This window comes from Hyla sarda, chromosome 2 (genome assembly GCF_029499605.1).
Source record: "Hyla sarda isolate aHylSar1 chromosome 2, aHylSar1.hap1, whole genome shotgun sequence".
Taxonomy (NCBI): domain Eukaryota; kingdom Metazoa; phylum Chordata; class Amphibia; order Anura; family Hylidae; genus Hyla; species Hyla sarda.
The window spans coordinates 54275622-54347710 of record NC_079190.1 but is presented as its reverse complement, the minus strand read 5'-3'; the positions used below and the strand labels follow the sequence as shown (position 1 = coordinate 54347710).

The 72089-nt window shown below is 42.2% G+C and overlaps 1 protein-coding gene across 1 annotated transcript; it reads right to left on the bottom strand.

The window, feature by feature from the left end:
* Positions 1-28795: 28795 nt before the first annotated feature.
* PDX1 (pancreatic and duodenal homeobox 1) lies at positions 28796-57226 on the bottom strand. Its single transcript, XM_056560063.1, has 2 exons — positions 56818-57226; positions 28796-29175 (listed from the first exon to the last, which is right to left on the bottom strand). The coding sequence occupies exons 1-2, from the start codon at positions 57224-57226 to the stop codon at positions 28796-28798; spliced, it is 789 nt and encodes a 262-aa protein (XP_056416038.1).
* Positions 57227-72089: the final 14863 nt, after the last annotated feature.

Sequence of the window (72089 nt, the reverse complement as noted above, 5' to 3'; positions counted from 1 at the left end):
AATTCTCTGTTCTTATACGTGTGCGAGATGTTCTGCCTGGCTAGTAGATCCTCTTGCTAGCTAAAAGTAATACACGTAATTAAAGGTAAACTAAGTAAGGTTCATCTGTTGTGTTCTAGGGATAAGAGCGTATAGCCAAGGGACCCTAGTAGCTAGTCTTATTAGTAGAAAGCCTCGGGCAAGCCAATATACCCTCAGTGTACTAAACAGGTAGCTAATATGACAAAAATGTATAGTAAGACTCAAAAATGTATAGTGAGCTTAGAAAATGTTAAGTAGGATGTATCTCATGTGAATAATACCATCCTGTTACTAAATTCATGAACCAATCCTGTTTGTGAGTTTACCCAAACCAATGTATGTACATCAAAAGAAAATGTTAAGTAGCTTTATAGTGTTGTACCCGACCTTCACTTCGTCCCTCTGTCTTGGGGGACTGACGTCGAGGCCGACTTATCTTAACCTGTTGGGGACGAAGGGCGTATGCATACGCCCTTGCGTCCTGGTACTTAAGGACGAAGGGCGTATCCATACGCCCGTGGGAATTTCGGCCCCCGCCGCGCGCCGGGCGGGGACCGGGCCGGGGTGACTGCTGATATCTATCAGCAGGCACCCCGTGCAAATGCCCAGGGGGGTCATTAGACCCCCCCCATGTCGGCGATCGGCGCAAATCGCAAGTGAATTCACACTTGCGATTTGCGCCGATTCCGGGTCATTACGGGTCTATGGTGACCCGGTGACCCGGAATAGAAGGGGGATCGCGGGTGTCTAAGACACCCACGATCCCCCTAGAGCGATAGGAGTGAGGTGGCAGAGTTGCCACCCCTCCTATCCCTGCTATTGGTGGTCTAGACGCGACCACCAATAGCAGATCTGGGGCGGAGGGGTTTACTTTCGTTTTCCTCGTCCTGCCCTCCCACAATAGGCGGGGCAGAACGGGGAAAACGAAGAGGAGCGGCGCCGGAGTCCACTTACCCCTCCGGAGGCAGCGGAGCGTCGGGGATCGGCGGCGGCGACGGAGATCTGCGGCGGCGTGCGGCAGAAGAGGACGGCTCCCGGATGCGACGGAAGCCGGTGAGTAGTTGCATAGCAACATCTAGAGGGCTACAGTCTGAGACCACTATAGTGGTCTCTAGACTGTAGCCCTCCAGATGTTGCAAAACTACAACTCCCAGCATGCCCAGACAGCTGTTTGCTGTGTGGGCATGCTGGAATTTGTAGTTTTGCAACAGCTGGAGGTCTGCAGTTTAGAGACCACTGCACAGTGATCTCTATACTGCCCTCTAGATCTTGCAAAACTACAACTCCCAGCATGCCCACAAAGCTGTTTGCTGTCTGGGCATGCTGGGAGTTGTAGTTTTGCAACATCTGGAGGTCCACAGTTTGGAGATCACTGTTCAGTGGTCTCTAAATTGTAGCACTCCAGATGTTGCAAAACTACAAATTCCAGCATGCCCACACAGCAAACAGCTGTCTCGGCATGCTGGGAGTTGTAGTTGCGTACCTCCAGCTGTTGCATAACTACATCTCCCAGCATGCCCTTCTGTGATCAGACATGCTGGGAATTGTAGTTTTGCAACAGCTGGAGGCACACTGGTTGGAAAATACTGAGTTAGGTAACAGAACCCAACTCAGTATTTTCCAACCAGTGTGCCTCCAGCTGTTTCAAAACTACAACTCCCAGCATGTACTGACAGACCGTGCATGCTAGGAGTTGTAGTTTTGCAACAGCTGGAGGCTCACTGGTTGGAAAATACTGAGTTAGGTAACAGAACCTAACTGAAGGTTTTCCAACCAGTGTGCCTCCAGCTGTTGCAAAACTACAACTCCCAGCATGTACTGACAGACCGTGCATGCTGGGAGTTGTAGTTTTGAAACAGCTGGAGGTTCCCCCCCCCATGTGAACGTACAGGGTACATTCACACGGGCGGGTTTACAGCAAGTTTCCTGCTTCAAGTATGAGCTGCGGCAAATTTTTTGCCGCAGCGCAAATTCCTAGCGGGAAACTTACCGTAACCCGCCAGTGTGAATGTACCCTAAAAACACTACACTACCACCTAATAAAGAGTAAAACACTACATATACACCCCCTTACACTGTCCCCCCCAATAAAAATAAAAAACGTATTGTACAGCAGTGTTTCCAAAACGGAGCCTCCAGCTGTTGCAAAACAACAACTCCCAGCATTTCCGGACAGCCACTGATTGTCCAGGCATGCTGGGAGTTTAGCAACAGCAGGAGGCACCCTGTTTGGGAATCACTGGTGTAGAATACCCCTATGTCCACCCCTGTGCAATCCCTAATTTAGTCCTCAAATGCGCATGGCGCTCTCTCACTTCGGAGCCCTGTCGTATTTCAAGGAAACAGTTTAGGGCCACATATGGGGTATCTCCGTACTCGGGAGAAATTGCACTACAAATTTTGGGGGCTTTTTCTCCTTTTACCCCTTATGAAAAGGAAAAGTTGGGGTCTACACCAGCCTGTTAGTGTAAAAAAAATAATTTTTACACTAACATGCTGGTGTTGCCCTTTACTTTTTATTTTCACAAGAGGTAAAAGGAAAAAGAGACCCCCAAAATTTGTAACGCAATTTCTCCTGAGTACAGAAATACCCCATATGTGGCCGTAAAATACTCTGCAGGCGCATAACAGGGCTCAAGAGTGAGAGCGCACTATGTACATTTGAGGCCTAAATTGGTGATTTGCACAGGGGTGGCTGATTTTACAGCGGTTCTGACATAAATGCAAAATAATAAATACCCACATGTGACCCCATTTTGGAAACTACACCCCTCACGGAATGTAATAAGGGGTACAGTGAGCATTTACGCCCCACAGGTGTCTGACAGATTTTTGGAACAGTGGTCTGTGAAAATGAAAAATTTAATTTTTTTGTTTGCACAGCCCACTGTTCCAAAGATCTGTCAAACGCCAGTGGGGTGTAAATGCTCACTGCACCCCTTATTACATTCCGTGAGGGGTGTAGTTTCCAAAATGGGGTCACATGTGGGGGGGTCCACGGTTCTGGCACCACGGGGGGCTTTGTAAATGCACATGGCCCCCGACTTCCATTCCAAACAAATTATCTCTCTAAAAGCTCAATGGTGCTCCTTCTCTTCTGAGCATTGTAGTTCGCTCGCAGTGCACTTGACGTCCACATATGGGGTATTTCCATACTCAGAAGAAATGGGGTTACAAATTTTGGGGGGCATTTTCTCCTATTACCCTTTGTAAAAAAGTAAAATTTGGGGAAAAACCAGCATTTTAGTGGAAAATTTTTTTTTTCATTTACACATCCGACTTTAACAAAAAGTTGTCAAACACCTGTGGGGTGTTAAGGCTCACCGTACCCCTTGTTACGTTCCTTGAGGGGTGTCGTTTCCATAATAGTGTGCGATGTGTTTTTTTTTGCTGTCCTGGCACCATAGGGGCTTCCTAAATGTGACATGCCCCCCAAAAACCATTTCAGAAAAACTCACTCTCCTAAATCCCATTGTTGCTCCTTCGCTTCTGAGCCCTCTAGTGCACCCGCCGAACACTTGACATACACATATGAGGTATTTTCTTACTCGAGAGAAATTGGGTTACAAATTTTGAGAGGATTTTTTTCCTTTTACCCTTTGTAAAAATTCAAAAACTGGGTCTACAAGAATATGCCAGTGTAAAAAATGAAGATTTTGAATTTTCTCCTTCACTTTGCTGCTATTCCTGTGAAACACCTAAAGGGTTAACACACTTACTGAATGTCATGTTGAATACTTTGAGGGGTGCAGTTTTTATAATGGGGTCATTTATCGGGTATTTCTAACCAGAAGACCCTTCAAATCCACTTCAAACCTGAACTGGTCCCTGAAAAATTCCGATTTTGAAAATTTTGCAAAAAATTGGAAAATTGCTGCTGAACTTTGAAGCCCTCTGATGTCTTTCAAAAGTAAAAACTCGTCAATTTTATGATGCAAACATAAAGTAGACAAATTGTATATGTGAATCAATACATAATTTATTTGGAATATCCATATTCCTTATAAGTAGAGAGCTTCAAAGTTAGAAAAATGCTAAATTTTCAAATTTTTCATGAAACTTTCAAATTTTTCACCTAGAAAGGATGCAAGTATCGCCGAAAATTTACCACTAACATAAAGTAGAATATGTCATGAAAAAACAGTCTTGGAATCAAATTTATAAGTAAAAGCATTCCAGAGTTATTAATGCTTAAAGTGACAGTGGTCAGATTTGCAAAAAATGCTCCCGTCCTTAGGGTCATAATGGGCTCCGTCCCCAAGGGGTTAAGTAAGGGGGTTTGTGGTGTCCCGGTACAGTATTGCATACGGTACCTAGTGTAGAGGTCCCCAAAGTCAGAGTAACTACGTTCAGGTAGGGTTCCTCAAGTGGGACAGCCCCTAGTCGCCTCTCCTAAAGTTTATCTTTAATAATGATAAATTTATATATTTTATAGTTATATATATATTCTATAGTAATGTATAGTACTTACCTTTTCAGCGTTGCAGGACCTTCGGTCATGTGACCATGCTAGTAACCTCTATGCTATTGTAGGACCTTAGGAGGTCCTTGGGTCACGTGTTACCCGCAAATCTCTGTAATGGTGATTGACATCAATATGGACCAATTAGCATTAGTCCAGCCCCTGCCCATATAAAGGAGCTGTGTCCAATTATCGCTCTCTTGGGTTGCTGCTCTCGTGGATGCCGGACTAACAGGAGGGTGTGCTACGCAACTTTCAAAGACACGCTAGGCCTCAAAACCTCTGGCCTCAGCGGAACCAAAACCGTGAATTCAAATCTAATTCCCCGCTAATGCTATCGTGACTACTGGACCGCAACTAACCCCTAAATCCAGTGGAGCAACGCATAGTATCAAAAGAATCTTAATGCTAAAGTCCCAACCTTTGTCAAACTCCAAGGAAAAGCTGTTGTTATACCCAGTGACTGTTGTAATATTGAAGCTTGCAGAAAATCTTCAGTAAACATTAATGCTGTTTCAGAAACTTTCCGGTTGTGGACAATCTATTCTTCTCATCCACCTCCCTATCGCTCTTGGGAAGGGTGGCGGTAGGAAAAGCTTTATTGAGGAGCCCACACCCTGGCGTCACGAATAGCAAGGGTTAACAAGCACCCTTTAATTACTGCACAGCTACACTCCCCATACCCTATATCCCCCAGGCTATCACAATAGATCATGGGAGAGATCTCTGTACTGTCCCCTGATATATTTATACATAGTTATTAGGTCTCCCCTAAGCCTTCTTTTTTCTAAACTAAATAACCCTAATTCTGATAATCTTTCTGGGTACTGTAGTCCTCCCATTCCCCGTATTACCCTGGTTGCCCATCTTTGACCCCTCTCCAGCTCCACTATATCTTTCTTGTACACTGGTGCCCAGTACTGTACACAGTATTCTATGTGTGATATGTACAGTATATAGGGATTTGTACAGCGGTAGAATTATTTCCTGTTAAATAATAGAGTTCCCAGTCCTCAAATACCACAGCCAAAAAGGTTGTACATTGGATGTTTGGAAAGTTGCATAAATTTTATTATGAATAACTTTTACACATAAAATTTCTCTCAGGGCCTGTGTGATATAACATAAAATAACATAAAAATATACTTTATAATAAATGGACAATCTATAAAAAGGGAAACCTGTAAGATACAAGAAAACTGTCCAGTGTGTATGGAATGACACTTCTGAATATATAGATATAACTGCAATAGTGATTGACCGCAATTCACATTCAATAGTTCGTATTCAATAATGAGGTATCTGAATAACTGATGGTACTATGTACCGCTCACCGCTCCTTGAATAATCGCCATCCACCACTCTGTAAAGACTCCGCCGATGTATGTAAAAGTTGCCGGTATACAGTAAATAATATTGCGACTCTGCCGGAATAGTATACAGCCAAGGTGCACCAGACCAGGTGCATGTAGATGGTAAGTGAAAGCGGTGTCTGACGTCACTCAGTCAGCTGTTTCTGCTGCGGCCTACAGCCCCAGAGCTCCTGTGATTTTGAAGCGCAGTAGACACACGGTGGTATGCAAAGTAGTACCTGGCAGGGTACACAGATAGAGGCACACACAGTGGTATGCGGTGGTATATGAAGTAGTACCTGGCAGGGTACACAGATAGAGGCACACACAGTGGTATGCGGTGGTATATGAAGTAGTACCTGGCAGGGTACACAGATAGAGGCACACACAGTGGTATGCGGTGGTATATGAAGTAGTACCTGGCAGGGTACACAGATAGAGGCACACACAGTGGTATGCGGTGGTATATGAAGTAGTACCTGGCAGGGTACACAGATAGAGGCAGCTGGAATAGTACCTGGCAGGGTACACAGATAGAGGCAGCTGGAATAGTACCTGGCAGGGTACACAGATAGAGGCACACACAGTGGTATGCGGTGGTATATGAAGTAGTACCTGGCTGGGTACACAGATAGAGGCAGTTGGAACAGTGTGGCGTCAGGAGCGGCAGAATTTTCAATCTAATAGCGGTCAGATAGTAATCCAGGTAAAGTTCCTAAATAAAAAGTCCTTCCTTAGCACCTTGTTCAGACAGGGAAGGAAGGCCAAACACGTTTGGGGGCATGGACAAGTGTGTACTAGCCCCTTCCTCAGTGACTTTAGGATTTCTAAATCCTGTCCTCACATCCCTACCTCATATCCTGTCCTTATATCCCAACCTTATATCCCGTCCTCAAATTTCATTCTTATATCCCAACCTCATATCATATCTTCATATCTCTTCCTCATATCCCAACCTCATCTTCCAACCTCAGGAACATGGTGGCAGGAAGCTAAGTTAAGCTCCACCACCTCCTTCTACCTCGTGTACCACGCCAAACTGCTGTACTGTGGGAGAGAGCGGAGTCACGGGAGTGTACCACGCCAAACTGCTGTACTGTGGGAGAGAGCGGAGTCACGGGAGTGAGACACCCTCTTGGTCTAATCCCGGGTCCGGACAGCGCCCTGTGAGGCGGATAGTGATGGGAAGCCCCCGTGATCCGACGCTTACCTGCGGTGTTGCGGAGAGGACTGGGACCTATGCCGGGTCTGCGCTAAGAGAGCGGCATCTGCACCGCCCATGCTAGGGTGCAGTGAGGACTGGAGCTGAAGCGTAGTTGTGGAGAGAGCAGCATGAGGAGCGCTGCGGCTGCAGCGGTGTACAGAACCTCCGGGGTCAGTGTGGAGGTGGAGAGAGGCCGGTCAGTTAAAGGTACAGAGGGATTTACCCCAGCTGTGCTGAGAGCACGTGGAGAGGACATGCTGGCTAAAGTTTGAAGTCTGCGAGATGACTGAGACCGTTACTTTTTTCCCTCTGTAACAGTAAGAGTGGTTCGACTGGTTCTCTAAAAATCCCTCTTCCTTTTACCTCTAGCTCCTTTTTGGAGGAGTAATAAATTACAATGAAGAAGCTGCTTGTACTAACCATATACTAACTTTACAAGTTATACAATATGCACTAACTTTATAATCTATACTATGCATTCACTTTAAAATGTATGCATTAATTGTTTACTAGAGATGAGCGAACTTTTCAAAAATTCGATTCGATAAAGTTTGTTTCGATCTGAATTCTTTATTAAAAAAGGCTATTTCTAGCCTACATACAGCCTCTATAGGGATATAGAACACTTTGCTGTGTTCTAACACGCATATGGAGTGTGCTGGGGTAGTGAAATAATACTGTTATTCAGAATAACATGCAGATTACCGGCATCGCTTTTAGAATCACTGCCGCACAGCAGCACAATGACAGAGCCTGGTGGTGGCATCAGTGTCAGGAGACCATATAGTGACTGAATGACACAGCATGGAGGTGTTGGCAGCATGAGGAGACCATATAGTGCCTGAATGGCACAGCGTGGAAGTGTTGGCAGCATGACACAGCTTGGATGAGGCAGAAGCATGAGGACACCATATAGTGGCTGAATGACACAGCGTGGAGGTGTTGGCAGCATGAGGAGACATTATAGTGGCTGAATGGCACAGTGTGGAGGTGTTGGCAGCATGAGGAGACCATATAGTGGCTGAATGACACAGCTTGGATGAGGCTGAAGCATGAGGACACCATATAGTGGCTGAATGACACAGTGTGGAGGTGTTGGCGGCATGAGGAGACCATATAGTGGCTGAATGACACAGCTTGGATGAGGCTGAAGCATGAGGACACCATATAGTGGCTGAATGACACAGTGTGGAGGTGTTGGCGGCATGAGGAGACCATATAGTGGCTGAATGGCACAGCGTGGAGGTGTTGGCAGCATGAGGAGACCATATAGCGGCTGAATGGCACAGTGTGGAGGTGTTGGCAGCATGAGGAGGCCATATAGCGGCTGAATGGCACAGAGTGGAGGTGTTGGCAGCATGAGGACACCATATAGTGGCTTAATGACACAGCGTGGAGGTGTTGGCAGCATGAGGACACCATATAGTGGATGAATGGCACAGTGTGGAGGTGTTGACAGCATGAGGAGACCATATAGTGGCTGAATGGCAAAGCGTGGAGGTGTTGGCAGCATGAGGACACCATATAGTGGCTTAATGACACAGCATGGACATGTTGTCAGCATGAGGAGACCATATAGTGGCTGAATGACACAGCATGGAGGTGTTGGCAGCATGAGGAGACCATATAGTGGATGAATGGCAAAGCCCGGAGTTGCCAGCAGCATGAGTAGGCACTAGGCCTTCACAATCCCTAAGATTAAAAGATGAATTAAGAAATTTAAACCGAAGATTTTGGATAGCGGGTGCTACCTATGAGAAAATTTGAAATTCCCAGACCCAGGCCCCACAGCGGCATTAGTAACCCATATATTGCCTGAATGACACAGCCTGGAGTTGGCTGATGCACGAGTACACACCAGGGCTTCACAATCCCCCCCAAAAAACACCACAATTTTAGAAATTTTTGAAAAAGATTTTGGATTGCGGGTGCTACCTATGAGAAAATTTTAAATTCCCAGACCCAGGCCCAACAGCGGCATCAATAACCCATATATTGCCTGAATGACACAGCCTGCACTTGGCTGATGCACGAGTACACACCAGGGCTTCACAATCCCCCCAAAAAAACACCACAATTTTTGAAATTTTTGAAAAAGATTTTGAATAGCGGGTGCTACCTATGAGAAAATTTGAAATTCCCAGAGCCAGGCCCCACAGCGGCATCAGTAACCCATACATTGCCTGAATGACACAGTCTGGAGTTGGCTGATGCACGAGTACACACCAGGGCTTCACAATCCCCCCCAAAAACACCACAATTTTTGAAATTTTTGAAAAAGATTTTGGATAGCGGGTGCTACCTATGAGAAAATTTGAAATTCCCAGACCCAGGCCCAGCAGCGCCATCATTTTTTTATTTGAAAATTGAAACAAACTTTGAGTGTCCCGGACCCCATCGTGTGGGTACGAAGGACCAAATCCAACAAGCCCCCACAGCAACATCAATAAAGCATATATTGCCTGAATGACACAGCCTGGAGTTGGCTGATTCACGAGTACACAGCAGGGCTTCACAATTCCCCCTCAAAAACACCACAATTTTAGAAATTTTTGAAAAAGATTTTGGATAGCGGGTGCTACTTATGAGAAAATTTTAAATTACCAGACCCAGGCCCCACAGCGGCATCAATAACCCATATATTGCCTGAATGACACAGCCTGGAGTTGGCTGATGCACGAGTTCACACCAGGGCTTCACAATCCCCCCCAAAAAACACCACAATTTTAGAAATTTTTTAAAAAGATTTTGGATAGCGGGAATTGAAATTTAAAACAACCTTTGCGTGTCCTGGACCCCAGCGTGTGCGTACTAAGGACCAAATCCAACAAGCCCCCACAGGGCTCATGTGGCCGTGAGATTTAGGCGCAACGTCTCCATTGCCCTGACCGGCCATTGTTTCCAAGACTTCTCGCCAAGGCAAACCATGTGAAGAACAGCTTGACACCGCCGTGCCCTACACACATGGTACGATAAGGGGCCACCGAGATTTGGACGTGCAGTGGAGGCCGAGGACATGGTGGAGGATGAGGAGGCGGCGTCACACTGTAACAGGACCAACTGCCTGGGAGCGAGAGCGTGGAGGAGGAATCGGTGTGACCTGTCCAAGATGCTGTTGTGGCTGTGCAGGAACCACATTTACCCAGTGGGCCGTAAAAGACAAGTATTGTCCCTGCCCGTAGTTACAACTCCACATGTCGGCGCTGCCGTGCACTTTTGAACACACCGACAGGCTCAAGGACTGGACCACCTTCTCTTGTACAAACTTATGCAGGGCTGGTACTGCCTTCTTCGCAAAGAAATGACGGCTTGGGAGTTTCCACCTCGGCTCGGCACAAGCCATCAATTCTCTGAAAGGTGCAGAGTCCACCACTTGAAAAGGGAGGGCCAGCAACTTGGACAGGAGCACATTCAACTTTTGCGCCATTGGATGAGTGGGCGCATACTGTTGTCTCTTGGACATGGATTCACCGATGGATTGTTGGTGGAATGGCTGACTAAAAGCGGGAGAAGCAGGAGCGACAGAAGGAGGGTTTGACACACAGCTCCCTTCGGCTGAGGTGGTGGAGACTTGGCTGGATGAAGGAGGGAGCAGATGGCCACTGGGTGATGCAGCAGGCTGGACCACTAAATCGGAGCCACGGTTCTCCCAGGCCGCTTTATGGTGGTGAAGCATGTGTTGATGCAGGGCTGTGGTGCCGACATTGGGACCCTGGCCACGCTTCACCTTCTGCCGACAGATCTTGCATGTGGCTACGTGAACCTCCTCCGGATGCCTTATGAAAAACTTCCACACCGCCGAGTAGCTGATTTTCCCACCCGCAGTCCGCACTAATTGACTGCTACTGACGCCGTCTCCAGGAACCCCTGTTCCACTACCTCCCGGAAAGGTAGGCTGCCGCGAAGCAGATGGTCTCCCCGGGCACGTTTGGCTCCTGAATTTCCACTACTGCCACCACGCTGACTGCCAACTGTGCTACCGCCTTGCTGCCTCAAGGGCAACCTGCAACTCTCTTCTCCTGATGATGATGAAGCCCCTTCTGCACCCGGCTCCCAATTGGGATCGGCTTCATCATCATCCACAGGTATGTGCACATCACTGATGTCCTCCTCAGGTTCCCCAACAGTGTCTGTTTCAGGACCCTGAACCCTTGCAACACCGCCACCCACGTCACTCTCCGCATCACTACTTGGCCGCCTAGCGGAGCAAGCGGCGCATGTCTCCTCCCCTTCTTGGCTGTCCAGTAGCTGCTGACTGTCCTCTATTAGATTGTCCTCAGTAAATAGTGGATCTGAACCCACAGCATAAGATACTTCTTTAGGAGAGGGAACAGCATAGGACAAAGGCAATGGGAGGACAGGGACTGCTCCCGGGCCATGCCAACTGAGGGTTGTGTCTGAGGAACCCACCGACTGTTGACTGGGGGTGTCAGATGTCACTTGTGATGATGTGGATGAGCGTGTTAACCAATCGACGACGGCAGATGGGTTGCTGGTGGAGACACGACCGCTGGCTGATAACGGGAGCTCAGGCCTCTCGCTGCGACTCCTGCTGCCACTTGCCCCAAGTCTGCTGCCAACTCTGCCTGAAGTATTTAGGCCTCTGCCACTCCTCTGTGCATGTCATGGCACTTCTCTGCCTGACATACTTGGTGTGTTTATGAGGGTATTACAATACGCTACGCTACTCTTTAAACAGTATTTGTCTAGAACAGCAGCAGGTGATTACTTACGGCTGTCCTTGAACAGTATGTAGGCCCTTGACAGATTAACAGGTACTAGATGGTACAATACTTGGATGTACCGATGCGGTCTGCACTGATGAGGGCAGTAATATGCGTAACTATACGCAGAAAAAACTCTGTATTTTTGTAAAACACCAGCCGGTGAATACTATTGTTTGGACTTTGACGGTTTGGAGCACCTTGACAGCTTAACAGGTACTAAATGGTACAATACTTGGATGTACGTATGCGTTATGCACTGATGAGGGCAGTAATATGCCTAACTATATGCAGAAAAAACTCTGTATTTTTGTAAAACACCAGCCGGTGAATACTATTGTTTGGACTTTGACGGTTTGGAGCACCTTGACAGCTTAACAGGTACTAAATGGTACAATACTTGGATGTACGTATGCGTTATGCACTGATGAGGGCAGTAATATGCCTAACTATATGCAGAAAAAACTCTGTATTTTTGTAAAACACCAGCCGGTGAATGCTATTGTTTGGACTTTGACGGTATGGAGCACCTTGACAGCTTAACAGGTAGTAAATGGTACAATACTACTATTGTTTGGACTTTGAGGGTATGGAGCACATTGACAGCTTAACAGGTACTAAATGGTACAATACTTGGATGTACCTATGCGGTATGCACTGATGAGGGCAGTAATATGCCTAACTATACACAGCAAAAAAATCAGTATTTTTGTAAAACACCAGCAGGTGGATACTATTGTTTGGACTTTGACGGTATGGAGCACCTTGACAGCTTAACAGGTACTAAATGGTACAATACTTGGATGTACCTATGCGGTATGCACTGATAAGGGCAGTAATATGCCTAACTATACGCAGAAAAAACTATTTAAAAAAAAAAAAGCCGGTGAATATTGTTTGGACTTGCACAGTATGTAGCCCCTTGACAGATTAACAGGTACAAAATGGTACAAAGGCACTACAGTCCACTGAACAATCACGTATTTCTGAACAGCAGCAGGACCCAACAGTGCAGCACCACAAAAAAAAATAAAAAAAAAATACAGGGATTAAACCCTAAATTGCACTCTGTCACACAATTCTGAGCAGCAGAAGATTTGTGGAGCAAATAAAAATAAACTCAATTGGGCTGAAAAATGAGGAGATAAGATGCTTCAGAAAGTTCAGGCAGCTTGTTGATCTGTATCAGGCAGCTGACAGCTATCTGCCCCTCTCTGCTGCAATGCTCAATAACGTGAATAGGAGGTTTAGCAATCAATGATCCTTCTCAGTGTAACAGCACAGCACTCTGCACTCCTGTCTTTCCCTAATGCTGATGTGACTAGCAGTTGCAGTGTAATGCTGTAATATGAGCTATTCACACACACGCAGTCCCGTCCTCTCTATCTGACTGCATAGATGAAATGAACAGAGGCAAGATGGCCGCCGATTATATAGGGGCTGTGACATCACAGGGGTCAGTGAACACTGATAGACTGCATCTCACATGTGATTCAGTGTCAGCCCGTCTACCTTCATTCCCGCCGCTGTTTCCCGCCCTCCCATAATCCCCTGCCCCATCTTAGCTCTACAATAGCCTGGAACGCTGTAAAATGGAGTTTAATGAAGCGATTCACGGCGATATTCGCATTCGTTGCAAATCAAATTTTTCATGAAATTCGTTATGAATTCGGGTTCGTCAACTTCGATTCGCTCATCCCTATTGTTTACTAATATGAAAATCTGCTAATACTAACACATCGCGCCAAGATTAAAGGGCACACTAAAAAAAAGTGAGACTTTTGGTTGGAGTGGACTGTGAAGATCTGCTAAAAATATGGGACAATAAAACTGTGTAATATTTTGGTAATGTGGAGGAAAGAATAATGAAATGATGTGTGTAAAAACTAGTGTACCCTGCCTCTATTAACCAATTAATTAATTCTGTGGTTAAGCCTGGTACAATATAGAGTTAAAAAGAGGCGGATAATTTACTGCTGATGTTTATCTAATTAAAAATGCCACCTAAAAGGAAGTCCACAAGTCCGGAATGCAGGGAGAATGACATGGAAAAATAAACAGGGGAAACAAATTATACAGGAGAATTTAATGGAGGAGGAAGAAGAGGGCTTCACAGTAACAATGGAAGTGATATTGGAGGCAATAGGGAAATGTAATGATTCTACTGAGGGATTAGCTGGCCATATAGGAAATAAAGGGTCAGATGTGACACTGATAAGGGATGACATGAGGGAACTCAGGAAAAAATGTAAAGAAATGGAGGTAAGAGTGTCGGACCTGCAAGATGAAAGGGAGATGATAAGAAAAAAGGTGGAAACCAGACAGTCCGAGGATAGAATTTTGACTCAGAAAATAATAGAGATGGAGGATTGATCTAGAAGAGGAAATTTGAGATTACTGGGTTTTCTGGAGGGGATAGAGGGGAAGAACCCTGTGGACCACAGGGTCCCGATGCGACCGCTCCCACCGGGTAGTAGGCCCAGAACAATGTTGTTAAAGTTGTTAAATGAAGAAGACAGGGAAAGGATTTTATGTGTACTGAGAGAGAAAAATGTCATCTACCATAATAATAGAATAATGGCATTCCCTGACTATTCATTTGAAACACAAAAAAAAGTATGTCGTTCAAAGAAGTTAAAAAAAGAATGCATCTTAATGGTATTATGTTTTTTCTTATGTTTTTTGGCCAGGCTGCAGGTAGTATATAGAGATACAACTATGTTCTTTCAAAATCCAGCAGAGGAAGTGGACTGGATGGACAGTCAAGGGTTAAAAAAATGGATAAATGAATTTAATGTGAGTGTAGAAAGGCTAATATAAAAATGGTGTGAAGACATGAGGGGGGGGGGGGGATATGTTAGGTTAGGGACTTGTCAGTTGTTGGGACAGGTCCTTTAGAGGGAAGGGGGGGGGGTCCTGCGTACAAGTTATGTTTTTTTTTCTCTCTCTCTCTTCCTCTTTCTTCCCATTAGGAAGAATAAACATTGAAAAGGGAAGATAGGATGTGTACGAGCATATTGGTATGGAACGTAAGGGGTTTGGGGGAGAATCAAAAAAGAGTAGCGATAGGAGATATAAAAAATAAATAAATAAACACTTACCGGGTATAATTTGTTTACTGGAAACACACTTAACTAAAGAAACATCACAGCGAATAAAAAAAGAATATGTTTTTACATTATTGTCACTCTTATTTTACCCCATGTTCTAGAGGGGTCACAGTAATGATACATAATAATGTTAAATGTGAGCTGCATGAAAAACTTATTGATACAGAAGGAAGATTTGTTATATTATATGGGAAATTGGAGAAATGAACATACACTTTGGCATTTGTATATATACCTCAGCCGTACATATCCGATGTTCTTAAAATAGTAATTACGGTAGGTTCTGGCAAGGGAAGAGGGAAAATCCATTATTCATTCAAGGCGATGTAAATTGTGTGATGAATGAAGATGTAGATAGGTTAAGATTGGGAAAGGTAAGAAAGAATTATGGACAACCCCTTGAAGAAGTTTTGTGATGAAGTAGGATTAATAGACATTTGGAAAGTTCGTAATCCAGGGAAAAATATATATTCGTGTTGGAATAAAACCAGTAAAACGATATCCCACATAGATTTGTGCTTGGGAGATAAGGCGGGAGTGTAAAGATTAGAAAGATTAATTATTGCACTCGTATTTCGGATCACTCTCTGTTGAGTATTAAAATTGACATGGGAGTGGGAGATGTGGCAAGGACATGCAGAATTGATGCAGATTGGTTTGAATTTTTGTATAATGAGATAATAAAATAGCAGTTAATTGAATTTTTTGATAGGAACTGGGGTACAGCTTCAGACCAAATTGTGTGGAAAACAGGGAAAGCTTTTTTTACGGGGGGTATTAATACATGCAATTGAAAAAAAGAAAAAATAGTTTAATAAAAGGGAAAAAAATTAATGGATATAGTAAAAGAAGCAGAGGAAAGATTGATAATAGATGGCTCAGAGGACAACTTATTGTCACGATTCGGCAGGCTGGATGTGGATCCTCTGTGTCAGCAAGGGATTGGCGTGGACCGGTTCTAAGATGCTACTGGTATTCACCAGAGCCCGCCGCAAAGCGGGATGGTCTTGCTGCGGCGGTAGCAACCAGGTCGTATCCACCGGCAACGGCTCAACCTCGCTGACTGCTGAGAAGGCGTGGGACAGAAGGACTAGGCAGAGGCAAGGTCAGACGTAGCAGAAGGTCGGGGCAGGCGGCAAGGTTCGTAGTCAATATGGACAGCAGGAGATCTGGAAACACAGTAATGGTACACACAGTAGAAGCTTTCTCAAGGCACTAAGGCAACAAGATCCGCCAAGGAAGTGCAGGGGAAGTGAGGTAATATAGCCAGGGAGCAGATGGAAGCTAATTAGGCTGATTGGGCCAGGCACCAATAATTGGTGCACTGGCCCTATAAATCTCAGAGAGCTGGCGCGCGCGCGCCCTAGAGAGCGGAGCCGCGCGCGCCAGAACATGATAGCCGGGGACCGGGACGGGTAAGTGGCTTGGGATGCGATTCGCGAGCGGGCGCATCCCGCTATGCGAATCGCATCCCCATCATGAATGTCAGTGCAGCGCTCCCGGTCAGCGGACCCGACCGGGGCGCTGCATAGAGGAGAACGCCGCAAGCGCTCCGGGGAGGAGCAGGGACCCGGAGCGCTCGGCGTAACAGTACCCCCCCCTTAGGTCTCCCCCTCTTTTTGTCTCCTTGTCCCTTCAAAAGAGACGAGAAAATAGGGGGCACCTCTTGAGTCTCCTTCTGGAAAAAGAAGTCCTGGGTAGCTACACCAGCGGCAGGCAGTTCAGAAGGAATGGGGAGAGGGGGCAAAGGGAGAAGCATGTCACAGGGCAGAGTGTCACCAGGACGGGGGCTATGAGGAGGCACGGCACAGTCCTGATAGGCCTTGGGGAGACCAGGCACAGGAGGAAACACAGAGGCCCGACAGACAGGGCTGGGAGCAGACGTGAGGCATTCCTTGCGGCAAGCAGGTCCCCAATTCTTGATCTCCCCGGTGGTCCAGTCAAGGGTGGGAGAATGATGCTGGAGCCATGGCAGACCGAGGAGGACTTCAGAGGTGCAGTTGGGCAGGACCAAAAATTAAATTTTCTCGTGATGCAGTCCAATGTTCATAAGCAGGGGCTCTGTGCGGTAACGCACAGTGCAGTGCAACTTCACTCCGTTGATTGAAGAAATGTAGAGCGGCTTGACGAGACGGGTCACCGGAATGCAGTACCTATCAAGCAAAGAGGCCAGAATAAAATTTCCATAAGAACCGGAGTCCAAGACGGCCACGGCTGAGAAGGAGGAGAAATCCGCACGGGCACAGTGAGACATGGAGAAGCAGACTTCGTACCAAGAGATGCCACACCCACGTGAGCTGGGTGCGTGCGTGCATTTTCCAGACGTGGAGGACGAATAGGGCAATCCACCAAGAAATGTTCGGTACTAGCGCAATTCAGACATAGATTTTTATCCCTACGGTGAGACCTCTCTTCAAGAGTCAGGCGAGACCGATCCACTTGCATAGCCTCCTCGGCGGGAGGCACAGGGGTAGATTGCAAAGGATAGCGTGAGAGAGGTGCCCAGGGATTAAGGTCTTTTTCCTGTTCTTGGTGTCTTTCAGAAAAACGCATGTCAATGCGGGTGGCCAAATGGATAAGTTCATGCAGTTTGGCAGGAATCTCTCGTGCGGCCAGCACATCTTTGATGTTACTGAATAGGCCTTTTTTAAAGGTCGCGCAGAGAGCCTCGTTGTTCCAGGATAATTCAGAGGCGAGGGTACGAAATTGGATGGCGTATTCGCCTACAGAAGAACTACCCTGGACCAGGTTTAACAAGGCAGTTTCGGCAGAAGAAGCTCGGGCTGGTTCCTCGAAGACACTGCGAACCTCAGAGAAGAAGGACTGTACAGTGGCGGTGACAGGATCATCGCAGTCCCAGAGCGGTGTGGCCCATGACAAAGCCTTCCCAGACAGGAGACTAACCACGAAAGCCACCTTCGACCGTTCTGTAGGAAATTGGTCCAACAACATCTCCAAATGTAGGGAACATTGTGACAGGAAACCACGGCAGAGTCTAGAGTCCCCATCAAATTTGTCCGGCAGGGACAAGCGGAGGTTAGGAGTGGCCACTCGCTGCGGAGGAGGTGCAGGAGCTGGCAGAGGAGATGGTAGCTGCTGTTGCAGCTGCTGTAGCTGCGACTGAATTTGCTGTAACATGGTGGACATGTGCGACAGCTGGTGAGCTTGTTGGGCGATCTGTCGGGATTGCTGGGCGACCACCGTGGATATGTCAGTGATACTTGGCAGCGGCACGTCAGCGGGATCCATGGCCGGATCTACTGTCATGATTCGGCTAGCTGGATGTGGATCCTCTGTGTCAGCGAGGGATTAGCGTGGACCGTGTCGGTGGACCGGTTCTAAGATGCTACTGGTATTCACCAGAGCCCGCCGCAAAGCGGGATGGTCTTGCTGCGGCGGTAGCAACCAGGTCGTATCCACCGGCAACGGCTCAACCTCGCTGACTGCTGAGAAGGCGTGGGACAGAAGGACTAGGCAGAGGCAAGGTCAGATGTAGCAGAAGGTCGGGGCAGGCGGCAAGGTTCGTAGTCAATATGGATAGCAGGAGATCTGGAAACACAGTAATGGTACACACAGTAGAAGCTTTCTCAAGGCACTAAGGCAACAAGATCCGGCAAGGAAGTGCAGGGGAAGTGAGGTAATATAGCCAGGGAGCAGGTGGAAGCTAATTAGGCTGATTGGGCCAGGCACCAATAATTGGTGCACTGGCCCTATAAATCTCAGAGAGCTGGCGCGCGCGCGCCCTAGAGAGCGGAGCCGCGCGCGCCAGTACATGATAGCCGGGGACCGGGACGGGTAAGTGACTTGGGATGCGATATGCGAGCGGGCGCGTCAGTGCAGCGCTCCCGGTCAGTGGACCCGACCGGGGCGCTGCATAGAGGAGAACGCCGCGAGCGCTCCGGGGAGGAGCAGGGACCCGGAGCGCTCGGCGTAACACTTATTTAAATGTAAAAATTAGAAGGAAAGCCAGTTTTAAAGGTCAACAGAGATTTATGGAAATGGGGAACCTAATAAAAGATTAATGGCCCTAATTAATAATCAACAAGGGAATATAAGTATCCATGCTATTAAAGATAGGGAAGGGGTGATACAGAATAACCCGGATAATATAATACAACAATTTGATACATATTTTGAGGCATCACATAAAACAGAGTCAAAATTTAGTCAGAAGGAATTAAGAGATTAGTTGGATAGAATTGAGTTACCAAGAAGAACTGAAGGAACTTAATGGCCCATTAATGGCAACCGAACTATACAAAGGATTGGGAACTATTGGGGGGAACACGTCTCCAGGAGGAGATGGGTTCTCCTTTAAAATCTATAGAAGATATGAAGAGATTCTTATTCCAGCTTTGGTTAGAGTTATAAATAGTTCTCTCGAATGAGTGAGGCCAATATAATATTACTGCTAAAACCAGATAAAAAGAAGGAGGAAATGGAATCATATAGACCTACATCACTGTTGAATACAGATATTAAAATTGTAGCAAAAGCTCTAGCCAATAGAACACAGATAATCATATCAGAACTAATAAATAAGAATCAGTGCAGGTTTATACCTGGAAGAATTATAAAACATAATATCTATAGAGTACTGACGGATATACAGCTAGGTGAGGGTAGGGTTCCCACAATATCCTGTCTCTAGATGCGGTTAAAGCATTTGACAGGGTGGAGAGGGACTTCCTTTGGGGGGTGTTGGGAAAGTATGGGAGGAGATCTGATTAAAATAATTAAGTTGAAGTATTCAAATGTTACATGGAAGATAAATATAGATGGCAAGAGCTCGAAGGGATTTGGGCTATCGAGGGGCACCAGGCAGGGTTGTCCCCTCCCCCCCCCTGCTATTTGCAATGGTTATAGAACGATTGGCGAGTAGTATAAGGAAAGATTAATTAATAGTAGGATTTGGAGCAGGGCAAAGAGGGGACCAAATGACAGTGTATGTGGATTATATTTTATTGTTTCTTGAGGACCCCAAAAAATCCTTGTCAAGAGTGAAAGAGTTAATAAATGACTATGGTAGGTTTTCTGGACTAGCAACAAATTGGTCGAAATTGGTTCTTTTGCCAATTGGAGATAGAAATATAGGGCAGACACATGGATTAAGGGTAATAAATAATGGGAAAAAAATAAAATATTTAGGGATATACATATCTAGTGAGATAGGAAAATATCATCAGTTAAACACTCTAAAATTAAGAAAGGATATAGAAAGAAAGGTGAATATATGGAATCAGTGGCGTTGCTAGGGTTGGTGTCACCCGGTGCGGTAGAAAATGGTGTCACCCCCATACCTTCCCCCCCTCAGTAAGTTTTTAGCTTATTGTGACAGACACCACTGTTGTAGCGCATTGTGAGAAATTCCAGTATAATAATCAGATATACCAGTTGCCACAGAATAGGAAAGTGTTAAAGAAGTTTTCACCATTTAAAATATACAGCTCCCAGAATTACTTAAAGGGGTACTCCACTGGAAAACATTTACTTTTATATCAAATGGTGCTAATTTACGCAGGATAAATCATCAACTGCTGAGCCGAGAAGTTCGTGACGAATCAAATTTACTGTAAGTTCGCTCATCTCTAATAATACTACCACAAACTGCGTCCTCTGAATATAATACTACCACCCACTGTGCCCTCTGAATATAATACTACCACAAACTGCGCCCTCTGAATATAACGTTGCCATACAGTGCACCCTCTGAATATAATACCAAAACAGCAGTAACACCCCTCAACATCCGTTAGCTGATGCTATTATCACGGGAGGGGGGTATTGGTGGTGTTGCTAGTGGATGATCGGGGTGCTACTACTGGGGGGGGGGGGGGTGTTGCTGAAGGATGATGAGGGTGCTACTGGCCATCGCCCCTGGCAGTATCACCCCCATCATCCATCGGCAGGATCATCCTCCTGGCAGGAGCACCGCCATCATCCACCATCAGGATCTGCTGATGGAGGTGCTGCTGCTGGGGGGGGGGGGGGGGGTGTAGTTGCTGGCGGATGATGAGGGTGCTACTGCCAGGGGGGGTGCATTAGGTAGGCAGCAGTTCCCCCACATTAGGTAGGTAGCAGTTTCCCCACATTAGGTAGCATCTTTTCCCCACATTAGGCAGCATAGATTCCCCACATTTGGTACCAGTTTCCCCACATTAGGTAGGTACCAGTTACCCCACATTAGGTAGTACAGATTCCCCACATTAGGTAGCAGTTTCCCCACATTCGGTAGCACAGATTCCCCTCATAGCTAGCATAGACTCCCCACATTAGGTAGCATAGACTCCGCACATTAGGTAGCATAGACTCCGCACATTAGGTAGCATAGACTCCGCACATTAGGTAGCATAGACTCCCCACATTAGGTAGCATAGACTCCCCACATTAGGTAGCATAGACTCCCTACATTAGGTAGCATAGACTCCCCACATTAGGCCGCAGGTTCCCTTGCAGGTTCCCCACAATGCGTCAAAGTCTTCCCACACACACACACACACATGCACACACACACAAAAAAAACCACATACAACACAGAGAGACACACACACAAACACACAGTCAGAGAGACACACACTCACAGACAGACACACAGAGTCACACAGTCACACACACACAGAGTCACACACACACAGAGTCACACACACACACAGAGTCACACACACAGAGTCACACACACACAGAGTCACACACACACAGAGTCACACACAGAGTCACACACACACAGTCACACACAGAGTCACACACACACAGAGTCACACACAGAGTCACACACACACACAGAGTCACACACACACAGAGTCACACACACACACACACACAGAGTCACACACACACACACACAGAGTCACACAAACACACAGTCACACACACACACAGTCACACACACACACACACACACACACACACACACACAGAGTCACACAGTCACACACAGACACACAGAGTCACACACACACAAACATAGATAGAGACAGACATACACACTCACCCATCCAGCGCAGCGATCCTTCTCACCGGGCGCAATGCGAGTGACGTAACTGACGTCCCCCTGCGCGGCCATGCGGTGTGACGTCAGGCCGGCGCAGACGTGGGAGCGGAGGCCGGGCACAGTACTGGTGAAGGTGAGGGGGGGGGGGCGTGATGACGGACGGGCGCACTGAAAGGGGGGGGGGGTTGCTAACGGACGGGCGCACCGCACACACAGCACAGGGGGGGTGTGCTGACGGATGGGAGGCCGGTCGGGCACATAGGGGGGTGTCAGTGTAGCTGGGGAGGGGGTGTGGGTGCTGCGGAGCGTCTTGGTGTCACCCCATTAGGTTGGTGTCACCCGGTGCGGGCCGCACCCCCCGCACCCGGGTCGCAACGCCACTGTATGGAATGATTTAAATCTATCAAAAGCAGAATTAAGGGTTTTAGTCTATGTATAATGTTGAATTTTAGTTGGGAGGATTGTTCCTTCCCTTTTGTAAGCTGTAAAATGAAAAATTTTTTTTAAATAAGAATAATAAAAAAAGCTTCCAACCTCATATCCCGTCCTCATATCCCAACCTCATATCCCGACCTCATATCCTGTCCTCATATCTTGTCCTCATTTCCCGACCTCATATCCTGTCCTCATATCCCGACCTCATATCCCTTACTTTAATCCCAACCTCATAGCCCGTCCTCAAATTTCGTTCTTATATCCCAACCTCATATCCTGTCCTCATATCTCATCCTTTTATTCCAACCTCATCTTCCAACCTCATATCTTATCCTCAAATTTTGTTCTTATATCCCAACCTCATATCCTGTCCTCATATCTCATCCTCATATCTCATTCTCATATCCCGCCTCCGAATCCTGGCCAGAGTCCACATTTCCTCCATGCATCATGTGATTGGTCTCTCTGCACTTCTATTGGTAGATTACTTCTGAGGGTGTGGCCTCCACGGATGTTGTTTCCGGGACGCCGGACCGCATGGAGCTACGAGTCTACATGTTTACAAGTAATTTACTTTGTATAATTATTTAATTAACATATTCCTCTGGTTAATTATGTTTTTAAACTTCACTATATTTATGCATCACAGTATATTGTATCACAACTGAATCCACAATGTATATGATATCTGAAGGTTATGAGTACTATATGTGATCACCCATTATGCTGTACAACATGACTAGAGATGAGCGAACTTACAGTAAATTCGATTCGTCACGAACTTCTCGGCTCGGCAGTTGATGACTTTTTCTGCATAAATGAGTTCAGCTTTCAGGTGCTCCGGTGGGCTGGAAAAGGTGGATACATTCCTAGGAAAGAGTCTCCTAGGATTGTATCCACCTTTTCCAGCCCACCTGAGCACCTGAAAGCTTAACTAATTTATGCAGGATAAGACATCAACTGCCGAGCCGAGAAGTTCGTGACGAATCGAATTTACTGTAAGTTCGCTCATCTCTAAACATGACTATACTGTACCTTAATTGCACTATTTTGCACTTTAATTTCACTATGATTTAATGATTTGGCACAATGTTACATGTGTGTATAAAAAGCACCTTAGTCCTGTTATTTGCTGCTTGAAAAAGATCCTGGAGAGGATCGAAACGTCGCTGCTAATTGTTACACTTTTTTGATGGAATAAATTCGCCATTTTTTTCACTTTATGGAGTGCTGCACTGCTTCTCATTTTTATGGATGCGGAGGAATCTATGGACTGATTTCGTTTACAGTAGCCTGCACCCTTCACTTAATTGAATTTTTTCATCAAGAGTGCTGTTGTGCACATTGTTTTAGTTATGTATGTAGGTGGCTAGCTAGGTAGATAGTCAGGTAGTTAGGTAGCCAGGTAGATAGTCAGGTACGTAAGTAGGTAGGTAGCTAGTTATGTAACCAGATAAGTAGGTAGCTAGCTAGGCAGTTAGTTAGCCAGGTAGATAGTCTGGTATGTAGGTAGGTAGTTAGGAAGCCAGGTAGATAGGTATGTATGTAGGTAGTTTTATTACAGCTATTTTTTGGGAATCTCACAGCAAATTAGCCAATCTGTAACCAAATGTATTCATCACTAATTGTGGGGTACATAGCTGCTTTTTGCTCATGGAATGATTTGGATGAGAATGCATTGATACATATAAATAAAAGGTGCAATGGCTTCCATGTTTGATACACCACTTCATAGATTTACCTACGTGTCCAATTTAAGACCCTCCAGCTGTTGCAAAACTACAACTCACAGGATGTCCCGACAGCAAATGGTACATTTAATATTTTACTTGTGTAACCCTTTCTGGATGGTATACCAGATCATGGGGTATGAATATTGGTTTTGGGTGAAACCTTTAAAAGAAATGCAATAGTCACGTTATCTAGATGTAGGCAATGAGGCAGGGGTGTATTGTCATTGCCTTGTCTATACAATATATTAATGTTATGCATTTGATGTTGTGTTTTGTGATGACTGTTTCCTTTCATATCCGCTTTATATATTTTATCCCCAGACGCGGTCCATGATGTAACAGCCTGGGGGGAAGAATGGGGGGGGGGGGGGGGTTGGGGAGATGATGGGGGTGCTCTCACATCATGGAAGGGGCTGGCTGGGGAGTTAATATTCATGAAACAGGGGAGCTGGGGGAGCTTACTCCCTGCCTCCATGCTGGAGTGCAATATCAATCAAAGAATAAAAGCACAAAACCCAGAAACCACCAACAAAGAGTTAGGCCGGGTTCACATATGTCTGGTATGTCTGGCATAGGTGAACTTAGCCTAGATCTTGCAACAACTGATGCCACAACTGAATACAAGTTGTCATCAGTTGTATGGCATCCTGCATCCATTGTTTCTGCACAGCAAGCTGCATTCGTTCCCTTGTCCGGTGCCCTCCGGAATGTGCAACCATTCTGTGTCAAAATTGAGATGCTGGATGATCGTGAACTGTCCTATTCAAATGAATGGGATCAGTTCTAGCATCAGTTTCCCTCCAGTGCATGCCAGAGGACAACTATGCCGGGCGCCTGATATATGTGAACCCAGCCTAAGTGACCCTTCATTTTAAAGCTCTTCACTCGCACTATTACCCAGTATATTGGGTTTAGTGCGGGTGAAGCAGCTGTCATACACCGCAGGAAAACATAATTTTTTTTTAAATCAAATGATGCCAAAAAGTTAAACAAATTTGTAAATTACTTCTATTTAAAAATCTTAATTCTTCCAGTACTTATCAGCTGCTGTATGCTCCAGAAGAAGTTTTTTTTTTTCCAGCGGAGTACCGCTTTAAGGAGATTCTCTTTGCCTCAGCTCCCCATTGTTGTCAATGGGATTCCCCTGCGCAGTTCACACCATGGCAATTCTGCGCCAGATTTTTTGGAACCAACAAAAGAATAAACATGTTCATTCTTTCGGCAGAATTTGGCAGTTCAATGGGATTTTCGACTAAATATTGTGCAAATGGAATTCTGAGTAGAATTTCTTTTGGGTGAAAAAGACCTCTTTGCTATTGACTGCAGTGCCACAAATGACCACAAGGTGTCAATGGCCTTTACTTCAGTGATCTTTTGTACAATGCACTTTACAGTATATCCTATTCTAGAAGTGAATAGTAATATTCATATGTAGAAGTTTCTTTGATATTCTGTGTTTGCTCTTCTATTTCAGATTCATATGAAAAGGGTTTAATTGTTATTTGCATTTGTCATTTACGGTACTGGCGCTCTACTGTGCGGCTCAGGGGCCATCGGGTCCCCTCAGCGATCACATCCGAGCTGCAGGGCTGTAACTATGTCATTGATTACTCTGGATTCATATCATATCCCTTGCATCAATTTATACTTTGTCTTTATTGCAAACAAGATACTAACATTGTTTATTGCAGACGCGGACAGCGACCGACCTCTTGGGCTGTAGTGACAGATCCCGAAATTTATAATGCACTTGGATTCAATTTGGTATGTCCTAATGTATTTTACATTACAAACCATTCTATTGTATAATACAGAAGCTTCTAACTGCAGCTGCTGGACTGATCTGTAGCAATTGAATTTGTTACAAATATTGCGCCATAAAATAACACTCTAAATCTAGTCATACAATACAGTCATATCACAGGAACCATAAATACTTCTGGAATCCAATCACATAAAAAATCTCTGCAAACGGCTAAGGAAGAACCAGTCAGTGAGCAACTGGTCAGATACTTATTCCAGGACTTGGAATACATAGATAAACATGGGATATATTAAACACAGGACAGCCGGTCATAGACATTAGTGGTCAGTTCTCAATGGCCTCCTATGTCAGATCCTTTGTTATCACTACAGATAAGCGGCAGAGTGTAAGGGCTTGTTCACATTGCTGTTGTGCTCCAGTATGTGGAGGTCATCGGCTAATCTTTTGGAAAGGCGGGAGTTTAGTGAAGAAAAAAAACGGCCTAAAAATGTCTTATTTTTTTCTACGCTAAATCCGGTAAAATATTGGCTTCCCAACAGACCCCGTTGAAGTCAATGGGATTCGTCGGGCCCCGCTCAATTCAGTTGTGATCCAGTCCTGTTCTGGGTTAATTCTGTGCAAAAGAAAAAAAACAGACCCGGAATTGGTCGGAACACATTGATGTGAACTTAACCTAAGTGAGGCTAATGCTTATCCCTTGCTCTGTTAAAATAGCATGTGCATTAAGTTGAACCAAAGATATGTGTTATTGACAGACAGGGAGAAATCTGACAGCTAAACAATCTTTGAGCAGGTAAGGCCCTGTTACACTAGTGTTTGTCTGTGTTATTCTTCTCTTTCATTTTTAAAGAATAGAGCATTTTAACCAGTTAGATCCACTTAAGGGGTTTTCCCACCTCCCTCTATAGCTTATTGCAGCCCTCCATCCAGCACTGACTTCTTGGGTAATGGGGGTCAGGGGCGTACATGTGCACTGACAGAGTAACTGGTGGAGAAGGTGGCCAGGCAAGGCAGCCATCACGCATTAAGAGCGCTCCCGCGATCTTGGCCTTCTAGTGCAATGCAGAGAGTTAAGTATTCAACTTGGCCACCGCTTCCAGATGGGAAAGGTGGTCAGTAACCTAGGCAATGGGCAAGACAGGATGGGGCACAACAATAATCTGACACTTCCTGTTCTGTAGAGAAAACTTTTTAGCAGTTTTCTCTTTCTCATCACAGACAGTAAATAGATCAGTAAATAGATAAGAATACATCAGTAAATAGATAAGAAGGGGTCACAGAGCATGCCTAGAAAACTCTCCCTAAAAAACAAGACAGTAGAGTCTCCTCCAGTCAATTATTTCTATGACCATGGGGCTTGCCGTAAAGTGCATTTCTAAATGCTGTTAAAAGCAGCTCAGGCAAGATGACTGCCTGCATGATAATGTACTAACATTTTAAATCATAAATGGAAAAAACTGTTTGAAAAAATCAGACAAGAAAGAAGCATACGTTTCAGAATCTGACTCTAGCCATTAAAACAAACTTAGGGGACACATTCCATCAAAGATCCATCCAAATGGGAACAGAGCCTGACTTTATCATGTCCAAATACTTTTTTTTATAATATGAAAGTCCAACTGGTTCTATAACTTCCCTGAGTGACTTACTACACACTACATTGAATTTCTTAATACTCTAACATGGTCTCACAGGGAAAGAGTAAAAGTATTGTTGGTTTTGTTGCGAAAAATAAAAAATGGCCTACTTCTTGGTGCCAGGAGGGAAGGATTTAGAATAGCATGATCTTCTTCATCCCTAGGGACTGTTCTGGAGGACCATTAGAGGTACACACCTTACATGTAGGAAGAGAATGGCGCAAAACTGAGCTGGGCAACTTGCCCACAAATAATTGGAGAACCTCAAGTCTTTATGGTATACACATTATAGGGTCAGGTTCTGGGAAAAAGGTGTAGGGAACTCAAAGGCTGGCCTGCAGGACCCCTGCTAATGGGAACAGTGTTTCTGATGTGAAAAAAGTGCAGGAACTCCCTTCCCATGTGTTCCTGCAGGACTTGTAGCCAACAAAAAAATCCCAAGGATTCTAGGGCATCAATGCAACAACAACCTTCAGGGGTCACCCCCTAGGGGTAAGCCCTTAACTAGAATTCCCCCCTTAAAAAACAATATTTTATTGTAATCTCTTTAAAACCAATTCGTGTCTTAGGTCCTGAATGTGAGAATCCCCTAAAAACACAGCCTATGTTCAGGTTGTATTATCATTACATCCCACACATGAAGGTCACTGTTGTATGCACCATATCCTATGGTTGCTGGGGATGTTATTATATCCTATATTACTGACAGAACGGCTGCTATTAAAATCCCAGGGATGCGAGTGGCTAATTGAGACATGATTTTAATAGCAGCCTTTTTTTTCAGTAATATAGGATATAATAACATCCCCAGCAGCCATAGGATATGGTGCATACAACAGTGACCTTCATGTGTGGGATGTAATGATAATACAACCTGAACATAGGCTGTGTTTTTAGGGGATTCTCACATTCAGGACCTAAGACACAAATTGGTTTTAAAGAGATTACAATAAAATATTGTTTTTGGGGGATTTCTAGTTAAGGGCTTACCCCTGGGGGGTGACCCCTGAAGGTTGTTCCTGCAGGACTTGAGCCCTTGATACAAGTAACCAATCAGTGTAGGATGCTATAATAAAAGATAAAACAGAAATCATAGTCTGGTAGGAGCTTCGATAAGAGTCCATGTGAATGAGGATTTTCATATGCTCTTCATATTTCTGCCGTCCTATATGTATTGTACTGCGGAACACTTTCAATACGTATAATGTAATACATTGTCAATAACTACTACATAAAGCATAGGTCACATTTACATGTAATATCAGGCCCACAACGTCCATTCCATAGCCTGATCTACGTTATCCAAGTCCATTGAGTTCAATATAGTATAATACTTTATCGTCACCAGTGACATTTTATCTTTATCGCTTTTCAGCTTGTGCGGACGATGATGATGTTGGCAGAGGAGGTGACAGCACCAAGTCCCTCGTGGGTGGAGTGTTTCCCATACACTGGGTCTCATCCTTTATAATATCAGCAGAAGACACCACAGAGTCTTGTTCCGGGTCACTTCCTCGCCCTCTCTTCTTGTCTTCTTCCTTCTTCCACTTCATCCTACGGTTCTGGAACCAGATCTTTATGTGTCTCTCGGTCAGGTTCAGCATGACGGCCAGCTCAACTCTCCGAGGCCTAGAGATGTACTTGTTAAAGAGGAATTCCTTTTCCAGCTCTAGAAGCTGGGCCCTGGTGTAAGCTGTCCTTGTTCTCTTGTTTTCTTCTTGTTCCATCATATAGGAGCCACCTAGAAAGTAAGATACAAAATAATGCCCATTAGTAACTGCCATAAAAACAATCATTGTGCGACCGATCGGAACTCCCATCCGGAGCATTTATGTCACCCCACAATCACATTACATCTTCTAGAACCTTGGACTCTCCAGGTTCCTTCCTGATGTCCTGCTGAACCTGCATAATCTGGTTTCTGCAATAGACTTTAGAATTTATTGATCCCCTCTGAATAAAAACCTGGCGCCCATGTAAAGATCATTTGTCAGGTCTGACCTGTGTTTGATTAGATTTGTCTTTGAAATCTCAATGGCCCAAAGCATTAAAGTTCATGCAGTATCTGGACTACCATGAAATATGTATTAATTGCCTACAATTAATATTCTGCTACTGTTTACAGCTAATGCGTAGTTTCAATGCCTTGAGTTTCAAGAATGTTAGACTAAACAAAGTACAACAGTATCTAACCATCACAACCAGCCAATACCCTTTATTACCTATAAGAAGTGAGCCCAGCGATTACAAGACCCCTACCCACCATCATCCCTCCTTATTGTATGACCCTGGGGAGGAGTTCACATAAATAATGTATCTAATCTGAATCTTTACATTTGATTTTCCTGATTATAACCAGCCTGAAAATCAATCGATAGTACAGATATATGGCAGGTATTGATCTTAATACTAGTTGTATAACTGTATTTAAAGAGTTGTCCGGATTTGAGAATCTAGGGAAGTCCTCTGTTTGGGATTCTACCCTGCATTACAGGGGCAAACCATCGATTTTAACAAGGGCTGTGTAATTCTTCATTTCCCCTGTGGAGGCGCTGCAGGGGAATTGAACACTTAGTGATAGGTTTGCCCACTGAATAGCTGATCACTAGGGGGCACCAGGGAGACATCTTCTCTTTATCTTAAAGTCAAGGAGCTCTTCTAACAAGTAGGGATTGTTCAAGTGGTGGCTTGGATTCTCTTGGATTTGACAATAAACTGAAATATATGTTTTGCTCATCCATAAAAAATCCTGCTTAGGGTATGTTCACACTGAAGAATTGACGAGGAATCATTTTGGTCAGGAAATTCAGCAAATCTGCTATCTTCTGCTTGGTGGGGGATTGGCATGGAAATCGGGAGGAGGTTGAAGAAATGCTGTGGAGGAAGTAAACCTTTTGGGGTTTGATCCATGCAAAAATTCTGCGTCAATTTCTCTCCAAACTCATTTCGTCAGGAAAAATAAAGTCTGATTGACTTCAATGGGCTTTTACCTGCAGATTTCGCTAGACGAATGAGCATTGTTCAATCTTCTGGTGGAATATGATTCTGCATCGGAATTTCATCTGCGGAAAATCCTCAGTGTGAACAGAGCAGTGGATAAACCATTAATGTCAATGTAACTTGTGTTCAAGGAGGAATTGGAGTGGAATACTGGCACAGAATTACGAGTACATTCCTCGCCAGTTCCTCAGTGTGAACATACTCCTTTATGCTATTTATTTCTTCAGTGTTGCCTGTTTTTGTTTTTTCAAATCAGACTAGTGCAATGTATGCATTGTCTAAACAACAATGGAAGGTAAAGGGCACTCACGTCATGTGCCCCAACAGTTACTGGAAGTTGTTCCTTTCTTTAACAACAGATTGTTTGTCATACTACTCTACCAATCGCATTTTCTCACAAGTTGTGGTAATTTTGTGCAAAATGTCGCACATAAAGCCATGTCCCTTCTGGCTAGAGTGCTCCCAGCTCTAAGCTTTGTCCCTTGATGGACAAGGCAAAAAAAAGTGTCTGAAAACACATGATACCGTATTTTTCGCCGTATAAGACGCAGTTTTTCTTCCCCAAGGGGGGAAAAAGTCGGTGCGTCTTATACGGCGAATACTTACCTATCGCGACGGTCCCTGTGGCCATCAACGGCCGGGACCCGCAGCTAATACAGGACATCACCGATCGCGGTGATGCCCTGTATTAACCCTTCAGACGCGGCGATCAAAGCTGACCGCCGCACCTGAAGGGAAAGTGACACTAACCCGGCTGCTCAGTCGGGCTGTTCTGGACCGCCGACGTGAAATCGCGGCATCCCGAACAGCTTACAGGACACCGGGAGGGACCTTACCTGTCTCCTCGGTGTCTGCTCCGTGCCGGGATCCCCTGCATGGCCAGCGTTCTCCTTCGACGTCATCACGTCATTGCGCACGCTGTCCCGTCATCCAATAGGAGCGGCGTGCGTAGCGACTTGATGACGGCGATGGAGAGCGCGGGAAGACGACGTCCAGAGCGTCGGGGACCCCACGGGGACGCGGCGACAGCGATGGAGCGACATCCAGGGCAGCGGTGACGCGTCCGGAGTGGCGGGGACATGTGAGTATTACCTCCTATACCAGTGGTCTTCAACCTGCGGACCTCTAGATGTTGCAAAACTACAACTCCCAGCATGCCCGGACAGCCGTTGGCTGTCCGGGCATGCTGGGAGTTGTAGTTTTGCAACATCTGGAGGTCCGCAGGTTGAAGATCACTGTTGGGTTCAGAATCTTTTTATTCTAGATTTTGCTCCTTTAAAAAATTGGGTGCGTCTTATATGCCTGTAGGGCATCCTATAGGGCGAAAAATACGGTAAATGTAGTCCGTGTCTTGTATGTCAGTTATTAGCTAGAAATTGAACAGGCACTGTTAGAATCAAACACGTTTTAAATGTTGTACATCTTGGCAAAACATCAACTTTTTTTTCCTCTTTTTTATAGAAATCATGGCTTATAAAATATTACCACTAGGGGTCCACATACCATTCAAAACATAATCCAGTCCGGATGAAGCTTCATCTTTGTCTCACCTGAAGCATAGGCTGGGACAAAGTCCAGGAAGTGAGGGTGGGACTAGCACTCCTCTGTGCTCACTCCTGTCCTGTCTATGTGACTACAGCATGAAAAAGGATAGGAGGGGTTATAGAACAGCCTGCAGTGATTGGATGAAGAGACCCAGCACAGCACAGCAGACTTGGTCAAATACAGAAGTTAGACACCTAAAAAATACATTTAAAGAATCTACATGACCTAGTGAGTTACATATTTAAGCATTATTTTTGCTGTGTTATGGCAGGTACGCTTTAAGCCAGAATTCTGGCACATCTGGCACCCCATTGGGACCACAGTATATCAGAATGTTTGGATCTGGCTTAGAGAAAACTGCTATACATATATATATATATATATATATATATATATATATATACTGTGTTACAGGCTTTCCTGTGATATTATGACAACAGTCTGATCCAGCATGGACAGCATACCTAACCTGACAGGTTCTATTAAAATGGGTTACCCAATATTTCATAAAAACTTATATAATGCATGGGCAGTGGAAAAATTAGAAAAAAATTATACTCACCTGGCTCCAGTCTTCCCTTAGTCCCCAATAGCTCCTATTTGGCTCTGTCTGGTCCCCTGATCTTCCTGCTTCAAGGACTGATTGGCTGAGCACACAGGTCCTTCAACAATCGCTTGTTTTGGATGCAGGAAGAAGAAAGAAGATCATGTGACCAGACAGAGGAGAACTGGAGCTGTGGGGGATTAGAGGCAGTATGGGTTGTTTTTTTTCTATTGTCCCACCCCCCCAGCACTATATTATATGTGTGTGTGTGTGCATGGTGTAAGGTTGTATGTTCCAGCATTACTTCTAAACAGGTGGAGATGTTTCAATTAAACTTGGTAGCCTAAAGCTTATTTTTGTGGGACAAGTTGTATTTTTATTTTATCATATAATGTATTACGAAGCCAGAAAAAAATGATATGAGGGCAAACTTGAAAAGAAAAATGGAATTGCGCAATTTTTTGGGTCAATAATGTTTCCAATGAGTCAATACAATTCCAATGATACCAAACATGGGTAATTAATGTTTAAAAAAAAAAATTTCAGAAATGTATATTGTGGAGCTCACAATAGAATATATGAGGTTAACTGGGAACTTTTGCACCCCAAGTGTAAAAATATGTTTGCAGGACACTTATTTCTACTTCAATATATCCACATAATATTGTCGAGTTTTTGGAAACAATCATTCTCTTCTTATTCTCTTTTTCATGTATTTTGATCAAAATACTGTCTCAAAATGTATATTGACATGTTTTACTTACCTGTTAAATTTTCAATAAAAATCTATTGAAAAGAAAAATATGTTTTCTCATTCCTCAGTGTAGCACTCAATCTAAGGGTTAAAGGGGTATTCCAGGGGGGAGAAAAAAAATTCTTATATCAACTGGCTCCAGAAAGTTAAACAGATTTGTAAATTACTTCTATAAAAAAATCTTAATCCTTTCAATAATTATCAGCTGAGTTGTTGTTTTCTGTCTGGTAACAGTGCTCTCTGCTGACATCTCTGCTTGTCTCGGGAACTGAGTAGAAGAGGTTTGCTATGGGGATTTGCTTCTAAACTGGGCGGTTCCCGAGACACGTGTCATCAGAGAGCACTTAGACAGAAAAGCACAACTCAACTTCAGAAGCTCAAAAATACTGAAAGGATTAAGATTTTTTTAATAGAAGTAATTTACAAATCTGTTTAACTTTCTGGAGCCAGTTGATATCTAAAAAAATGTTTTTTCCTGGATAACCCCTTTAAGTACTGTATATGATGGATATATAGAGCACTTTTTGTAGTGGAGAGATCACCTAGACCAATATTTATGTATTATTTATGTTTTGGTTTACACCGTTTTTTAGAAAATGGTTAAAGGGTGGTCATTTAATTTTTAATTTTATTTTATAAAAATATATATTTTTATAAAAACATTATTTTTCCTACTTTTAAAAAAAAATGTTGACCCCCCTCCCCGCAGGGGACTATTACAGGCCATCAGTTGATGGCTTATGTAAAACAATGTATTGCTATTGCATTACATTGATCCATGTAATCGGCACTCCATTGTAAAAGCCTTCAGAAGGCAGGATTAATAGGCACTCTCATTAAAACTTATTTTTGCTATTGCACTCCTTATGGTAAATAGTGTTGAGCATGAATATTCGAAATGCTAATTTTTACCATGAATATTGGCACTTCACGATTTCTTTTTTTATGCAAATTTTTGATGCAAATTTTATGTGCATTTTTATGTGAATATCGACACTTCCAGACTGGACACTGATCCCTCCCTTCTATTAGGTGAAATATATAATTGCGCATGCACACTATGCAAATTTCATTACGAATTTTCACATTGAAAAAAAAAAAAAGAACAAGCATAGCGATTATGCGAATTTCATGAACATAGGATGAATATTTGTCCATATATTCATGAAATATCGTGAATTCGAATATGGCTCCTGCCGCTCATTACTAATCTTTCTAATATACTTTGTTTAGAAAAAAATGTTTTCTATGTTTTACTTGTGTTTTAAAAAAAGCTACCACTAGGTGTCTCCCTACTTGTCCAGAGCACATTTTCCCCCCATCTTTTGCACAGGCTGCGGGAGATGTGTCCAGCCTTAACCAATCACAGGTCCTCTCTCACTTAACTGGCATTTGCTGTTGGTTGCAGAGTAAGGGAGGAAGTTCTCCCCTGTATGACTTCAGATGATGTCACGCCTGCTGGGGAACGCCCCTTCCCAGTCTGTGAATCTGACTGAGACTGAGCAGAAAATTCAGAGCAATATCAAGGTAGAAAACTAAAAAATAATAAATATAAAGGCAGGGGGTGGTTTATCATGAAGGGGGCAGTGAACTGGGAGGATTATAAAGTGTATCAGGTTAATGAGAGGCACTCTTTAATAGGTTCTGAGGGAAGGAAGATGCAGAGGTAAAGGTAAAGCCCCAAGCTTCCCCAGCAATCCATCAGCACCCAGGGATCCACTAGACACCAGGGACTACAAGCATTTGTTATTGGTCGCTATGTTTGAACAGTTAAATGACGGACATTGGAGCAATCTATGATGTCCATCAATGCCAGCATATGTCTGCTGCTTATAGCAGTCAGCATCTGCAAGTTATGACGCTGACCTGACTCCAAAACCCGTGCTGTACTACTTAGCCTGTCCCATAACATACAAGAACGTCATGGGTCGGGAAGGGATTAAAAAGTCACACATTTTTGCAATAGTTGACTTAAACCATGAGCATACTTAAAAGCTAACATATTCGTATACCATTAAAAGCAATCACTGTGCACTAGACAGAGAATCATTTTAGATATATTATACATTGTGCGCCACTTTGATAAATACATATACACAATACATAAATCATTCATATCTGTTATTTGAAAAACTGAGCATACACATAGAATGACAAATAGAGATGGTTAAAATCAGAAACCCCTTTATTTCATATAGAGTTAAAATGTGTCACAATCCAGTTCTGTGCTGAATAATTTCCTAAAATATATTTAATACATTTTTTTTTCAGAGCTCCAAATCCCATAGGAGCTACAGCATAATCTTCTGATTGTCTACAGCCACCACTAGAGGGAGCTCCGTGAATGCTATTTTGGTATTAAAAGGAAATCCCTTTCAACTGTTAAAGGGGTGGTCCACTGGCCAGCATTCGGAACATTTAGTTCCGAACGCTGTGTGCACGCTGCGGGGACCAGCTTCACCCTCTCATGACGTGACGCTACAAATCCCTCAAAACAAGTCTATGGGAGGAGGCATGGTCGACACCCGCAGCGTGCACACAGCGTTCGGAACTAAATGTTCCGAATGTTGGCCAGTGGAGTACCCCTTTAAGAGCTGCAAACCCCCATTAGGTAGCTGTTAGTGAATAAAAGGCAAATTGTACCCCCTGGAGCTGATGATGGTTGGCAAGCCTATAAAATAGTAACAAGAGCCACAGTCTGGAACACCTCCTCAATTGCCATAACCTTCCAGCACTTCTTTGATTGATGTGAAGGGCTCTGTGTATCAGTCAAGAAAGACTAAGGCACCTCAAAAAAAGCAAACAAGAAGGTGGGCCAGGCTGTGATACTTGAGCATCTCAGCCCTACCCCCTTGACACTTAGCTAAGAAATAAAAAGGGGATTTTTATAATTTTGGCAACCACCATCAGCACCAGAAAAGTTACATGTGGCTTTTATACCCTAACATCTATCAAATGGCATCTGCATCTCTTAGAACCAAATACAGCTAACAGATTCCACCTAAAGCGTACCTGTCAGATCCCACAAAAAAAAAATTACTTGTTAGTCAGCACCTAATCCTGACCATGTACATCTTTTTTATGCCTCTGTCACCTATATTTAGAAATCTTGTCTGGGGAAGGGGGTGTGTCCCTCCCTTGTGGTGGTAGGATGTAATTGGTCAACGTGCTCATACAGCCTCATCCATGAGTCCTCTCTTGTCCATGACTCATGGACAAACCTAATGCTGCTGCAGGACTGGTTAGTGTCCCAGATGGGATTTTCGAGAGCCGTTTCCTTTATTAAATATTCAAATAATTTTAAACAACTATATTACAAAAGGTATTTAATTTTAATCAGTAACAACATATTAACAGTTTTGAATCTGACAGTGCCCAAGATTAAAAGTTATCACCTGTCCACATTAATGGGAAAACTAGCTAAGACTCCTTTCACACTGCCGTTGCTCCTCGTCGAGAACGGCCGTTACAGTCTCTCTCTATTTTTTTGGTGACTTTAAAGGCCGTTTTCGTGACTGGGCGTAATGGTCAACAACGGGTCCCGGCGGCTCCCATTTACTATCATGGGGCCGTTGGGTGCTGTTATTTTTTGATGGGAATAGTGGGAGGAAAAGACGGCACAAGCGGTGCCGTGTGCTAATGGCAGTGTGAAAGAAGCCTAATTAGTGAGGGTCAGACTGCTAAGACCGCAACGATCATCAGAACAGAGGTCAGCTGTCCCCCGAATATATTTAATCCAACCATAATTTTGAACCTTATTAAATGAAAAATAGTATCCATGGATCGCCATTAAAATAATTCTTTTTTTAGTTTTCGGTCTGGTGGCTGGATACATTTTGAGAATTAAAGTTTTTTTTTACTCTGCATAAATGTGGGAAAATCCTTCCTGCCATAATAAGTCATACTGAATTATTAAGTTGTCTAAGGTAGGTAAGTGTAATTACCATTCAAACAGCAGATTATTTGGGAAAATGCATTATATATTTTATTAGGGGATCAGTCTGTAAGCCTGTCTGTATTGAGGCAGACAAGATGGCTGCTCTAGGGATCATGAAAAAATAGGGCTCCAAATCAGATGGCTCCCTCTTCTTTATGGACAGTCTTAATGTGCGCAACTCTCCCTCTTCACTGAAAACTCCCCCTTACTAAATGGGAAAGCAGTCCCCTAAGTCCCTATTACTCTGCAAGAGATCAGAAGGATGATCAGCAAGGGCCCATTCACTCTACAGAATTTTCAAACAGAATTCCGTTAAAAAATTACAGAGGTGATAGCGTACTAGATTGCCTCATTCCATCTAATGGAATATAATATATATCGCTGTAAAACGGATACAATATTGACCCTATGGCTGATGGATGCCACTTCATGACATCTGTTGTAGGGATATGTCATGTATTTTTCAATACCTCTCAATGACGTATCCATTAAACAGATTTCATCATAGCTCATGTGTGATGGATCCATGAAGTATTTGCAGTGGTATCTGTCACCTGTAGGCTTATTTAAACCATTTACAGATATGTCATGAAAAGTTCACAAGGTATCAGTTGAATTGATCCTTTATAAGGCACAGGGGGATTCAGATCCGGTTAGTTCAGTCATCGAGAACTAGTCCTAGTGTGGCCAGTAAAGAGAGGGGAAAACAACTTAACAGCGTTTATAGTGTACCTTCCATAATGGATGCTGTGAGTCCCTTGGAAAAAGAGGGGGCCACATCCCGGTTGGTCTCATTCCCTTATAAATTGGTAATAAAAAGTACAGAACTCTCAAGGGCAGGGGTTCTCAACCAGTGGTACGCGTACACCTAGGGGTACACCACCAGTTGTGCGGGGGTACGCAATGCGCTGACAAATACCGGCCATGCATTGGCCAATATTTTTCAGCACAGAGTGGGAAATGGTCACGACAGCTCTCTGTAAAGTACTGCGGCCGCAGCTCCGGTCGCGGTTACTTTACGGCAGCTGCGTGGTTGCCAGGCAGACGTGTGACGTGCGGAGGTGCCGCACAGCGTAGGAGGACGTCACCCTTCTGTGCTGCCCCACCGAATGGAACTCTGGGAACGGGACTCTGGGAGCGATGTATACCGGAACAGGCCAGGTAATGTTAAAAAAAAGTAATAACTAAGTGTATGGGAGGGAGGGATGTTATTGTATGTATGTATATATATATATATATATATATATATATATATATATACATATACCGTATGAGCCCAGGGGGTAGGAGGGGGGTATGGGAGGGGGAGAGAAACAATGGTTGTTGATTATCCCCCCATCTTAATCCCCCTGTGCCATGATTCCCCCTCCCTCTGATCCCCTTGTGCTGTTATCCCTACCCCTCCTCCATCTTAATCCCCTTGTGCCATTATTCCCCCCTTCATCTTTTTCCCCTTGTGCTATTATTCCCCCTCCCTATGATCCCCTTTTGCCATATCGGATAATGATGGCACAAGGGGCTTAAGATGGAGGGGGGGAATAATGGCAAAAGGGGATCAGAGGGAGGGGGGAATAATGGCACAAGGGGATTAAGTATCGCATTAGTACAAAGGTAAGCACACGCCATTATGAAAATAAGTAATTTTATCACCTATTTTGTCCGCGGGAACTCCTCGCGCATAAGTCCTGCGCGAGGGGTACCCGCAGACATACTTTCACCCTTTGGGGGTACAGTCGCGAAAAAGGTTGAGAACCACTGTTCTAGGGAACTGCATTGGCAGCAAATTCATGTAGGAGGTATTGACCAATGGGTCATGGAAAGACAGGGGAAAAAATACCAGAGCAAATTCAGATGCCATAATAGGAGGCCCATTTGGATATTTGCTATGGGGCCCCCTTTATTTCACTGCTTACAAGGATGACATGGTGATAAGAAGCAACACCAGGATGGGTCCTTATTTTGCACTTTTTCTCTCTTTTATGATTACTCCTATTCAAGTCAGTATATATCTTCTCATGACATTTATTTTAAGATATATTGAAACAAGAAAAAAAAGGATGAAGCAAGCCACAAACAGCATCTTCACACTATTGACATAAGGTACTGGACGTTACATCTATGAAAGGCTCACTACACATAGCGTAGACGCACAAGGCTGTTGCCTATATGGCTGTAAGTTTTACACCTGCTACAATCATAGCCATGTATAGCGTTATCAAGATTGGAACTAACTATCTATGAAGTGAGCTCCGGAGTTGAGCTTTTTTCCCAGACCGTAAGTGCCAGCTGCAATTATCAGCCAACACTCACTGTCAATGACTAACATCAGCAATCACGCTGATGTTTGTCATTTAACCTCTAAATTATGCCACTAATAGTGATCGCAGCTTCAAAAAGGCTAAATAACAGGGGCCACTCCTGTCTGGTGCCCACTAAGCACCCCTCACAATGTGATTACGGGGTGCTGATCAGTTATTGTGACAGCAAGAGGCCTTTACTTTTTGCCTGCGATAGTAATTCAACTGCTACTGCTAAGACTTACAGGCAGGCTATACCAGCAAAGCACTAGTCTAACTTGTCAATGGTATGCAATAGTATAGCATTAATCCGTATAAGCAATCTTATGATTACTTATACAGTCATGGCTGTAAATGTTGGCACCCCTGTAATTTTTCAAGAAAATGAAGTATTTCTCACAGAAAAGGATTGCAGTAACACATGTTTTGTTATATACATGTTTATTCCCTTTGTGTATATTGGAACTAAACCAAAAAAAGGAGGAAAAAAAGCAAATTGGACATAATGTCACCAAACTCCAAAAATGGGCTGGACAAAATTATTGTCACCCTTTCAAAATTGTGGATAAATAAGATTGTTTCAAGCATGTGATGCTCCTGTTACTTACCTGGGGCAAGTAATAGGTGTGGGCAATATAAAAATCACACCTGAAAGCAGATAAAAAGGAGAGAAGTTCACTTAGTCTTTGCATTGTGTGACTGTGTGTGCCACACTAAGCATGGACAACAGAAAGAGAAGAGAACTGTCTGAGGACTTGAGAACCAAAATTGTAGAAAAATATCAACAATCTCAAGGTTACAAGTCCATCTCCAGAGATCTAGATTTGCCTTTGTCCACAGTGTACAACATTATCAAGAAGTTTGCAACCCATGGCACTGTAGCTAATCTCCCTGGGTGTGGACGGAAGAGAAAAATTTATGAAAGGTGTCAACGCAGGATAGTCCTGATGGTGGATAAGCAGCCCCAAAGAAGTTCCAAAGATATTCAAGCTGTCCTGCAGGCTCAGGGAGCATCAGTGTCAGTGCGAACTATCCGTCAACATTTAAATGAAATGAAACGCTATGGCAGGAGACACAGGAGGACCCCACTGCTGACACAGAGACATAAAAAAGCAAGACTACATTTTGCCAAAATGAACTTGAGTAAGCCAAAATCCTTCTGGGAAAACGTCTCATGGACAGATGAGACCAAGATGGAGCTTTTTGATAAAGCACATCATACTACTGTTTACCGAAAACGGAATGAGGCCTGCAAAGAAAAGAACACAGTACCTACAGTGAAATATAGTGGAGGTTCAATGATGTTTTGGGGTTGTTTCGCTGCCTCTGGCACTGGGTGCCTTGAATGTGTGCAAGGCATCATGAAATCTGAGGATTACCAACGGATTTTGTGTCGCACTGTACAGCCCAGTGTCAGAAAGCTGGGTTTACGTCTGAGATCTTGGGTCTTCCAGCAGGACAATGACCCCAAACATACGTCAAAAAGCCCCCAGAAATGGATGTCAACAAAGCGCTCGAGAGTTCTGAAGTGGCAGCAATGAGTCCAGATCTAAATCCCATTGAACACCTGTGGAGAGATCTTAAAATTGCTTCCAATAAGAGAGACCTGTAGCAATTTGCAAAGTAAGAGTGGTCCAACATTCCGGCTGAGAGGTGTAAGAAGCTTATTGATGGTTATAGGAAGCAACGGATTTCAGTTATTTTTTCCAGAGGGTGTGCAACCAAATATTAAGTTAAGGGTGCCAATCATTTTGTCCAGACCATTTTTGGAGTTTGGTGGGACTTTATATCCAATTAGCTTTTTTTCCTCCCTTTTTTGGTTTAGCTCCAATAAACACAAAGGGAATAAACATGTGTATAGCAAAACATGTGTTACTGCAATCCTTTTCTGTGAGAAATACTTCATTTTCTTTAAAAATTTCACGGGTGCCAACATTTACGGCCATGACTGTAATAGTCCCAAAGAGGGACTTTATAAAAAAAATAAAAATAAAGCCCCTCCCCTAACACTGTTTACTTGTAAACAAAAGAAAAAAATATATACATATTTGGTATCACCACCTGTAACAATGTCTGAACTATTAAAATAAAACATTAATGATGCCGCACAGTGAATGGCATAAATGAAAAAAATACTAAATGCCAGAATTGCTGATTTTTGGTCACAAAATCTGAAATAAAATAAAAAGCCATCCGAAAGTCCCATCTACTCTAAAATAGTATTGATATCAACTACAGTTCAAGGCCCTCATCCTATCCCTGTAGATGGAGAAATGAAAAAGTTATAGGGGATAAATATATATATATATATATATATATATATATATATATATATATATATATATATATATTAGTATTTACTTATGTTTTTCATTTTACTACTACAAAAAATAAAAGCTATATAAACTATCACTGTAATCGTACTGACCCACAGAATGAAGAAGATGACATCAGTTTTACTGTAAAGAACACTAGAAAAGAGCCTTTTCTTTTCAATTTCATCCTACAAATGATTTTCCCCCCCAGTTTTTCTGTATATTTTATAGTTTGAAGAAAGAGGCCATTACAAGGTTTTACAAAATAAAATAAAAAGTCAAAACAAATAAAACCTTAAATGCAGCAACTGTGCATGAGCAATAGGTTATAAACATATATCTTACAGTAAATATTTGCATTTGTTACCTTCTCTAATGAACATGTCATGTTTGGCTAAGGGTCTATTCACACTTCAGTTGGTTAATTTCCTTCAGGTTTCCACTAGTTTTTAAAGGGCACAACATATGGCATGCTGCATTGTTCTTTGTATTATGAGATGCTGTTCAATAACCTTTAGAACAGTGGTCCAGCCAACGGCTGTCCGGGCATGCTGGGAGTTTTAGATTTACAATATCTAGAGGTCCACATTATGGAGACGACTGCTCTAGGACATACGTTCGGGTTTTTGTCACTACTGAAACCCGTTCTGTAATGTCCTACAATATACACAGCACAGTCAGTATAAACAGAGTCTAAGCCTGTATTTACATGGTGTGGTATTTTGGTGATTTTGTGGGGTAATGGCAAAATGTGGAAAAAATTTGATTATTTTCTTACGATGGAGCACTTTGTAAAATTGTGCCCTTTTTGTCACAATATGCAGAATTAAAAGCAAAAATTAAAAGCAAAATCATGGGAAAAACGCACCGTGCGAACACAGCCTAAAAGGTGCCCTTCTACATTATAGGAATGTCACCTGAGCCAACTGATTTTATCAGACTAAAATTGGCACAAAAAGTTGTATTCTTTTTGTTGGGGTAGTCCAGGGAACTGAACTTTTTAGACACCTATGGGGAGATTGATCAAAACCAGTGTAGAGGAGAAGTAAAGCAGTTGCCGCCATAGTAACCAATCAGATCTTTCATTTTTCAGAAGCGATCTGATTGGTTGTTATGGGAAACACTGCTCCACATTCCCTCTACACAGATTTTGATAAATCTTCCCTAATCACCTGGGGGGGGGGGGGGGGGGGGGGGGGTTGATTTGGGTTTCGTGCTGGTTGGTATATTGGGGGGTTAGGGCTCTGGCCACTTTCTCTTGTATGGGGCCCCGGATACATACACGTCCTCGGAGCGCTCCAGCCCCCACCTTCCTAGATGAATGCAAGTGACGACCCGCTCAGCTAATCACCAGCGCAGTGATGTCCCACACTAAGCCAGTGATTGCCTGAATGGACTGTCACTTGCGGTCATCTAGAAAGATGGGGGAGGAGTGCACTGAGGACATGTAAGTTGCCGGGGTCCCGTGCAGGAGATTGCGCATGGGGGGGGGGGATAAGGGTCCCAGCGGTCAGAGCCCCGGCAATCAGACACTTATCCTGTCTGATATGTTCAGTTCCCTCGACTACGCCTTTAAAGGGATACTCCGCTGTATCCAAAGGATAGGGGATAAGGTGTTAGATCTACGCTGTGGCACCCCTGTCATTCAGTGAATGAAGCGAACTCCGCTCAGTGCCCGATGACTGGCGATGCTGAGCGACATGCCCCTTCCATTCACATCTGTGGGAGGAGGATATCATGCTCCCTCCCATAGACATGAATGGAGGGGGCGTGGTGTGGCGTCACGAACCCGAAAGCTGCAAGCTTTTTTTGTTCCAGACACAGCTGCTGCCGGTCCGGTGATCGCCGGAGTCCTCAGCGGCGGGACCCCCGCAATCTAACATCTTATCCCCTATCCTTTGGATAGGGGAGAAGATGTTTACAGCGGAGTACCTCTTTAAGTTCTAATGAACCTAATAGTAAAATGGCAGTTCAACCAGATTTTCTAAGAAGTTTACACCAAAAAGAACAAAGGTTTGCACAATTTACTACAGTTTTTGAAAAAGAGGGCATGTCGTCAGATTTAGTCTAGATTCCGAGACATTTTCAAAAGCTTTACATCCAATTTATGGTGCAAAGTTTACACTGCCTTTGGGGATGGTGTAAAAAAAAAGTTATGAATTTAGATTTTTTTTTTTTTTACGTTTCTCCAATGTTATAATTCGCATTTGACTTTGCAATAGGTTCACATTGCTGTTGTGTTCCACCCCGCTCTGGGTCTCTGGGTCCAACTCTTTTCTTTTTTTGCATCAAATGGCCTCAGAACAGGTCGGAGCACAACTGACCCCACTGGGTCACCCCCAAGTCCAGACGGATCCGATTGACTTGAATGGGGTCCATTAGGGAATGGGTAATTTATCGGAGAAAAATAATAGTGCATGCATGACCTGCATAGACCTGCATATAACGGGGCTAAATGGAAATGTGAAAGAGGCTTTACTTTGAACTGCAGGCCTGTGTGGCTTTTCTGCTTTGCAGTACTGTTGCAGTACCACCAAGTTTTTACCGCTATATTGTGAAATATTCTGTAAAATTGTGCAAATTTACCGTGATTATGTAAAAAGCATAATGTGTATCACAATTTCAGTATTTCAGTCATTTTACAAAAAAGCATGGCAAAATCATGTGCAACACCGCGACAGTACTGCTAATAAAACTCAATGGGGATTATTTACTAACGTGATCCCGACTCTTTATTGTTGGGTTTTGCGCCCAAATTGTGTTGCACGTTCCATGCGACACAATTTGCGACCAAAAGAAAAAAACTCCATTTTACAAGAAAACCCTGAAAAGGGGTGTGGCCATGGGATAAAGTGGGCGTGGTCCCAACAAAAGGGGCGTCTCTCCGACAGTTTTGAAAAATCCCAACATATTTACTTAGGTTTCCACAGAAAATGTGGTGGATTTGAGCTGAGGAAAACCCGACAGATCAGAACAGTTGTAAAAAAAGCAAAACGTAGGGAAAAGTGCAAAATGTAGGGAAACCTTAGTAAATACCTTGGGAAAATACCTGTCGGAAATCAAAACCCACAAAGAAAACTATACTCCACTCTTAGTAAATAAACTCCAGCCCTTTTGACTCTCCAATAATTGCAATAATATTTCACATAAGTTGTTACATGAGATTTGCATTTTCTGTGACTTAGCACAGAAGCCATTTTTTTTTAAATCAGTTTCCAGTCCATACGCCATTTCGATGTAAAAATTAAAAACATTCCAGCAGGCCTTGCACCATTGCTTTTATTGCATTTTAAAGGGGTACTCCAGTGGAAATGTTTTTTAAATCAACTGGTGCAGAAAGTTAAATAGATTTGTAAATTACTTCTATTTAAAAATCTTAATCCTTCCAGTACTTATCAGCTGCTGTATGCTTCACAGGAAGTTCTTTTCTTTTTGAATTACTTTTCTGCCTGACCACAGTGCTCTCCGCTGACACCTCTGTCCATGTCAGGAACTGTCCAGAGCAGGAGGTTTGCTATGGGGATTTGCTACTGCTCTGGCCAGTTCCTTACATGAACAGAGGTGTCAGCAGAGAGCACTGTAGTCAGCCAGAAAAGAACAAATCAACTTCCTCTGTAGTATACAGCAGTTGATAAGTACTGGAAGGATTAAGATTTTTAAATGGAAGTAATTTACAAATCTGTAAATCTCTTTAATTTCTGGCATCAATTGATTTAAAAAAAAATGTTTTCCACTGGAGAACCCCTTTAAATTTTGTTCACCTGCGTCATCATGAAAAACATGACATTTTTTCCCCTGCGTTCTTATCATAGCATGCCTTTCGTCATGTTACTCAAGTATTTCTATTGAAGAAATGAGGGGGAAAAACTCCCGAAAAATCTCCAATGCTAAACTCACATACCGTTTTATTTATTTTTTTGCTCCCATAGACTTCTATGGGTAAGAAAAACCAAGATTTTGTCCCAAAAAAATGCCCTAGTCTCAACATGCCGTGATTTAGGAAAACTGCCACTGAGCCCAAAACCGCCAAAAAACGGGGAAAAAGTGGGTTTGGAATTTCATAAATCCCTATAGACTTTCAGCTAACATCTGGCCAATGCATGTTTTCATCAGAAAAGATGTAGTGCGACATTTGTGGCAATTTTGGGGTGTTTTTGCAAAAAGAAACCCAACAGGAAACCTCTGTGGTCTGCTGCACCCCTTGCTCATGACACCTTATTTCTGACTACCATTCATATGTTGGCATACTGGTATTCCTGTATTTTTATTACGGTGGCATACTGGTACTTCTGACTACTTTTTGTATGGTGGCATATTGGATTCAGTATCAACCAGCCCCCTTTTCTTCTGACTATAATGCCGCGACTTCTGACTATTCGTTACCCCTATATGTTTTACCCCTGACGATTATATATATATATATATATATATATATATATATATATATATATTGATTAACAGGCCAGTGGGGGTCATACCCCCAGGCTGGAATGGCAACCCATTAACAGAAAGTAAAGTTCAAAACAGATTTTTTGGGGGAGATTTATCAAAACCTTTAGGGTAGGGTCACACGTAACGGATCGCAGCATATTTTATGCTGCAGATCCGCTGGTGACCCAACCCATTTTGTGCCTCCAGCTGTTGCCATTTTTAACAAGGCCTCTGCAAAATGGAAGACGCAATCTAATTGGTTGCTATGGCAACTGGGAAACTTTTCCTTTACACAGGTTTTGATAAATCTCCCCCCTTATGTTTTCAGCTCCGTATTATGCAGACTGGTGTAAAAAAAATAAGTCTGGTAGAGTCAGAATCCAGAACCCAACACCAACATTTCCCTCAAAAAAGACCCAAATTCAACAAAACTGATTGAAAAGTGGATGCAAAGTGATATTCCATAATGCATCAATTAAATCAGTGGAGCAAAAATTATGAAAAACAAAAAGCAAAACATAAAGCAAACAAACAAAGCCCAGAGACGCATGCACAGCTGTGTTGAAGATCTGCATTGCCGGATTCATGATACAGCGCCTGTAGATGTTATGTGCCCATACTGTACCCCTGTCTACCTCAGATCTTATGGAGACATTCTGACATATGCACCACTGGATCCCATCGTTTCGGAGATATCCTCCCCAATAATCATTTCTGCAGTGCCACATGGAACAATAATATGTGCTACATACAACTGTAGAGACTCTTTGTAGCTGTACGAGGGCCGACATACAGCTTTGTCCTGTATAGGAAGCTTTAGACTTAGTTCACACATAGTAGTAATTTGATTTGTATTTAAAGGGGTACTCTGGTGGGGGAAAAAAAAATATTAAATCAACTGTTGCCAGAAAGTTAAACAGATTTGTAAATGACTTCTATAAAAAATTTTATTTACCCTTCCAGTACTTTTTAGCAGCTGTATGCTACAGAGGAAATTATTTTCTTTTTTAATTTATTTTTTGTCTTGTCCACAGTGCTCTCTGCTGACACCTCTGTCCATATCAGGAACTGTCCAGAGCAGCATAGGTTTGCAATGGGGATTTTCTCCTGCTCTGGACAGTTCCTGATACGGGCATCAGGTGTCAGCAGAGAGCACTGTGGACAAGACAAAAAAGAAATTCAAAAAGAAAATAATTTCCTCTGTAGCATACAGCTACTAAAAAATAAAAAATACTGGAAGGGTAAAGATTTTTTAATAGAAGTCATTTACAAACCTGTTTAACTGTCTGGCAAAAGTTGATTAAAATTTTTTTCTTTTCCACCAGAGTACCCATCATTTTGGAGCCCAGTTTAGTAAATAAAAAAAATAAAAAAAACAGGAACTATCGTTTACACATTTTTGTGAGTTTTGAACCAACTCCTGGTTTCGGTTAAAATATTGACTAAAATGAGCTCCACGAGAAGGACCAAATACTGACATAAAAATTACGTGCTCTAACTGGGAGAAAAAAATCAGCCATTTAAAAACTGGCGTTCTTTTTTCGAAAGTGGCTAAAAAAAAGCATGCAGAAAATTAAAAACATTGCAAAATGTTACGCAGTGTGAACTCGGGCTTAGCTCACACTTCGGAAAATTTACAGACGTGTTTCATTTTATTTCATTTTCACGTTTTCATCTAAACGAAAATGTGTACGTTAAAATAAAAATGGTATATTTTCCTATATGTGTACTGTGCCTTATATACTGACCTAGAAAATGTGTAGGTATTTGTGTCCAAACATTTTCCACTAGTATTACCCAACAATTTTTCTTTTTATTGGATAAAAACTGGATGGTCACTAAGATTACAAGTAGTTCTCGGTATTTGTTCATATTTTGCCTAACATTGCACTTTATAGTACCCGCATTCATTTTGCATGTGAGTTGTCCCATGAGTGTTTTTCTTAATCCGCTGATGATGATGTCTTTCATATTATATACACTGTGTCATGTTCTTAACCCCTTAAGGACGCAGCTCATTTTCACCTTAAGGACGCAGCACTTTTTCGCAATTCTGACCACTGTCACTTTATGCATTAATAACTCTGAGATGCTTTTACCAATTATTCTGTTTCTGAGATAGTTTTTTCGTGACATATTCTACTTTATTTTAGTGGTAAATTTTCATCGTTATTTGCATCCTTTCTTTGTGAAAAATCCCAAAATTTCATGAACATTTTTTAAATGTTGCATTTTTCTAACTTTGAAGCTCTCTGCTTGTAAGATAAATTGATATTCCAAATAAATGTTATATTGATTCGCAAATACAATATGTCTACTTTATGTTGGCGTCATAAAATAGACATATTTTTACTTTTTGAAAAAATTAAAGGGCTACAAAGTATAGCAGCAATTTTCAAAATTTTCATGAAAATTGCAAAATCTGAAGGGACAGATGTTACAGAACTACAACTCCCAGCATGCCTGGGCAGTCGAGGCATGCTGAGAGTTGTAGTTTGGCAACATTTGGAGGGCTACCGTTTGGGCACCACTGTAATAGTGGTCTCCAAACTGTGACCCTCCAGATGTTGCAAAACTACAACTCCCAGCATGCCCAGACAGCCTTTGGCTGTCTGGGCATGCTGGGAGTTGCAGTTTGGCAACCACTAGAAGGGCAGCCTGTAAATATTGCTTTACTGCCACCTTATGTCTGTCACAATTTTCATAGGTTTGGTTTCTGTGTGAACATTGCCTTAAAAGGGTACTCCGGTGAAAACCTTTTTTCTTATAAATCAACTGGTGGCAGAAAGTTAAACATATTTGTAAATTACTTCTATTAAAAATTCTTAATCCTTCCTGTACTTATCAGCTGCTGAATACTACAGAGGAAATTATTTTCTTTTTGGAATCCTCTCTGATGACATCACGAGCACAGTTCTCTCTGCTGATGTTATTATAATAATAACGCTTTATTTATTGTTGTCCTTAGTGGGATTTGAACCCAAGTCCACAGCACTGCAAGGAAGCAGTGCTAACCACTGAGCCACCATGCTGCCCTTAGTATACATCTGCTATGCATGGTTGCTAAAATGGACAGAGATGTCAGCAGAGAGCACTGTGCTTGTGATGTCATCAGTGTTCCAAAAAGAAAGGAATTTACTCTGTAGCATTCAGCAGCTAATAAGTACTGGAAGGATTAAGATTTTTTAATAGAAGTAATTTACAAATATGTTTAACTTTCTGCCACCAGTTGATTTAAAAGGAAAAAGGTTTTCACCGGAGTACCCCTTTAATGTATAAATTAACAGTAACATGATAAAATCCCCGTCTCTGCATCTCCACAGCCTTTATGATAATAAATCAGGTAATTCATAGCAGGACGTCATTATTCCTGCCAATGGCTTTAGCTTCGATGTCAATCATTTAACCTGTCATGAATTCATTAGTTAGTAATTTATTTTATTAAAAAAACATTCAATTATACCGCAGCTTTATGTTCTGCTCCTGGGACAGGCCGAAACGTTGCTTATGCCTCCATTACAATATAATACTTACTGAAGAACCAAGTTCCTTGTTTTGATGTTTGAAATAAACTAGAATATGCATTGAATCTTTTGGAGACTCCAAATGTTGATCACTTTAAAACCATTTACATAATAATATTTACTACTTGTTCAATGTATTCTCCGAAGAATTCAGTTACATCTGATCACATTTTTATTCTCAACAGGTGATGATGGTTAACAATCACTAAGTTCAAAAGTTCAATCCTACTTTTAAGAAGGATTCAATTTTTTTTTATTGTTTTGGGATGATTATTGTTATATATAATAATAATTTATTTATTTATTATTAGAATTACAATTTATTATTAGAAGTACAATATTTATATAAAATGCTAACTTTTTTATACATAAATAATATGCATTCTATATATCATTATCTTTATTGTTATAACTTTTATTAAAGGGGTTCTCCAGGGAACTAAACCCATAGCCCTTCCTTTCCCTCTCACCAACCTATGTATTTGTCTAAATATCTTTCATTAGCTATATACAGCAGTTTTCCTCTTTCAGCCGTCACTTACATGCAGGAAGTGTGAGGAAAACGTCATCCAGCCAACTACTATATGGACCCCCAAGACAAATAGAAAAGCGGGGCCGCATGGAAACATAAACCATGTTCTATGGTTTGATGCTGCTGCTCCTGCACTTCTGTATTTGTCAATGGGCTTGCTTAATGTCCTTAACTGCAGATACCTCGTGTGGCTGGCAGTTGTAGCTTCCCATACTGGATTGGCTGTAGTGCCCATGCTGCTGGTGGTTTTTCCCTTTATATAGCGGGTGGCGGTCCGGTGAAGTTACTTCAGCCTTCGGATCAAGACCCACCCTACCTCCCTTAATTTCATTTATTTTCCTTTTTATTTCCTTATACTTTATTTTGTCGCAATGTTTATAGGGGGGTGGGGGGGGGGGGGGGGTTAGTCATCTGTTTAATGCAGGTGGACAAAATATTCTTTATTCTATTATTTTATTATTGTTATATTTACTTTATTGTTAACTGTTTTACTTTAAATGATTCATTGCTGGAGGAAGGATGTAAAGACCTGTACAATGTGCGAGCTGCAGTGTGAACATGCACACAGATAGTGAAAGCAACTGGCTGGCAGCCATTACACAGAGCTGCACTGACTTCTGGGAGTTGTAGTCTGTGCTGCAAACAAGGAAAAACATATTTAGGAGACAACAGGGGCCAAAAGAGCTCCAAAAACCACATGAATACCTACATTGGACACAGAACAGGTATTGTGGTAGCTTTGGGGCATTTTTGTTTTCCTTAACTGCCCCGGAGTACCCCTTTAAATAGACTATAATAGGTGAAAATATGTGCAAGAATTCAATTTCAACTGATCCTTTTTGTATTTTAAAAAGGTAATAACAGTCAACAATTACTAACTTAGAATTTGTTTTAACCATTGGTTAGCTTTAAGGATTATTTTAGTTTTTTGCTTTTTCAAATATATTTGTGGAATGATTACATATATATATATATATATATATATATATATATATATTATCAAAAAGTACAATATTTATTTAAAATGCTAACTTTTTCTACATAAAAAATATTTATTCTTTATATAATTACCTTTACTAAATAGTTACACTGTAAATACTAATAGATGCAAGAAATAGGACTCATAACACGTTTTTCAAGATCCCAAAATTTGATGCAAATTTTATATCATCAGCCTCCGGGTGTGAGCTACAGTAGGACATTTTCCTGCTCATCACAAAATATCTGAATAATTTCCCTTAAATTTAATGGCCACTTCATCGAACTATATGGGAATATACACATCCAATGTCCAATAAGGTTCATACTGAATCCTAAAGCATTTTCATGAAGCATATTTGTTGTAATAATTTGTAAACATGGTTCACAAACGCTAATAAAGATGTATATGGGACGGAATTTCAGTTACCAAAATGGTGTCAAAGCAAACATGGAATTCTTGTGAATTGTGAAATTTTATTCGAGGAAGCATAAAAGTTTCTGTATTATTCCAGTATTATTTGTCTGATCAGATGCTTTGTGTGTGTGGGCAAGAATTCATTTTTATTTCTACAAATAAATCTATAAGCCACCATGTTGCCATGGTGATGACATGAAACAATACTTTTAAACAACCAATGTTTTCTGATATGGGTTTCCTACCAATTAGTCTTTAAAACTCAGAGAATGTCTAAGGCTGGGTTTACACAGTGTAAAACAAAAACTGCAGTTTTTTCTACCTATTTTACTTCAGCTTTTAAGTTTTCATATTACACTGTGTGAACCCGGCCATAGATAAATTGATTCTTATTAATAATTTGACTGGTTCATGCATGTTGTTTTGCTCAGTACTTGGTCTGTATTGTGAAGCTCGTTTTAGTCAGTACTTTTAGCCTAACTGATCTCTGAAGTGAGGATCAAATAGTGTCAATTTTTAAATTTTGTTTAAAAATTTTTTTCAAATTTAAACATTTTTCTCGGTCAGGGGAGGGGCTAGTAGTAAGAACTTCATGTGCAGTATCTCATTTACTGCCATAAACAATGCAAAAGCACCATAAATATTTTCAAATAATTTCACGGAAACGGTATTCCTGAACATGATTTGGATGAGAAATGTAATCAGAATGTTTGTTCGATTGTGGTCAAATCTTTAAAGTGACCCTCAAGCCATAATTTTTTTTCCATAAGAGGCATTATCAGAGTGAGCCAAAATAGCTGCCTCCTTCTCTCTCTTACTGAACGGCTTTGTTCCCCTGCTAAACACCTGGCTCTGGTCCCGACACGCTGTATTGTGACTAGCCGTTTCACACGTGTTTTTATGTATGAAACAAAAGTCACTTTCTCTATGTCATTCCATGAGATGCTAATAGAATCACATTTTTGGTTAAAGTGTTGCTTTTAGTCTGTAGCCAGCGATAGGAGTGTGTGTTACGGACTGCAGCCTAAGACCACATGGCACAATTCAAATCCATTGCCCTTATCATGGATTTACTACCACACAGATGATCAGAAGTTGTTCCTGATTTCCTGTTACATTTACGTCACGTGACTTCCCTAGGATGTGCTTGCATACTGCATATGTTGGAATAAACATCAATATATGTGTCATAACTTAATAAACTAATAAAATTGACTATTAAAATTCATGTTATTACTGATGTGGGAACAGCAAATACAAAGCCTGCTTCATAGGCCTCAGTAAAGTGACCATCCTAATTCTTTTTTTTTTTTTTATCTTTTAATTGTAAAATCGTTGTTAACAAAGCAATAAAAACATCTGTTTCTGGAATTTTATAAACAAAAAATGATGAAACACTAACAGAGGAGGGCCTCGCAATGGCAGCATTTTTTTTTTTTTACTTTTTTTTACTTTACCAATGTAAGAGAGAATGTTTGTATTTTACATTTATTTGTGTGCTAAATACTAAACTAAGTTTCTTCAAGTTTCTGATCCCAGTTTTTCTTTTTTTTTTTCTGTATCATAGAATGACCTAGAATGTGTGCATTAAAGTGTTCAAATATTTTCAAAAGTTTTTGTATTTTAGTATTTTAGTAATTTAGAAGAATAATTAATATTACATCTATCTATTATCTGTCTATCTATCTATCTATCTATCTATATCTATATATCATCTCAAAATGAAATGCAGAGCAGGCACTAGAAACATCCACCCTGCAAGCGACCAACTCAGGTGCAAACAGAATTTGGTGAAGTACCGTAAAAAATGTTATTGTATCTACCATAATGTAAGATGTTTTTGGCAGTGTTCAACAATGCTTCAAAAGGGCAACATTGCCAAAACATTGCATGTTATGGTGGATATAATAGAAATGCTGTTTTAGGATGCTCCAGGCCTTTGACTATACTTGATCTATCTATCATCTATTGATCTAAAGGCACAAAAAGGCACTCCAAAATTGTGTAAGCAAACATGCTTTATTAACCCTTGTTCTGGTGGATGCAACATTTCAACAGCATTACGCTGTCTTTCTCAGGCATGTCTAAGTGATCACACATGATACCTTATATAGGGTGAAAAATCAAGTGTCCTATAAAAGGTCATAATATAATTATATAAAATTTGCAAAAGTGCTTAATAATAACAATACATATAAAATCATCACACAGTGCCATACACAAATACAAATCAAGTGAAATACAGTGTATAAAAATATTGCTGTTCTGTACATGAGAAAATAGTGCATACCGTACATTTATACACTGTATTTCACTTGATTTGTATCACTATGTGATGATTTTATATATATTGTTATTATTAAGCACTTTTTCAAATTTTATATAATTATATTATGACCTTTTATAGGACACTTGATTGTTCACCCTATATAAGGTATCATGTGTGATCACTTAGACATGCTTGAGAAAGACAGCGTAATGCTGTTGAAATGTTGCATCCACCAGAACATGGATTAATAAAGCACATTTTCTTACACAATTTTGGAATGCTGTTGGACCTTTTTGTGGCTTTGGATCTACTTTTCAGTCTGCGACTGGGGCTGAGTGTATGGTCTGTTTGCACCCTGCAGTTTGACTACTGCTTTGGTTGTGCCGATTCTACCATTCCCGCAATCTATCTATCTATCTATCTATCTATCTCATATCTATCTCATATCTTTCTATCTATTTATCTATCCAAATTTCCCTATGTAATCCATACTTTCCAACTTCATGGACAGCCAAAGAGGGGCAGTTATAGCTCATTGTGTAAAAGCCAATTATACATGCTTTTGTATATACCTAAATATTGTTGATGCTTATATTTTTTTTAAATGGAAACAATTAAAAAGTTAAGCAATTTGTAAGATCCATCTAGCACGAGATTATAAAATGATATACAAGTTGGGGGTTTAATATACAGCTAGGAACCAACAGATACTACGTGGAGAAATGTAAAAAGTTTATAGTCAAAAAAATAGACATTTGAGAAACAAAGAGGGACAGTAGGAATCGTGTTCCTCCAAAAAAGGGGCACTTTGGAGGAATGTCTATTATTCTATCTATTCCGTTTTTTTTTTTACATCAATGTTTAAACATGACTCCCATGTGCTTTATCCTGTATACCTCTACCATACTGTTCCAATGTTGTTCTTTTGAGCTATGTAATGTGTACAGAGTGTTTTCTGTTACTGAATGGGTTGCTAACACCATAGCACCACAGACCCGCCGGACTGTACATGTTATGCAGACATTGTTGCAGGGTAGAGAGAAGTATAGAGCCTATCTGCCAGGAAAATTACTAGAATATACATTTTCAAAACTGTATTTGAACAGTGTGATTAAAAAAATATTTGCTTTGCAGGTGTGACAAAAAGTGTATAATGGGCCCTGTGATAACATTGTAAGACGAGATAGAGCAATATTGTTCTGTAACTGAACCCTCTGTATAGAGAGAGTCTGTTCCAATAGCTGTCCATCACTCCTAACATTTCCTGACCGTGTACTGGATGCCGTTTCCATACTGGGACAAATGAGTAATGATGACGGTGTATGATTATGTATTTAGCTATGTGCTGTATGCTTGTGTATATATATATGTGAATTGTAGAATTTAGAATATGAAATGTATGTATTCATGTACACAGTGCATAAATATATTTATTAAATATGTGCTGTTCGTACTTTTGTGCATATTGTGCATTGCTATATGTGTTTGTATGGATGTCTGTTCTACATGCTGATAAGTATATATTGTATAATTGTATTTATGTTTGTGTAGCTAAGTTTGCTCTGTATGTTTATATAGTTTGTTTTTTATATTGTATGGTTGTAGTAAGTACACCTGTTGTTTATGCTTTTATGCATATATTGCGTATGTGTATATATATATATATATATATATATAATATATATATATATGTCTGTATATATGTGCATATTTTTTTTTTATTTCTTAATGCTTATATGTATTGTATATGCATACAATTGCACCAAACAGTGGTCTTCTGAAAGAAAATGGTCACTATACTTAGTGTATGATGGTCTGAAAATCCACAAATCCATCAAACAAAATCTGGTCTGGGTAAGAGGGTGGTCTTATCAAAGAGATGATGTTCTGGAGAGGTTTCACTGTAAATTGTGCACTTATGTGTCTGTTCTGAATGCTTCTATGCAGGGATGTGAACAGGTTGACTAGAATGGGGGGCTTGAGCCCCTGCCCTTTTGATGTTATTCCTAAAAGTGCCCTGGGCAGTGCTGGGCAGTTTGGCATCATTATGGGAAGTGCCCCTTTTCTTCAGTAAAGCCCTGGCCTCCCAAAATGTCTGTGCACATCCCTGCTTCTATGTATATATTGTCAACTTGTATATGCGTGTGTGTGTATATATATATATATATATATATATATATACATATATATATATATTAGCTTATACACACATATCTATCTATATATATATGTCAGTGTTTGTGTATGTGTGTATATATATATATATATATATATATAACATATATATCTATTCAGGGGTCAAGTCTTGGGAAAAAAAGTGTGGGAACTCAACCAAGATTTTTACTCAAGGGCTGGTCCTGCTAATGGGAACGATATTCCTGCTGTGGAAAAAGTGCAGGAACTCAGTTTCCACTCGTTCCTGCAGGACTTGAGCCCTGTATATATTGTATTGTATTGTATTTTTGTCTGTGCAATTGCCTTAAATGTAGTTAGGGTGACAGACATTACAATTTCACAATGTCGCTAGATTTAAAGATGTCTAGTTCTAGAATGCATTTTTAGGCAATGCCATGTTAAACATTTGTGTACCATAATGGTATTACTGTGCAAGTGTACTTTTATGTGTTCATGAAGAGTTTTACCAGTCTCACAAGCACTATATATATATATATATATATATATATATATATATATATATATACCCATTTATATAGATTTCTATCTGCTATGTGTGGGATGGCAGGACTTTGGGTTTCACTGCACCCTGTCATCCCACCACTATAACCTCACAAATTATCTTGTCTCCTATAATGTATACATGAGACATCCTGACACTCACCTGTCCACTGTGCTTTCCAGGTATGTGATTTGGTGGATTTCATCCATGGAAATGGTAAAATGGTTCTGTTGCGTTCATCTAAGAGTCCAGGATCTGTGTCCTCTGGATAAGGCATTGTTTGCTGTTGGGGGTGAGGGATCCCAGGGTGATGGTGATGAAGGTGATGATGATGGTGAAGATGGGGCACAATTGGGTCCTCTGATATAGGTGGCACCTCGTAGGGTGAAATATCTGGGGGACTTCCTGGATCCAAACTTATGACTGAGTTGGAATAGGTGGAGGGCTGCTGCCTTCCCATGTAGAGACATGCTGGGGGGCTTGGGCAATAGTCCTGGCCCTGGTTCCTCTGAAATGCACAAGAGTCCTTGTAGATGTGGGCTGTGGAGTAGTACTGGTCATCCGTGTTCATGGCTGTGCGTGTATCAGGAAAACATAAGGAGCTGGTTGAGTCCTCCTCTGTGAAGTTTGCACTGCTTGCTGACAGGTAATCTTTACCTGCAGGGAATGGCTTCAGTGCTACAGTCACATTGGCTGCTCCTTGGCTCATGTGATTTGGCAATGGGCATCAGATGGGAGTGTCCTCTGTAAGATAAGTGCAGCTGTTTCTCTCTTTCTTAGTGACCATTTTCCTATATTTGTCCCTTACTTTGTATGTCACACAGGTGAGCCGTGTATTAGACCTGGACGCCATGCGCGTTGGGTGACATTGTGAATGTGAAATGATTATCATGAAGGTTAGTGATTAAGGACAGCATCTTGAGCTAACATGTGCTCTGCAGTAGCTTCTTTCTGTACACCTGATGTGATAAACCTATCAGCATATGGAGGACTATCTCAATGGGAGATAACACATAGGAGCTTTATCACTGGAACCTCCCTTAATAGTGTCCTTCACCTCTTAGAGATACACGTGCAGTCATCTGACAACTACTTTCCCTGAGACCTAATAAGTTTTGGTTCAAGTCAACAATAATGAGCATTTGGAATGAAAATCATTGTACAGAGAAACCTCTTTGAGAAGACCACCCAAAATTGCATCGAAAAGATGTTTTCTATGGGGGTAGCCTTCTATAAAAAATGGCCACTATGCATAATAAATGGTGAACTAAAAATCCATCACACAAAATGCAGTCTGGATAAGGGGGTGGTGTTCTCAAAGAAGTGATATATTTATCCCCTTGCTTGGATGGCTAGCAATCAGCTTTAATCTTTCGGAAAATTTGGCATTAAAGGGTGGAATTTTTTTTTTTTTAAATCAACTGGTGCCAGAAAGTTAAACAGATTTGTAAATTATTTCTATTAAAAAATCTTAATAGTTCCAGTACTTATCAGCTGCTGTATGCTACAGAGGAAGTTGTGTAGTTCTTTTTTTTCTAACCACAGTGCTCTCTGCTGCCACCTCTGTTCATGTCAGAAACTATCCAGACAAATCGGAGACTTCTGATGGGAGCTGCAGGTTTGAAGTACGGCGCTGACAGGAACAACCGACAGGTGGAATGTACGATTTAATCTAAAACAATTTAACAATGCAATGCGTTTCACCAGGCTTCTTCCTTCACACAACATCTGCAGTAAGTAAAAACCTTTCTTGTATTGGGTCTTTCTGCTGGTGGTATTTCACTATGGAGCGCCTTTTTATGCTTAATTTCTAGGACCTGTCCAGAGCAAGAGCAAATCCCCATAGCAAACCTATCCTGCTACGGACAGTTCCTGCCAATCCGGAGCCACCTTTAAAAAGCATCCCCTCTGGTGCTCTACAATAATAAATGAGGCATTTTGCCAGACCGATGGACAGACCAGACTCACTGGATCGAAATACTCTGCAGCTAACATTTCTCCACACTTACAACATTTTTCTAGGGAAATTCCTTGATGTGATTTAAAGTTTGTTTATTGTATTAATATAAATATAAATGAATGTTTAAAAATATTGTGGGGCTAAGGAGAGTGACAAAAACTGAGCCTTATAGGGCCAAAAGTGGACTCTTCTAAACTCTCTGAGGGTCCTGAATGGAGGACCCAATCTAATCTAACCCATAGAGAACACCTGAACATTTATAGCCGTGCTGAACATTTATGTCTATGGGGAGGTCAGTGCTGATAACTTCAGTCAACAATTATTAAAAGTGTATGGCCAGCTCAAAGGTTTTCTCCAGAAGCCATTCTATGAGTCAGTTTGGAGGGACAGTATTACACCAAACAGTCCTTGCATTGGCAGATCAAGTCCATATATTACTTTTCATTTGAATGTCTGACATGTAATACTACATTTCCCCTGTAGGGGTGCAATTTCCCTCAGCTGATCATCAGGGGTTTCTAAAGATGATCGGTGGTGATCAGTTGATCACCTTTCTGTGTTGTTGTTTTTTGTTTTTTATGTTAAAGGGCCATAAAGAAGAGATGACCACCTTTAAATGAAGTTCTTCCTAGTTTCATGGATTTAGTTTCACCTTTCTTCTTACCCAAATAGCTTTGGATTTGTTTTGTCTTCTCCCATTTAGGGAAAAATAGCAGCTGTGACCTAACTTCCTGGCAGCCTCAGCCGGGACGCAGAAAATTGACCTTCTGTGAGCTGTTTACTAGAGAATTGGAACATTGTTAGATATTAGCCGGCCAGGATCACAATGCTATCAATACAGGGTATGATAGTAGGTCTATTGATTATTGAAGGGGTATTTTCTGGAGGTTTGGCTGAAATGTGTTGACCCTAACAGATAATCTGCTCTTGGTTGACTTGGTGACAAGGATATGAGAAGGCGGAGAGCTCCCAAACAGGACAAAGATCACTGCCGAGGCTGTTCCAGTCTGTCATTCTCACACTTGTACACACACATGCACCATATTTACTCTGCACTTCTAGTCTAATTGCACATTTCTCTAAATCGGGATCCATTTTAATGCTTCATTTACCCCTATTTAGCACAACAAGTGCAGAGTTGGTATCTTGAAATTTCCTGAGGTAGAAAACATATCTAATGTGTTGTAGCAAAGGTAATATTTGTATTGTTAACAAATGTCACTTGAGAGTAACATATCGGTTTGAAAAAACAAGTATACTGATGGAAAACTTGGATCTAGCCTTAGCAAATAAACCAGCCATGACAGACTTCTGTTCATAGCAAAGGGGGGGATTTTCCAAGGGCTTGACACCAGAAAACTAGTTTAAAAGAGTCACAATTTTTTTTCCGCAAAGCTCTTAATTTGTGCCCAAAACACTGAAAACCCCATATTTCTAAAAAGTTAGTTTTCTGGTGTCAAACATTGTCTTTATTTTAAGGGGATTACCCAAAAGGAATCATAAATAGGGGCTACGTTGGCATCCAAGAAGAATGAAAAGTAATAGTTTTATGTAGATTAGACACTGGAAAGGGCTAAAACATAACTATTATTTGAACCTATACAAAAAGGAGATCAATCAATAGTGCCCTTAACGACCGTTATTGTAATGGAGTCTAACGGGAGTCATAACGAGAAAAGAGGATCCCATTCACTTGAATGGCATTCCTCTAACGTCCGTTATAACTCCCATTATTGCGGCCGAATATAGTGGGAGAAAAATAGATGTCATGCACAAATTTCTATCCCTCTATCTTTCCAACGGATGTCACCTATCGGGCACAAATGATAGTGTGAAAGGAATCATCCTACAATGTGCAATGCATTCAGAAAATTTTTAGACCCTTTCTCATTTTCTTTTTTTTTTTTTTACCTTTTGTTATGTTGTGTGGCCTTGAGCTAAAATAAAATAAAAAACCTGCACTCAATACCCCCTAATTACAAAGTCAAAAACATAAAATTGGACATTTTTTTTTTTTACAAATTTATTAACCCCTTCAGGACGGAGCCCATTTTGGCCTTAAGGACCGGAGCGTTTTTTGCACATCTGACCACTGTCACTTTAAACATTAATAACTCTGGAATGCTTTTAGTTATCATTCTGATTCCGAGATTGTTTTTTCGTGACATATTCTACTTTAACATAGTGGTAAATTTTTGTCGATACTTGCATCCTTTCTTGGTGAAAAATCCGTAAATTTGATGAAAAATTTGAAAATTTTGCATTTTTCTAACTTTGAAGCTTTCTGCTTGTAAGGAAAATGGATATTACGAATACATTTTTTTTTGGTTCACATATACAATATGTGTACTTTATGTTTGCATCATAAAATTGACGTGTTTTTACTTTTGGAAGACACCAGAGGGCTTCAACGGTCAGCAGCAATTTTCCGATTTTTCACAAAATTTTCAAACTCAGTATTTTTCAGGGACCAGTTCAGGTTTGAAGTGGATTTGAAGGGTCTTCATATTAGAAATACCCCATAAATGACCCCATTATAAAAACTACACCCCCCAAAGTATTCAAAATGACATTCAGTCAGCGTTTTAACCCTTTAGGTGTTTCACACGAATAGCAGCAAAGTGAAGGAGAAAATTCACAATCTTCATTTTTTACACTCACATGTTCTTGTAGACCCAATTTTTGAATTTTTACAAGGGGTAAAAGGACAAAATTTTTACTTGTATTTGTAGCCCAATTTCTCTCGAGTAAGCACATACCTCATATGTCTATGTAAAGTGTTCGGCGGGCGCAGTAGAGGGCTCAGAAGGGAAGGAGCGACAAGGGGATTTTGGAGAGTACGTTTTTCTGAAATGGTTTTTGGGGGGCATGTTACCTTTAGGAAGCCCTTATGGTGCCAAAAAACAAAAAAAACCACATGGCATACCATTTTGGAAACTAGACCCCTCGGGGAATGTAACATGGGATAAAGTGAACCTTAATACCCCACAGGTGTTTCACGACTTTTGCAAATGTAAAAAAAAAAAAAAATTTTTACCTAAAATGCTTGTTTTCCCAAAAATTTTTTCTTTTTAAAAAGGGTAATAGCAGAAAATACCCCTAAAAATTTGAAGCCCAATTTCTCACGATTCAGAAAACACCCCATATGGGGGTGAAAAGTGCTCTGCTGGCGCACTACAGGTCTCAGAAGAGAAGGAGTCACATTTGGCTTTTTGAACGCAAATTTTTCTCTGGGGGCATGCCGCATTTAGGAAGCCCCTATGGTGCCAGGATAGCAAAAAAAAACCCACATGGCATACCATTTTGGAAACTAGACCCCTCGGGGAACGTAACAAGGGGTTAAGTGAACCTTTATACCCCACAGGTGTTTCACGACTTTTGCATATGTAAAAAAAAAATTTTTTTTTTACCTAAAATGCTTGTTTTCCCAAAAATTTTACATTTTTAAAAAGGGTAAAAGCAGAAAATACCCCCCAAAATTTGTAACACAATTTCTCCCGAGTACGGCGATACCCCATATGTGGCCCTAAACTGTTGCCTTGAAATACGACAGGGCTCCAAAGTGAGAGCGCCATGCGCATTTGAGGCCTAAATTAGGGATTGCATAGGGGTGGACATAGGGGTATTCTACGCCAGTGATTCCCAAACAGGGTGCCTCCAGCTGTTGCAAAACTCCCAGCATGCCTGGACAGTCAACGGCTGTCCGACAATACTGGGAGTTGTTTTGCAACAGCTGGAGGCTCCGTTCTGGAAACAGTGGCGTACCAGACGTTTTTCATTTTTATTGGGGAGGGGAGGGGGGCTGTGTAGGGGTATGTGTATATGTAGTGTTTTTTACTTTTTATTTTATTTTTTGTGGTAGTGTAGTGTAGTGTTTTTAGGGTACAGTCGCATGGGCGTTCACAGTAGTTTCTCGCTGGCAATTTGAGCTGCAGCAGAAAGTTTGCGGCAGCTCAAATTTGCAGCCAGATACTTACTGTAATCCTCCGCCCATGTGAGTGTACCCTGTACGTTCACATTGGGGGGGACATCCAGCTGTTGCATAACTACAACTCCCAGCATGCCCGTTGGCTGTCGGTGACTGCTGAGAGTTGCAGTTTTGCAACAACTGTAGGCACACTGGTTATGTATCACTGAGTTTGTGACCTAACTCAGTGTTTCACAACCAGTGTGCCTCCAGCTGTTGCAAAACTACAACTCCCAGCATGTACGGTGCATGGTGTACGGTGACTGCTGAGAGTTGTAGTTTGCAACAGCTGGAGGCACACCGGTCGTGAAACACTGAGTTAGGTAAAAAAAAAAACTCTGAGTTTCACAACCAGTGTGCCTTCAGCTGTTGCAAAACTACAACTCTCAGCAGTCACCGACAGCGAACGGGCATGCTGGGAGTTGTAGTTATGCAACCAGCAGATGCACCACTACAACTCCCAGCATGCACTTTAGCTGTTTGTGCAAGCTGGGAGTTGTAGTTAGACAACAGCTGAAGGTACACTTTTCCATAGAAAGAATGTGCCTCCAGCTGTTGCAAAACCATAAGTCCCAGCATGCCCATAAGGGAATGCTGGGAGTTGTGGTGGTCTGCCTCCTGCTGTTGCATAACTACAGCTCCCAGCATGCCCTTTTTGCATGCTGGGAGCTGTTGCTAAGCAACAGCAGGAGGCTGTCACTCACCTCCAACGATCCTCGCTGCACCAGGTCAGTCCCTCGTCGTCTCCGCCGCCGCAGCTGCTCCTGGGGCCCCGATCCCAACAGGGGCGCCGGGGATCGGGGTCCCCAGCACCCGGGGTGCACGTCCCGCACCCGCTCACGTCCTCCAGAAGAGGGGCGGAGCGGGTGCGGGAGTGACACCCGCAGCAGGCGCCCTGATTGGTCGGCCGGTAATCCGGTCGACGAATCAGGGCGATCGTGAGGTGGCTCCAGTGCCACCTCACCCCTGCAGGCTCTGGCCGTTCGGGGCCGTCTCTGACGGCCCCGAACAGCCAGTAATTCCGGGTCATCGGGTCACTGGAGACCCGATTGACCCGGAATCGCCGCAGATCGCTGGACTGAATTGTCCAGCGATCTGCGGCGATCGCCGACATGGGGGGGCATAATGACCCCCCTGGGCGATATGCCGGGATGCCTGCTGAACGATTTCAGCAGGCATCCGGCTCCGGTCCCCAACCGGCTAGCGGTGGGGGCCGGAATTCCCACGGGCGTATGGATACGCCCTCGGTCCTTAAGGACTCGGGATTCAGGGCGTATCCATACGCCCTATGTCCTGAAGAGGTTAAAAAGGAAACACAAAAATTTTTATTTTAGTTGCATGATCATAAGTATTCAGACATTTTGCTTTGACACTTGAAACTTTCTCTTTATTATCTTGGGGATATTTCTTCACCTTGATTGGAGTCACCTGTGGCAAATTAAGATGATTGGACAGGATTTGGGAAGACACAGCCCTGTCTATAAAAGGTCTCACAACTGACAAGGCATATCAGAGAAAAAACAAGCCATGAGGAAGAAAGATCTGCCTGTAGAGCTCAGAGTGAGGATTGTGTGGTGACACAGATCTGGAGAAGGGTATTAAATAGGTCTGCGGCCAAGGTCCAAAGAGCACAGTGGCCTTCATAATTCACACACACACACACACACATATATATATCGTAAATTTGAGTCGCCGTATTAGTCCAGTGATGCAGATGCAAATCAAAAAATGTTGCAGTATCTTGTAATACCTTTTTTATTGGACTAACAGCATTTTCTAGAGACAAGCTTTCGGGATTCCTCCATTTATCAAGTCCAAAGCAAATCTTTGGACTTGATAAAGGGAGGAATCCCGAAAGCTTGTCTCTAGAAAATGCTGTTAGTCCAATAAAAAAGGTATTACAAGATACTGCAACATTTTTTGATTTGCATCTATATATATATTCATATATATATATATATATATATATATATATTACATATTTATCTTTTATATCTTTTCATGTGACAACACTAAAGAAATGACCCTCTGCTCCAATGTAAAGTAGTGAGTGTACAGTCTGTATAATAGTGTTTAATGTTGTGTCCTCTCAAAATAACTCAATGCACAGCCATAAATGACTAAACCTTGGAAACTAAAATGAGTACATCCCTAAGTGGGAATGTCCAAATTGGGCCCAAATTGTCAATATTTTGTGTGTCCACCATAATTTTTAAGCACTGCCTTAAGCCTCTGGGGAATGGAGTTCCCCAGAGCTTCACAGGTTGTCACTGGAGTCTTCTTGCCATCTTCCTTCCAGCTGGTGGATGTTAAAGACCTTGCCCCCCCCCCCCATCTTTTCCTTTGTTGAGGATGCACCACAGATGATCAATATGGTTTAGGTCTGTAGGCATGCTTGGCCAGTCCATCTCCTTTACCCTCAGCATCTTTAGCAAGGCAGTGGTCATACATGGTCCCCTCAATTGACTGTAGCTCCTTAGTACCAGAAGCACTCATGCAGTCCCAGACCATGACACTTCTACCACTATGCCTGACTGTAGGCAAGGCACACTTTTCTCATATCTCACATCACATCCTGGCCTGGTTCTAGCTACAGACGCTGGACATCCATATGGACATCCATCTGAACTTTTCTCATATCTCATATCCTGGCCTGGTTCTAGCTACAGACGCTGGACATCCATCTGAACCAAATACGTTTATCTTGGTCCCATCAGACCACAGGACATGGTTCCAGTAACCAATGTCCTTAGTCTGCTTGTAGGACAACAGCCATGCAGACCAATTTGATGAAGTGTTCTGCTTATGACAGGCTGACCTACTACCCCTTCAACCTCTGCAGCAATGCTGGCAGCACTCATACATCTATTTCCCAAAAACAACCTCTGGAGATGAGGCTGAGCAGGTGCACTCAGCTTCTTTGGTCGACCTTGCCGAGGCCTGTTCTGTGAAACTGCTGTATGGTCTTGCCTTCCATGCTACAGCTCCATTTCAAGGTCCTGACAATCTTCTTCTAGTCTTCTAGACTATCTTTAGGTAAAGCAACAATTCTTTTGTTCAGATCCTCAGAGAGTACTTTGCCATGAGTTGCCATACTGAACTTCCAGTGACCAGTATTAGAGAATGTGAGAGCGATAACACCAAATTAGGACACCTGCTCCCTATTCCTTCCTGAAACCCTGTAACACTAATTAGTCACATGAAACTGGGATAAAAATGGCTAATTGGGCCCAATTTAAACATGCCTACTTAGGAGTGTCCTTACTTTTGTTGCAAAGGTGTAGACATTAAAGGAGTACTCTGGTGCAGAGTATTCCTGCTCCGTCCTGCCCGAGCTGCAAAATAAATGAAAATAAACCATCTCTCACCTCCCTGGGTTCCCGCGGAGCGCCACTACAGCTGATAGGTCCTCCGGTCCATCTTCTTTATACTTCTGGGTATAACGAAGCATCACATAGCGCTCAGCCTATTAAGGGCTGAGGCAGAACATCGCGGCGGCCGGCGATAGGCTGTGCACCATGTGACGCTTCATTACACCCGGAAGTATGAAGAGGATGGACCGGAGGACCGATCAGCTGTAGTGACGCTCCACGGGAACCCAGGGAGATGAGAGATGGTTTATTTTCATTTATTTTGCAGGGCGGAGCAGGAATACTCTGCACCAGAGTATTCCTTTAAAGGGGTTATCCACCATAAGGTGATTTTAGTACGTACCTGGCAGACAGTAATGGACATGCTTAGGAAGGATCGGCGCTTGTCTTGGGGCTAAATGGCTGTGTTGCGAGATTACCATAACATTGTGGCTAGCTTTTTGTGAACTTGAATTTCCTGTTTGACTTTTCTTTTTTTGACTACAAATCCCAAAATTCCATCTTCCTCCCACACATCAGCCACCCTACCCATTGAAACATAAATGAGCTGCATCAATTCAAATCAGTGTGGTTTTCAATCAGGGTGTCTACAGCTGTTGCAGATTGAGGGGACACAACATTATACACTGTTATACAGTCTGTGCACCCACTACTTTACTTTATTTAGCAGAGGGTAATTTCTTCAGTGATATATATATATATATATATATATATATCTCCAAATAGGCAGCAGCACACACGAGGTAGGTGTGCTGCTGCTTATTTGGATATATTTACGCTGGGTTCCCCTTGCCAAGGCTCCGACACAGCTTGCACCATTTACGTATAGCCTCAGTTTTGGTTGTGCTGCTCTTCTGTGAAGTGTATACATACATATATATATATATATATATATATATATATAGTCATGGCCGTAAATGTTGGCACCCCTGAAATTTTTCTAGAAAATGAAGTATTTCTATCAGAAAAGGAACATGTTTTTCTATACACATATTTATTCCCTTTGTGTGTATTGGAGGAAAAAAAGCTAATTGGACATAATGTCACACAAAACTCCAAAAATGGTCTGGACAAAATTATTGGCACCCTTTCAAAATTGTGGATAAATAAGATTGTTTCAACCATGTGATTCTCCTTTAAACTCACATGGGGGCAAGTTACAGGTGTGGGCAATATAAAAATCATACCTGAAAGCAGATAAAAAGGAGAAAAGTTTACTTTGTCTTTGCATTGTGTGTCTGTGTGTGCCACACTAAGCATGGACAACAGAAAGAGGAGAAGAGAACTGTCTGAGGACTTGAGAACCAAAATTGTGGAAAAATATCAACAATCTCAAGGTTACAAGTCCATCTCCAGAAATCTAGATTTGCCTTTGTCCACAGTGCGCAACATTATCAAGAAGTTTGCAACCCATGGCACTGTAGCTAATCTCCCTGGGCATGGATGGAAGAGTGATGAAAGGTGTCGATGCAGGATAGTCCGGATGGTGGATAAGCAGCTCCAAACAATTTCCAAAGATATTCAAGCTGTCCTGCAGGCTCAGGGAGCATCAGTGCAAACCATCCGTCGACATTTAAATGAAATGAAATGCTATGGCAGGAGACCCAGGAGGACCCCACTGCTGACACAGAGACATAAAAAAGCAAAACTACATTTTGCCAAAATGAACTTGAGTAAGCCAAAATCCTTCTGGGAAAATGTCTTGTGGACAGATGAGACCAAGGTATTTGGTAAAGCACATCAGTCTACTGTTTACCGAAAATGGAAATAGGCCTACAAAGAAAAGAACACCGTACCTACAGTGAAAAATGGTGGAGGTTCAATGATGTTTTGGGGTTGTTTTGCTGCCTCTTGCACTGGGTGCCTTGAATGTGTGCAAGGCATCACAAATATGAGGATTACCAACGGGTTTTGGGTCGCAATGTACAGCCCAGTGTTAGAAAGCTGGGTTTGCGTCCAAGATGTTGGGTCTTCCAGCAGGACAATGACCCCAAACATATGTCAAAAAGCTCCCAGAAATGGATGGCAACAAAGTGCTGGAGAGTTCTGAAGTGGCAGCAATGAGTCCAGATCTAAATCCCATTGAACACCTGTGGAGAGATCTTAAAATTGCTGTTGGGAAAAGGCGCCTTCCAATAAGAGAGACCTGGAGCAGTTTGCAAAGGAAGAGTGGTCCAACATTCCGGCTGAGAGGTGTAAGAAGCTTATTGTTGGTTATAGGAAGCAACTGATTTCAGTTATTTTTTCCAATACACACAAAGGGAATAATCATGTGTATAGCAAAACATGTGTTACTGCAATCCTTTTCTGTGAGAAATACTTAATTTTCTAGAAAAAAATTCAGGGGTGCCAAAATTTACAGCCATGACTGTATATATATATATATATTACCTGAAGGGTACATTCACTTTGGAGGGGAGATTCTGCATATATATATATATGTATTTATATATATATATATATATATATATATATATACACATAATATACATATACTGTGTATATGTATCATGGGTCATAAAATGTATAACTCCATTAGCAGTACAATTTGTTTCCACTAGGAACACTTTCCTCTCCTATCCCGATGATACGCCGGGCTCGCTTCAGGATGGTGCCATTAAGCAATTGTGCTCCCAAGCCATTTAACAGCGGCTCTTTTGGATAAATAAACATAGAGGGGCTGTAAACCAATTACCTGATGGATAGACAAAACCTATTTTATTAGTAGGAATTACGGAGTGCGCTCACTCATCTGTCAGCTATAAGCCCCTCTATTAACCTGTGCACACCCAGAGTTCCTGGTATCTAAGGCAATATACTGTAATAATGGAGAGCAAATCTCAGATATTATAGAATTGTAATAGGCATTATGCTATGCTTCATGCTGCACATTAGTTATACTACTAGAATGTATTTAGTGAGCTAGATATATACAACATATCAAAATCTGAGTGAATAGGGAAGGGGTATACACTCATTGGCCACTTTATATGGTACACCTTGCTAGTAGCAGGTTGGACCCCCTTTTGCCTTCCTTTTTAATGCATACTTTCTACAAGGGGCTGGAAACATTCCTAGGAGACTTTGGTCCCTATGGACATGATGACATCACACAGTTTCACTATATGTACATGATGACATCACACAGTTTCACTATATGTACATGATTACATCACACAGTTTCACTACATGTACATGATGACATCACACAGTTTCACTACATGTACATGATGACATCACACAGTTGCTGCAGTTTTCTCGTCTGCATATCCATGAGGAGAATCTCCTGTTCCAGCACATCCCTAAGATGATCTATTGGATGAGATCTGGTGACTGTGGAGGCCATTGGAGTCCTGTAACCTCATTGTCATGTATGATATGATGTGACATTTTACATTATCCTGCTGGAAGCATCAGAAGGTGGGTCCAACATGGTCATAAATGGATTGTTATTTGAGTTGCTTTTCTGTCATCTTGAACCAGTCTGCCTATTCAACTCTGACCTGACATCAAAAAGTCAATTATGGCCACACAAATGCTGCTTACTAGATATTTTTTTAGATTCTTTTTTTTCAACCATTCTCTGTAAACCCTAGAGATGATTATGTGTAAAAATACTCCAGCCCATCTGGTACCAACAACCATGCAGCGTTCAGTCACTTAAATTGCCTTTCTTCTCCATTTTGATGCTCAGTTTGAACTTCAGCAAGTTGTCTTGATCACATCTACTTGCCTAAATGCATTAAGTTGCCGCCATGTGATTGGCTAATTAGCTAATTGTGTTAACGAACAACTAAACATGCGTCCCTAATAAAGTGACCAGATAGTGTGTCACGCACCCGGATGTAGGCTGTCACGGAGCTGGAAGTGGATCCTCCACCTGTGTGGCAGATGACTTGGACCGTATCGGGGAGTGGAGTCTAAGGTGCAGCTGGTTTTCACCAGAGCCCGCCGCAAGGCAGAATGGACTTGCTGCGGCAAGCGACACCCAGGTCGCTACCCCCGACACGGCTCGACCACACAGGTAACTGGCGAGGTACCGAAGGATAAGGCTATAGTGTAGTCAAACATAGCAGAAGGTCAAGGCAGGTGAGGGTTGTGACACGCCACTCTGTGGTAGAGCCGGGAGTCCATATGGACTCTTGTGGGGGGGCCACAGCGCTCGGATACCCCGCGATCTAAAACTGCAGATGGTGGATAAGTCTTTCTGTACTTATCGGCATGGGACTTGTCCTTTAAAGGGGTAAGCCAGTTTTTTTAAGGGGTACACTAAACTTTCTTTTTTAATCATGCCAAGGATGCTAGCATTTTTTTTTTTTTTAACAAAAACAAACACTTATTTCCTGTCGTTCCCCTGTTGCCTCCATTATTTCTGCCCAGGCCTTCACTGCAATCCTCTTCCTGGTGCCAGGGGTCGACACCTCACACTGCAGCTCAGCTTTTCATTGGCCACAGCGATGACCTGCCCCGGCCAGTGATTGGCTGCCGACCGTGTGATGTATGGAGCCCCAGCCCCGGTCTTCTTCCTGTGCTGAGGTCCAATATCTCACACTGACACCTTTCCCCCAAAATACTATGTGTGATACTAGCATAACAGAGTATTCGGTCATGGGCTGTCTTCGAACCTCTAGGTATTTTGATGATTATACAAGTAATAAAATAGGGTTTGGTTGGTTTACAGAAGGATAGATCCTATAGATCTTCTACAAGCGTTGTTGTGTAAGATGAGGATTTATCAGCGTTTATTGCACCTTTCTATGTTGTAGCTCTGTAGTTTTTCAAAGGAATTGCATCAGTTTGCTGTGTTTGCGAATTCTCTTTACATGACCTGTAATCTACATCAATTCTTTCATTTTCCAATGCCTCAGGATCGGCCTGGTTTATCTAGCCCTGTCAAGACTTGACAAACCTGTAAAGGTGCGAGTGGGTGGAGAAGCTGAGTGTGACTGTGACTTTTTCCTAGGTGAAACACGGTAGTAAAAATAGAGCTTTATCTGGGAGAAAATAACATTGCCGCAAACTGATGTTTGTTCTTTATGGAGTTCAACCCAAGTTCTCTGAGCAATCGCTGGAGAAAAGCCGCGCATCTGATCACCTGTGCCGCCATCTTCAGGAAGTCACTTGAAGGGGGTTTCCCACCAAGATCCCTATCTTGTGGATAGTTGATGAGTGTCAATGGGACCCTCTTAAATGGGCACATTTTATATGTTGTACATCTTGGCAAAACAATAGTTTTTCTAAAATACTTCTTTTAAAGAAAGCTGCCTTTGAAAATCCCACCACTAGGGGTCCCCATACCTTCTGGGACACTGATGAGTCCCACAGTAGCATGAGTGTGTTCAAGAGTCATGGACATGAGATGGCCTATTGTCAAGACTGCAGGATGAACACAGCCTGCAGCAACACTACTGTAAGACAGAGTTTTACCAATCATGTGCCTCCAGCTGTTGCAAAACTACAACTCCAAGCATGCCTGGACAGTCAAAGAATGTCTGGGCATGCTGGGGGTAGTTTTTCAAAAGCTGTAGGCACACAGCTGAAGGCAACACTGTTGTAAAAAAGAGTTAGTCAAACACTGTACCTCCAACTATTCCAAAGTCCCAGCATCACAGGACTGCCTAAGGATGACACACATGAATGACATAGGACGATCTAAGTTATACACTCACCATATTGTCTTCGATAGAGTACAGGAAATTTCCAATAATGATTGTATGTGTGTGTGTGTGTACAGCAAAAAAAACAGAGAGTAAAGGTTTACAGAGCAGGGCTACCAGGCTCACCAGACCAGTGAGTCAGCAAGAGTGAGAGAGGAGTCATCACAGTGCTGGCAAGAAAAGGACACACTCCCTCCCATTGACAAGATGATAAAGACAGTGAGCAGTGTTAATATCCTATTTTTTGGTGAAATATGGGTGATAGAAACATAAAAATTCCGCTGGAGATCCTGCAGGCTGCGCTAGGGCCACATGGACTGCATTGCCGGCCTCAATAACAGCAATGTATTTCTAGGCGGATCTTTCGGGGGATCCACTTAGAAATGAATTGCTGTCTATAAAGAGAGCAATGCAGTCCGTGCAGTCCTAGTGCAGCCTGTAGGATCTCCAGCGGAAATTCTATCCAGTGTGAACCCGGC

Coding starts and splice junctions, on each gene's coding strand:
- PDX1 (XM_056560063.1), bottom strand. CDS start 57,226: ATGAACACGGATGACCAGTACTACTCCACAGCCCACATCTACAAGGAC. Junction 29,176..56,817: donor CTGGAAAGCACAGTGGACAG/GTGAGTGTCAGG, acceptor CTTACTTTCTAG/GTGGCTCCTATATGATGGAA.